The 59,753-nt window shown below is 36.1% G+C and overlaps 1 protein-coding gene across 1 annotated transcript; it reads right to left on the bottom strand.

The window, feature by feature from the left end:
• Positions 1–19,117: 19,117 nt before the first annotated feature.
• On the bottom strand, positions 19,118–48,906 carry LOC114358096 (potassium channel subfamily K member 18). The gene is made up of 3 exons (XM_028311972.1): positions 48,529–48,906; positions 21,963–22,644; positions 19,118–21,733 (listed from the first exon to the last, which is right to left on the bottom strand). The coding sequence occupies exons 2-3, from the start codon at positions 22,573–22,575 to the stop codon at positions 20,937–20,939; spliced, it is 1,410 nt and encodes a 469-aa protein (XP_028167773.1). The 5' UTR covers positions 22,576–22,644; positions 48,529–48,906; the 3' UTR covers positions 19,118–20,936.
• Positions 48,907–59,753: the final 10,847 nt, after the last annotated feature.

Here is a 59,753-nt window from a genome sequence, read left to right as displayed (position 1 = left end):
ACTAACATTTATTTCGAAATAATAGTGAGAACTGGTATGATAATGATCGATACACTCCTCTTTTCAAGTTCGGGAAAAAAACAAATGATACCGCGATCTAAATGCAGTCAGCGCCATCTATTGGTGAATGCACATTAGCTGCCGGTAGATGGCGTTCACAGTAGGTATGTTTTTCTATAATATGTATTATTTGTAATGCAATCCGCTCACTAAACTGTATTTTGTGGCGCTGTAGGCCATACTGTAGGCAGATATGATTGTCCATGGAACTAAAATTAGTGATGTCCGAAAATTAGTGAGACAGCCTATAAACTACTTATGCCTATATAGTTTAAACCAGTGTTTTTCAACCTGTGGGTCGCGACCCCCTGGGGTGTCGCGAAGCCTTTGTAGGGGGGTCGCGAGAGGTCGTAAAAACTACCTCATTAAAAAAAACAGTAAAGTTTTAAAGATATATTATTGTGTGTATTGTGTAAAGTTGTTAAAGTGTATTATCAGAAATATAATTATGAAAATGCGTAAATGTTGTATGGATTGAAGTATTCGGTCCCTACAACATCTTTGGAACATTATAAATGGATGAAAAAAAAGTGAGTGGTCGGGGGGTCGCGAAATATTTTTTCATGCTAGGGGGGTCGTGTCATGAAAAAGGTTGAAAACCACTGGTTTAAACCACTGTTTTTCAACCTGTGGGTCGCGAGAGGTCGTAAAAACTACCTCAGTAAAAAAAACATTAGTTATAAAGACAAAATCCGAAATCTAATTATGCAAATGCATTAAAATGTTGTATGGATTAAACTTTCACGGTCACTAACATAATTTTATTACTGACGGGATACCTACCTTAATTTTGAGTTGCGATATTTCGGCAATGTTGCATTGCTATTAAAATATAGGTAGGCTTGCTTTTTACAAGCTCTTCGAGTTACAAACAAATACCTTTCATATTACCTAAGCATTTATCTACATTTGAATGTAATAATAATGTAGGTACTATTTATAAATGAAATGTGTAATAAATTAATTTCTGTTTGACCACGGATGGATGATAAAGAGAGCTTTTCATACCTCCTATTAGATACACCATAAATCTTCAAATACAATCTTCAAGTTAAACACTGTAGTAACTTATGTAGTTGTAATACAAGTGTACCTATAGTCTGATATGCTATTGTCTGCACAAGAGGTAAAACCTTATTTATAATGTAGAAATATAAAATAATGTAGAAAATGGGGTATAATAAGTAAATAAATAATAAATAAACATATCGATGCTGATGCTAACTGAAGGTGGCTGAAGAAACTCAAACACCTATCATGTCCACCATGTCATGAAATCTTCATTTCATTCATTTTATCTCTTATGCTGATCCAGATCGTGTTAAAAAAGAACTGCTTTCTCAAACAATTCCTAAATTGATGATTTAGGATATCGAAACATTCAAAGAAAACTACATAATAATGGACTCGGCCACATCTTGAAATTTTGAAATACAGAGGATCAAAGAACATGGAAGAGATTTGATGACATTTGAAAAGTTTTATGACACTAAAATAAGTTCGGGAAAAAAACAAATGATACCGCGATCTAAAAGCAGTCGGCGTCATCTATTGGTGAATACACATTAGCTGCCGGTAGATGGCGTTCACAGTATACATATACTGTGAACGCCATCTATCGGTATGATTTGCTAATTTTGTTTTCATAGGTGTCACTTAAAATTAGGGATTGATAGTGAAAACGGGCATACCTACCTATAGTCTGATTTTTAATTACACGGAAGAATTTTGACATTTCAGAAGTGTTGCCAGCATTGAAGCATTCCCATTAAGAATAGAGAGCATTTTCACCAATGATATTGTTTTTATATAATATCATTGACTAGCTGACCCGGCGAACTTTGTTCCGCCTTAATGGCAATAAATAAGCAGACTTTTTTTTAATTTCGAAAGGGATAAAAAGTATCCTATGTCCTTCTCCTGGCTCTAAACTACCTCCCTGACAATTTTCAGCTAAATCGGTTCAGCCGTTCTTGAGTTATAAGCGAAGTAACTAACACGACTTTCTTTTATATATATAGATTTTCACAAATAAAAAATAAACCTTTCTTGAATTTGATTCAATTGAAAAACTAAGACTTAAAAATGTACTGATCAATTCTAAATGGCTATTAAATTTTTTATTATCATATTTTTAAAGTTACAAAAAAATTAGGGACATTATTTTTCTATTTTGCGAAAAACTACGAAAAATTTATTCTGTTGCATGCCGATAATATGTATGATGTAGCTGAACAATATTTTATTGAGTGACCTGTACCTATATTATGCAATAAAAATATTTGATTTGATTTGATTTATTACTGGACTCCTTGGCCAAAAATCCATAGGTTACAAACCTTTTTTTATGAAATCCTTTTGTTAGTAAAATCTTCGCTTCATAAAATAGCCAATTTAACAAGATGCCAATTTTATAATCCAAGTTGATTAAGATGACGCTAATGAAATGATGATTAATGATGAATACATAATTTTCGTTTATGATATTAATAATAATATTTTATGTTGTTTTACTGTGTATACATAATGTGAAAATTTGAGCAACAGGATGTAGATAAATATTGCAACGTACAAAAAGTAGGTACCTATAAATTGATAAGAAAGATGGAACAATACGTCATAAGTATTTTAAAATTTTAAATTTCCTTTTTGTAACTTAGTCATTCTTAGCATTCACTTGTAAGGAAGTGAATGCTTTCAAAAATTTTCTTATGTTCTATTGTCAAACATTAGTTTCTGAAAGTTCTCCTCTCCTTTTAAAGTTGGGAAAAAAAACAAATGATACCGCGATCTAAAAGCAGACAGCGCCATCTATTGGTAAGTGCACACACCACACCTATTTATAGCTTTACCTGCCATAAGACAAAAATGACTTTGCACTGATTTTAATAAGAAACCAAAAATTACAATATTTTCATCAATCAAAACTTTTCCAGCTTCACCGGGCAGAGTGGCGACACAGTGGCGAGTACCTACAGAAGGTAGTCTAGCCGTTTGGCGATCGTTGGCTTCAGCTTGACACTACTTTTTGGGACACCCTGTATAAAACAACACTGTTAATCTTTAGTTGCCTCATTAATCTGAAAAAAGGTTGGCATAAAAAGATGTCCTGTCTAATTGAATCCATAATGTCTGACGTAATAACAGCAGTACACCGTCCAATATAAAATCATAACTAGCTCTCACCTGGGCAGGGCATGGGCCCTCCAATTATATGGATTTACGAGCATGGCGAATAGAGATGGGTTTCCACCCGGGTAAAAACCCACATGAGGGTAAAAACCCAATAAAAACCCGTTTCATTCCACCTGTGGGTGTTTACACCGGGTGAAAACAAATAATTTTATAATTATTTCAATTGGTATCTTTTCTTTATTTTTATTGAATTTTTCTCATTTAAGTTTATTGATTAATAAGTAATAAATCAAATTTAACACTAATATGCATTTATATCGTGGCCAAATCGTAAAATTGATCACGTTATGATGATGTGACCAATTATTTTATAAAATGGTGTTATTTCAAGAATCGTTGAACCGATTTAGAAGAAATTTAGTAGGAACACAATAATTTGTGATCATGGTAAGGACATGGAGGGGGGGAGGGGGGGGGATGCCAAAGATGCCAAACTCTCTCTTTGATGACATTACGGTATAAAGTTACAAATAACAACACCAACTACAAAGTACTTATGCTTAAAAACTTGAAATCGAACCGCCCTTCCGCCACTGTAACGCATTGTAACGTTTTTCAAGACCTCCTCTCCCCCCAGATTGCATTACGTAACACTAGAACGCCCCCTTAGCAACAAATACCACTTCTCACTTTAAAAAAACGCTATTTTTGTTTTCACCCACCAGAATGGCTGATAATGGGTAAAAACCGGGTTTTTACCCAAATCACCCAGTTTAAACCCAATCGGGTGAAATGGGTTTTTACCCACTACCCATCTCTAATGGCGAAGCGTTCAGTGGTGGATGCCGTTGATCTATAGACTATGGAAGCGTTAGTGTCTTATTTGAAGTTATAATTATAATCTACTAGCGGCCACCCGCGACTTCGTACGCGTGGACCCCCGCATGAATATTTACAAACGTCAATTTTTTTTGTCCAGCGCTGTATATTTCAACCAAAGACGATAGATGGCGCTTTTTAGACACGTCTTATTTATTTATTGAAAATTTGTCACATATCGTCATAAATTATAGCCTACATGTTAATCTGGGTTAACAATAATACTGTAAAGTTTAAACAAAATCCGTTCAGTAGTTTTTGCGTGAAAGAGTAACAAACATCCAGACATCCAGACATCCAAACTTTCGCCTTTATAATATTAAGTAGGAAGTAGGATGGGATCATTTTTAAAACGGTGCACAAAACTTCGAATCAAATTTGTACACCATTAAATAGAGTCTTAAATTTAAATTGAGCCTCAATCTACTTTTATTACGGGTCCAAAATTTTACTTATTATACAACGTGTTCCATTTGTTTTCGGGAAATTTTAGGGGTATATTCTATAAATAAAAACTAGTTAAAGAGTCTTAGGAATATGTGTTTTTAAAAGCATATTTTTGAAGATATTGTGGATTCTAGATTTAGAAGATACCTAGTTTATTTAGATTATAGTATCATCAATCTAGTTTTTTTTTTCAAAATTGTCCCTAGTCTTTTTGTTCAGACTTTTTATTGCTAAGTGTATGTAAATTATGAATTATTTTAGTGAAAAATTAAGTTTTTAAATAATTTCGTATGAAAAAATAAGTCGAAAAAAATGGTTAAATTTAACAAAAAAATGTAATGCCATTCCATTCTTTGAAGTGGTCTTATTAATACCCTAGAGTTCCAGGAAATCAAAAAGAACATGTTGTATTAATAGACTTCAATCATCGAGAGATCTGTGATTTTGGATCTTAAGGCAGGCCTGGCTCACTCCGCCTGGTACATCCGATAATTACCTACAGCGAAGCGCCCCGCCGGCGGGTATTATATCAGTCGAGTGTCACGCGCTCGCCCGTCAGGACGCTGGCTTGCGTTTTAGTATGATTATAATTCTATGATCGAAGTATTATTTAAAAATGGACATAAAGAGAAAGAAATATTGTGCGGCGTTCGGGTGTTTAAATTCGAAAAGAAATTACCGGATTTATCTTTTTTTTTCGCTTCCCAAAGATGCTGAAAGGTATGTTGGCCATGTAGGTAATCAATAATAAAATTCTTAGGATAGTATAGGATTCTTTTTTTTCTGTAATAGTATGTTTAATTTATCTGTCTTATGTTAAAATAGGTGGGTATGAATGAAGACATTGTAATAGAACAAGTTTTTTTAATCCTAATTAGGTATATTTGAAATGTTATTTTTACTTACCTACATACGTACCTCATTACAAATAAGTAGATTAATTATTTTTTCACTAGACAGCAACCCTAACAGCGTAAGAAGAGTTCAGAGGCACGCGATAGAAAGAGACAAAACTTGTAGGTGAATAAAATTGTAGGTACGTAGTGCTGTGCGAGCTGAATTCCACTGTATCGCGTCGCAGCAAGACTCGCATTTATTTAAATCGTCGTGCGGAGTAATCCTTCTGTACCTGTACTATTACTTATTCTGTGCGGTACATCCGATAATTACCTACAGCGAAGCGCCCCGCCGGCGGGTATTATATCAGTCGAGTGTCACGCGCTCGCCCGTCAGGACGCTGGCTTGCGTTTTAGTATGATTATAATTCTATGATCGAAGTATTATTTAAAAATGGACATAAAGAGAAAGAAATATTGTGCGGCGTTCGGGTGTTTAAATTCGAAAAGAAATTACCGGATTTATCTTTTTTTTTCGCTTCCCAAAGATGCTGAAAGGTATGTTGGCCATGTAGGTAATCAATAATAAAATTCTTAGGATAGTATAGGATTCTTTTTTTTCTGTAATAGTATGTTTAATTTATCTGTCTTATGTTAAAATAGGTGGGTATGAATGAAGACATTGTAATAGAACAAGTTTTTTTAATCCTAATTAGGTATATTTGAAATGTTATTTTTACTTACCTACATACGTACCTCATTACAAATAAGTAGATTAATTATTTTTTCACTAGACAGCAACCCTAACAGCGTAAGAAGAGTTCAGAGGCACGCGATAGAAAGAGACAAAACTTGTAGGTGAATAAAATTGTAGGTACGTAGTGCTGTGCGAACTGAATTCCACTGTATCGCGTCGCAGCAAGACTCGCATTTATTTAAATCGTCGTGCGGAGTAATTCTTCTGTACCTGTACTATTACTTATTCTGTGCTTAAGGCCAGTTGAATGAAATTTGACTTAAAATGTTAAACATATTTATAGCCTCGGTCGTTGTCGAAATCCTTAGGGAAAACCTATGTCCAGTGTGCTTACCATGAGTTTACGTTAGGTGTGCTCGCTAGCGACTGCGTAAAAAAATGACATTCATTGTATGACATATTGTGCAGCGCCCCTAGCGGCTACTTTCAAGAAACAAAATCTTCATAGATATTTTTGACGTACTCGCTAGCGAGCACACCTAAAGTAAACTCATGGTAGGTACACAGCAGTGGACGTCATTCGGCTAAAACAAACGAACGATATTTACTAGGCCACTTCCAGTGCCCTAAGTTTCGTCAGCATATACCAACAGCAGGTACAAATTAGGGGAACGCAGTATACGGCTTTATTTATTTACCTTAATTTAGACCTTGAGGACACCATAACGACCGGACTTAAAAGACTTGCTCGAGTGGTTAATACGCTTTAACTTTATAGCTTGTTAAAACGATAGGTAAGTACATGGGATTATTGATGTTTTAATTGAGAAAAACATAACACTAAAGTGACTTTTTCCTGTGATTCAGATTTTGGCACGCGTGCGGATCTGGGCCCCGATTACGCTAATATGTAATGTCTCCAATCCATTAGCGTTACGTCTCCAGTCTACACTCCAGTTACGCTCCAATTTCATTCCAGCTGATATGCAATTCGGTATCGCGGTAAAGTTCACGCGCAAACAAAGACGAAACAACGGATCTAGGCACTTTTCATTAACAAGTCCGAACACCTTCGTTCGACACCTTATTTAAACTCAAATTACTAAAACACAGCAAAATGTTCGTGAAGCGTTTGACTTGCGTTTGAGATAAAGTAGCTTTCTGTCAGCTTTTACAAAAGGCGCAGTTGCGCTCCGTTTACGTTACAGCTTCGTTTGAACTAGCTGTCAAAACGACACCGCTATACGGATTTACCAAAACAGCTGAAGTTCATCGAGGCTCAGATCCGCACGCGTGCCGAAATTCGCATCACAGGTAAAAAAGGCACTAAAGACCAATTTGCAATACGAATGATCCCGCTGGGAAACGTACTTTAATATTTAACTTTTACCACAGAATAAGTAATAGTACCAAGGTACTTTTACCAATGATTGCTCTTGTTTTTCTTTTAGCAAAAAGCAGAGAAAATCAAGATATTCAATTCCGAGAATCTTGCATTTCATTTTGCAACTTTACGGAAAGAAACGCTGAGTTTTTAACATCTTGGCTTTTAAAATTACAGGTACATTTATTGTAGTTGCTCTGTTTCCTGGAAATTGTTTTATACAAAAAGTTTTATAGCAGTTTGTTCGTATTCGAGAGGATTCTTTGTTGAAGAAGATTTTTTTCTTTGTAACAAAATTATTAATACTTTGTATTTAAATATACTTAGTTTTTCTACTTCATGTGGGTCAAATGGACTTAATCGATTCATGACTATGAGTCGCCATAGATCTGATAAGGTTGAAACAGACCGAGAGCGTGCTGAAAAGGGCTTACAACCCGATCGAGTTAACTGCGTACTTCGCTGGAATGCGACTCTCCCTCGCACTTACCCGCGCACCTCACTTCGTTCGCTTCACCCGTAGCAGTGTCGATGTGACGTCAAGTCAGCCAGGTGCGCAACTCGATTCAAAGAATTTGAATTTGATCAAATCTCCTAAATACTCCTAAATACTCCAAAATAACATTTACAAACCAGCAATAACATAATAACTAATATGTTTGCTTTTTGCAAGCTGAAGTGGCAATGGGCAGGGCACATAGTAGGTACGCACAACTGACGGCCGATGGGGCAGCAAGGTTCTGGAGTGGTGGCCACGTACCGGACATCGCAGCGTGGGACGTCCACCCACAAGGTGCATAGATAGCATGTAGCATGTAGACTGGATGCAGGCCGCTACCAACCGTGCGATGTGGAAGTTATTGGGGGAGGCCTATGTTCAGCAGTGGACGTCCTGTGGCTGAAATGATGACGATGATTTGCTTTTTAATTAATTGTCTACTCAAAAAGCGACAGTGCTTGCATAAATATAATAAGTTACCCCAAATTCCCATTTTTTTTTTTGGGATAGACTGTCCCGCTGAACAAATTCCCATTAACTAAATTATTTATTAACACCAACACTAACTGCCAGTCAAAATGTACAAGTTGTCACGCCAATTGATTTGCGGGTAGGTATTAATAATAACACCTACGTGTCACGTTGAGAGATTACTGAATCTAACATTAATTAAATTGGTATCGATTTCCAAATAATCCCTGGTAAAGCGATGTTTGGTAAATTAAATTCCGAGTATGTGATGAAGAGTATGATTCCAAAATTGTTTGGGGAAACTGAGGTTGATTTTGGGAAATGACACTGACACTGAAATAAGCATCTACTACACTAGTCCAGTTAAAACCACTTTTGACTGCAAAAATCGGGAAATCGTATTATGATAGAGTCTTAGGCTGGGTTGCACCATCTTATTTTAACTTTGACAATCATCAAAAGTCTGTCAAACTCCATTCAAAAAACACTGGTTATCGTTATACATAGTTACTGTTTGACTTAGATGGTGCAACTCAGCCTTAGTGTGAGTTGCATCATCTTACTTTAACATAACTATTAAATGTCAAAAGTCTTTATTGTACACTATACAAAACTACCGTTTATAGTTGTAGTTACCGTTAAAGTTAAGGTGGTACAACTGGGGCTAAGATAGGGTAAGTATTAGAACAAACCCAAAGTGCACTCAGAAAGTGCACTCACTTCACATATTATTATTAGTGTACTATAGTAAGATAGGCACATAATATTAGTCTGCATAGTAGGTATGTAGTACTATCATTTAATTTGTCTTGCAATCCTTTAAAAGAACGCGCCTGTAAATGTATACCTATAATTTAATTAAACCTGGTATTGTACACTAGTTTATTGGACAACATAAACCCCGCAACAACGCTTGCAACTTGAACATTAAAACCCTAACAAAGCGCACGAATTCCAAAGAATTCTCAGTGTTGCTCTTGTAGACAATATTCCGACGATAAAAACCGGTTTAAAAGAAAAACTGTTAAAGGAATCAGCGAAATCCTAACAATAAACAGAAAGGAAACGTCTTAAGAGATATTTATCGGTAAAATATTCTCCCGCAAAGCAGTGCCAGGGTGGGAGCTCATAAAATGGGAAAGAAAGAACGGATTTACACGGGTACGATTTTAACAAGTACAAAGTTACAAGTAGGAAGATGGTAACAAGTAAGAATTTTGTAACAAGTAATATTGTAAAAATGGTAAGCTATAGTTACTAGTAGATTAGAAAAGGACTCAACACTCTTCCCGTAAGAAGCAAAGAGATTTTAAGGGACAAATACGAACATCATATTTATCTCTTAATCCCTTTACCTATTGACTTTGCCTGATGACGGCACTCTCGAATCTATTTTGTTGTTTGGACAACTATCGTCAATATTTCAGCAGCCACAGGACGCCCACTGCTGAAAATAAGCCTACCCCAATGATTTCCAGATTGGCAGCGATTGATAGCGGCCTGCATCCAGCGCCTTTAAGAGGTCATCTCTTCACCTTGTACATAATACATCTTGAGCTGCGCTTGCTGAACTTTACTGCCCCATACCGTCAGTTCATGTTCAGCGACCAGCCCATTACCACTTAAGTATCCCTAAGCCTACGTCAGTGTCAGTCAGGTCTCATGCCTAGAAACGCACTAAAGCTTCAACCACACCAACGCGTGCAGCTCGCCACGCCGGCGCGATCATAGGCCAATGACAGGTCGCGCGACCCATGACAGTCCTCGCGACCTGTCATTAGCCTACGATCGAATTTTAGCATCGCTGTCGTGTCGCACCATGTAAACCCCATAAAGATGCGCTTTTGTTTCGCCGACAAGCCAGCATGTACCGTGGGACTTTACATAATGAGATGGCTCCGCGAACAGTTACAAGCAAAGGGTTTATGGGTATTTGATAAGGGACCCCGTCACCAATAATGGCGGTTTGCATGCAAATTTTTGGAATGTGTGCCGATTTGGTACGTAATATGCTGAAGTTAAATTGATTATACAGGAAAGGGTAGATCATAAATGTTTATTTCATGAAAGACTCAGTTGCGATCGGGAGTTTCTGGTTTTGAATGGGTATTTTATATACATTTGTACATCGTAGGAACACAGTGCTAAAACCATTAAGTAGGTATTAGATAGGAAGTTTTGTCACAAAGGTTTATTTTACAATGAAATCATCTAATAATAAATAGAATAGAAATAAAACAACTTTACTACTACTAATGTTAATGATGTATCAAGGGAAAAGATCAAGCTTATACTTGATTTTGGCATTTCGTTTGAATATCATTTTATATTAGCAAAGATTAAAGCTCATAAGCGCACTGATGAATGTTAGAAACGGGACTATTCTTACCTCTCGTTCCCACCACTGCAACTCCTGTGTAGCCAGAATCTGCAGCTTGACCGCCATAAAAACCCAACCAATGAAGGTCAAGTTTGTCCCGGGGGAAAGTTAAACTNGTTAAACTGTCATTGGACCCGCAACGAAATTAATCAGAAGTACATAGGAGGAGTTCGAAATTAAGGTTCTACTTTTCAGAAAATACTCAATACTCAATACTCAAATCTTTATTGCATTTCACATAAATATAAGCAAATAAAAGTGACTTCATTTCAACTGTGAAACATACCGTCGAGTATTTCATACCAATAATAATTTAAAGTGAGCAATATTTTCGTGAGCCTTTGAAGAGCCAAATGAAATTGTATAAATTACTAAAAATAGCAAACATAAAGGCTTGCAGTACAACTTTTGCTACTTAGTATTTACCTTTAGTTAAACTTAGTTAAAGTAACTTTATATGAATGAGAATAGTAAGACTTAACTCATTTCAAATTAGATTTTAAGCCGAATTACTGTTCAGAATTGACGGGGGAGTTGATATTTGTAATTAATTTGTATAAAATTACCAAGTTTTGTATTAGATTCGCTTGTGTTTCGTCTTGGCAAGTTTCTAGACTGATCTGATGGAAGATCTAAAGTGTCATTGCTTCGAAGCTGATTGAATTCTATTCGTTTATTACTTAATGCTGAAGAAAATACCTACAAGCAAAATATGTTACTTAATGATTAGTGGATCAGAAGACGTAGCGTGGGCAAGCCTCCAACTAGGTGGACTGACGATCTGGTGAAGGTCGCGGGAAAAACCTGGATCCAAACAGCACAGGACTGGTTATGGAAATCCTTGGGGGAGGCCTTTGTCCAGCAGTGGACGTCATTTGCCTGAAACGAAAGATCGATGTAGGCAAGTCTCACGGAAATCCTTTATTCAGCAACGAACGTCAATTGGCTAAAATTAACGAATGAAAGAACGATCAAATGCATGGTCGAAAAAAGAATCATGTATCAAAAGAAAGTACCAAAAATGTTCCACCACTGCTTGTTCATTATTTTCTAATGTGAACTTCATTCACAAAACTCCACAGAATGCCAGTCCGAATTGCTACACGAGCTCCCTCTATCCGAAACAATGCTGAACAAGTCCAGTTACTGCATCCGCATTCCGTATTGTTTGCAGTTACGGCATTTTTAAAATGGGTGTGCTCTTTTACTTGTTTAGGGTTCTGTACAGGTATCTTAGGTACCTTATTTGTCTTGTTCTTTTTTAAAAAAAATAGGAGGCTCTTAATTAATTCAGTTGTATGTTCTTATTGTTTGTTAAATTACTTCATGAAAAATAATATAATTGTATTTTTTTAGTTGAAAAGATATGGCCTGAAACTGGCCCCGATTAAATTTTATCAAAACCGGTTTATCAGTTCAGCTTATGAACCAAAATAAGTACTTTAAAAATATTCATCCAAGTAAACTGAGGTGTGGATTTTGCTTTCTAGGACTTTTCACTAACGTTTATGTTCACTAGAATGGTTCCATAAGTGTGGTATTTATATTATGACAACCATGATAGATATTCTGGAGTAGTTGCCTGCCTGTCAAATAACTAATTCATAAGTTATATTGCTGTATTTTTTCTGTAATGCAAACTAACACTAATAAATTATTGTCCCATTTTACTACGGTCCCATAAAAGAAGATGCGCATAGAAACGTCTTTTAACTCTTAGCATTATGAAAGTACGTTTATAACTCTAGTAATTTAAATTCTTTCCAGTTTTAATTAAAGGATGTTGTTCCATGAAAAATGACTTCTGGTATTTATAAGGTTGGTATAACAAACGAAAAAATTTAGCTGTTTATAATTTTATAGCTGTATGTGAGCAAAAAATTATGCACAGAAAATAATATTCAGTTTCATTAAAAACGCTACCTTTCATTGCTTCTAGCTTGAAAATGTTTTACTTTAGCAGGAAGGTGATAATGAATTCACGTATTTTTCTTTTATTTTTCTACTAGCTTTCCGCCCGCGGCTTCGCCCGCGTGGAATTTTGTCTGTCACAGAAAAACTTTATCGCGCGCGTCCCTGTTACAAAAACCGGAATAAAAACTATCCTATGTCCTTTTCCGGGACTCAAACTATCTCTATGTCAAATTTCATCAAAATCGGTTCAGTGGTTTAGGCGTGAAAGAGAGACAGAGTTACTTTCGCATTTATAATATTAGTATAGATTTTGTGCTATTCAAAACACGTATAAAGCGCTACTACAACAGTCTTCACTTTTATTCTTAGTAGAAGATTATTATAACATTCTTCACTGTTGAGGATGTGTGTGTACAGTTACAACTTTTAACTAAGTAAGTATTAACAACACTTTTACCCTCACTTACACGTATCATTATTTAGCAAAACAAACTGTCTTATTTACAGACGGCACTAAATTAACAATTTGAAACAAACTCAATGTTGATAAGCCGCCATGTTATGAAAGTACGAATCCGCATTCATGAAATGGATCTCTAATTGTTTCTTTTTATTCGCGGGTTACGACAAAATGAAATCAATTTCAGCATTCGACATTGAAACGTTCAACTAAAATTGGGCTTTCTCCTCAAAAAATTAAGATCCCTTTTGCATTTTCACCGAAACCAACTTGAAAATGCGTTTCGTTTGAAATGATTTAAACCCTGATTTTTCAAGTGTAAAGTTTAATAATGTTCTGCCGTAAGTACATCGGTGGGCTAAATGGAATTTTAAATAGAAATCGTTTTGCTCTTCGGATTATTTTCACTGACTTTCTTTATTTCCTGAGTGCCTTAAAGGATTGTGGAGCTGAATTTCTTTTAAAGACACAGCTGGCTGCAAAAACACAATTGGGGGAGTAAAAAGTTAAAATAGAAGCCATTGTTTTAGCTTACTAAAGGGAAAAAAACAGTTATGGACAATATAAGATGTAGTTGCTGAGCAAAAGCGAACATAAAAGTTTTATCGTAAAAGGTCAGGCAATCAAAATGCATTTTTTTTAAGATTTTACGGAAACACTAGCCTTGAACTAAGCAAAGCTTACGCGCTTAATTACCTAAGATAATAAAAAAAACATTAAACTCTTGTCATTGTCCCCAGTGGTGTTCGAACCCGTAACCGCATTTGGCGTTGAGTCCGGTTGGCAAACCTTTATCCCTTAAAACCCAGGTGTCCATTAAAATCATTCAATTATAAATTCCTTGAGGTTATTTCATTATTAATACCATCATTTTTTGTTATTATTGGTCCATCATCAAAATTCTACTGTATTCATACCAGTAAATTAACGTTTTAAAACATATCTCAAGTCAAAATAACGTGATATTCAGTAATAAGCAAATGATAGCTTTAGGCTCACACAAGTTTTGCATAACAATTAATATGAGCCAAAAGTTAATATTCAGACCGCGTTCTAACCTAAAATCTTTTAGGAGGACCTTCAGCCGAGTTTTTACATAAAAATGTACCTACGTAAAATTTAGGTACACCAGAGTTCGAAAGAAAGTTTAAATGGTGTTGCGGAACACCCAATTGGTCTGCTATAATAGCAACAACTTTAATAGCGCAGACTACAAAAGTTACATAAAAATATAGGTAACTATACAGATATTTTTATGCAGAACAAGGCAGGCATTTGACCGCAATCGCAAGATGCAGTTTAGGATCTGCCCTATTCACTCTCGCCTTGAAAAGGTCCGGATTATAGTGTTCTGGAAAGACAGCTACAGGCAGCGAATTCCAGTCCTTAGTTGTTCGCATTATAAAAGTTCAAAAGAAAGTTTAAAAGGTGTTGCGGAACACCCAATTGGTCCGCTATAATAGCGACAACTATAATAGCGAAGGCTATAATAGCGAAAGCGATAACCAAAAATAGCAATAGCACCTCTCAAAAAGCTATTACTTGGACGTCGGCGCTGCAATTCGCGGCCATTCTGCTGTGAAAATCGCCAGCCAGTTTACAATAAATCCACAGAACAGTACTACTGTAACTCGAAGATGGATCCAAGTGACTTTTTTTTAAATAGATTTAAGTCCGCCTGCCAATCTTCCACTACTAAAGCCCGGCCTTATATAATTACGCGCGAGCGATAAGGATGGGTAGCTTGGGGTCATTGGACAAAATTCTAACGTGCTATTAGACTAAAGCATCTTACCTTAGTCTGTCGCCATAACAACAAGGTTAACAGCATCTCACTTCTACTTATTGGGCCTGATCATTACTTCCCATCAGGTTAGATGCAGGCCTAGATCTTCCTCGTTTTGGTTAAAAAATGTCCAAGACCTGGAACTTTAACTTTCTGTGGCACACCAGGATCTACAATTACAGCTTGACCGACAATAAAAGTCAAGGTCAAGTTTATTCCTTCATATTACTAGTATATTGATATTTATAAAAGCAAAAGCTCTCCTCCCCTTGCCTCTGAAAAATTTGAGAAGGTCGTGTTCCTCCAATAAAGAAAAAATACCTGGTGATGATGATGATTTTGTAATTGCAATAAAGTAGACCGACGCTTTGACTTAATGTTGACTTCTTGCGAGTAAAGTTAAGATCTTTTGTTTCATTATCCAGAAACCTTAGTAGTATCTAGTGACTGTTAGCATCTACAGCACCTAGTTCCGGCGATTGCTGATTTTCGAAATTGCACCGTGACGCCGACAATAACTGACATTGTGTTTTCAATTTGTAAAGCAATGTTTTCGCTTGATATTTTGGCGAGTATTGTAGCAATAGTAATGGGGAGATATTGGGCAGCCATTTTTGCTTTAATTTTACAGCCTCTGTGGTCTAGTGGTGAGACAAACTTTTCAAAGGTCTTTTCCCAGTTTGATATCCAGTGGTAAAACTAAGAAATCTGTTTGTGGTCACAAAATTGCAGAACCTGACATATCAAATCTAATTAGATCATTTATTTATGCAAGAAGGATCCCAAAGAGCACTCTTAATATGAGCCAGTGTTATAACTATTGTTTTACGTGAATTATCATCAGTGTGCCTACCATGAGTTTACGTTAGGTGAGCTCGCTAGCGAATACGTCAAAAAATTCTATGAAGATTTTATTTCTTGAAAGTAGCCGCTAGGGGCGCTGTACAATATGTCATACATATAAATGTCATTTTTTTACGCAGTCGCTAGCGAGCACACCTAACGTAAACTCATGGTAGGCACACAGGTCATTTAGTCTCGACGACACGAAAGCGACTCTCTCTAATTTACCAAAGCTTGGTCCCCATGTTGACCAGATTTAGTAGCAAGTAGGTACCTTTTACCTGGATTGTTTCGGCAAATTCCTCTGATGCTCAACTATCCTGTGACGTAATCCCGTCTGTCCAGTGTCCTGTCCCCAACTTCACACGCCATCTGCTTTAGCTTTGTTTACCGAGCAATTTCGCTGGAACTGCAATTAAACACGCTGCACGTTGTCTGTTTCGACGTTTGCTAGAATTGCAGCGAAATCAAATCATTCATTGTCACAAAACACTGGCAGGTTAAGTGGAAGAGAACATATTCGTAGCTCTCTCGTACGCAATAGATAGGTCCCTTTGTTCACTGACATTAAGGCTGAGTTGCGCCGTCCTATATAACCGTAACAATGATAACTGGTACTTTTTGCATGCAGTTTGACCAATTTTAGACGTTCGTAAAGTAAGATGGTGCATCTCAGGCCAACTTAGTTCTATACTATGTATAGTACCAGAGAAAATGGGAAAAAAGAATACCTACCTACCTACATAATATTATACCTACCTACTATTATAGTAGCGGCCATAACAATAGTTCAAATTACAGAATGGAACAGTCACTTACGATCAATATAAAAAACCTTAAGTACACAATGTCATAAGGCAATTTGTTGTCTGGCCAGTGTCGTGTGACCAAACTTCGCACGCCATCTGGTTTCGGTCAGCGTTGTTTTGCGATTTCGCGGGAAATGTAATTAAGGGCGCCTGTTGTCTGGAGCTCTGTTGCGTTTGGACTTGGAATTGCAGTGAAATTATGCTATCATTGTCATGGGAATATCGCTTTATTAGGCTCCTATTGTTTAGCGTGTTTGCTGTAAAAGCTGTCGGTTATGAACGCCATTCGTATTTAAAATAGCTTATTCATAAAATAACAATATGAATTTGCTATTTTTTTTTAATAATGATGTCTTCGTACTACTTTTAAAACCTATATTTGGAAGAAACTGAAATCGAGTGTCTTATAGAAATAACAAAAGTTGTACTATTCCCATGGCATATCGTAGTTTTATTGATTTTACCGAGAAACTGGCTGTCCACCAAACTTTCCAAGGAATGTGAGTGTTTTGTTACATATTTAAAATTAAAGTTAGTGACATTAGTTAAATGTTAGGATAGCAAAGCTGTGGATTCAATTCCCGTCTGAATCAGTCGATTTTTGGCCTTATTACAAAAATTTAACCGCGCGCTGAACACTTTTTTAAATTGAAGATTTATGGAAATCTTTTTAAACCAGTGTCTAACACGCGTTTAACTATTTGTAATAAGGTTAAATATTTGTTATGTTTAATAAATAAGACCACATAGAGCCGATTTTGTGTGTGTTTTATTTGTGTGACATGAAAAGTCACCATCGAATACAGACAATACCTAAACTCAATTGATTCATTACAATTCACCACACTAACTCCGTGCTCAACAATAAATCAAAACAGAGCAAAGGTCCCGGACTACGGGAAAAGTTTGCGGAGCGCCACTATCCCGGGAATCCGGTCTTCCGGAATGTATGTAATTCCGCACCATCCTAATTTCGGTGGCGAACTCTGATTGTACCGGATTATCCAACGTTGGAATGAACCGGATCCAATTGCTTGGTAAAAAACCCGGTAAATTTTAGCCGATTTTAAATGTAGAGTTCCGTAGAATTTTTGTGGTTTGTTGAAATTGTTGAAATATAAAATTCAAAATGATTGCAAGATTTTTTTATGTATACCTAATTAATATTGACTGTGGACATTAGTTGTCGAATTTATGTAATACAACAACTAGTTTTACTAAATCATGACCTCCATCAAACATTTACTTTTAATTACTTACCAACTTTTTAGGTACCCGTTGTTCACTACCGGTCGTGATTTTAGTATCTTGACCCAACTGCAAAAAATTGTATGAAACATCACACAAGTAAACGATATTATTATTTCATTAAAAAAATTATGTTTAAGTTCTATTGTCACAATAGTTTTTGTGGCAAATTGCAGTTTAATTGATAAGTTCAAATCTTAACCCAATTTCAAACTGTTCAAATCCTATTCCAATTCTTAATAATAATTTACGCGGTAAATGCAATAAACAGGCAACTCCAAAGTGTTCTACTCGTAATATCGGAAGTTTTTTAATTCCCCCAAAGGATCTCCAAAACCAGCCACACCAGAACGGATTACCAGCGGATTCACATCACGTGTTGTGTTTGATTCTGGAGCTGCACGGCGTTGGGAGTTATTGAATCCTCTGCCCGGTTTAAAGTCGCTTTGTTCGAGGATATACAGTCATAGACTTTACATTTCGTTGCAAAATTGTGTCTATTACAACTCTATAAGATACCACAGTGTTATTGTAACTTATTTGTAACAGTGTATTGTAGCTACGATAGCTTCACCGTTCGTGAAGGGGTCGGACTGGCCAACTCGTCATGCGAGGAACGCGGGTTCGAACCCCGCTGACGCTTGACTATTGTGGTGAGCTCACTCGTGACACAAGCATTTTAGCTGAGTACGAGAGGCTAATAATTTGCGCAAAAAAGAACAAATTAACTACTATAAATAATCTTTTTTCTATGGTTTGGGCAATAAAATATCCTTTGAATTAAAAATACTTCAGGTGATCTATCATCATCATCAACATCTCAGCCATAGGACGTCCACTGCTGAACATAGGCCTCCCCAATGCTTTCCATGTTGCCCCGTTGGTAGCGGCCTGCGTCCAGCGCCTTCCTTTATGATGTCGTCGGTCCACCTTGTGGGTGGACGTCCCACGCTGCGTTTTTCGGTACGCGGCCTTGCTGCCCTTTGCTTGCTTGTATAGATCACTTTAATAAAGTGTTAAATTTTTTTAAAAACATCATAAGGGATGAGTTTGCCAGACTTTTTTATACCTCGTAACGCAGTGTCACTATCTAAATCTGCTTTGTAAAAAAAGTAAAAAAAATGTACTGAAAATGAAAAATTTCATTCATATTTAACTGAAATTTCATTGAAAATTATTTACTTTATTATGAGACTAACATAGATACTTGTAGAATAATTTTGAGAACGAATTTAAAGGGGTAAATTAAAGTGATCACATTATTTCCTTAAAATCCTTTATTCATCTATCATTATAATTAGTTTTTACATTCCATACAATTTTACAAAAAAAATGGTGTTCACACATACCTATAATAAATGTAAAAACAAAGAACTACGCGGTTGTTGAACAACCTTCCAACTTGATATACATATACGTACATAGGTCATACAATTTTGTATATAATTTAAATTTGGCTTGCCGAACGTCCTAATCTCATTACTTATACAAAAAGGTTAGTTATAATTAATTACTTATCGGTAATTAAATTGCAGTTGGCCACTTTTCGAAAGAAAGTAGACTCGTTTTATTTGGTCAACCAAAAGACTCGTTAATGATATTTTAATTTCAAGAGAAGGTAAGTAATAAAATCAGTGAAATATCCTCCATATGTATATGTAATTTCTTTTTTCTACACTTTTGAAGATAACTTGAAACCATTGAAATACACATTAATATAAGATCATAAACTAAAGAAAAACGAGTGACCATTCTGCCATATGTTTTCATCTAAATTTCATTTCACGTCTTTGTTTTCAGCTTGTTTTACATAACTTTCAAAATGCATTAGTTAAACTTTGGCACTTAACACGAAATCATAAAAAAAATACTTATAGTATTCATATCTATGGCTGAATTTACTATGTTTCAAACACAGCATAATCAGTACCTAAAAAATCATCATCATCATCATTTCAGTCACAGGACGTCCACTGCTGAACATTGGTCTCCCCCAACGATTACCATATCGCCCGGTTGGTAGCGGCCTGCATCCAGCGCCTTCCTGCTACCTTTATGCCTTTTTTATTCCAATCTCAATCCGACAAAAAATCATTAATTTGAAAAAAAAATAGTACAAAATGTATTCAAATTAATAATTACATTTACAATAATTACATTATTCTACATTAATGTCGTTAATCTAAGGTTCAAAAACCGATTAAGTATATCTTCCTAAGGGTTCCTTACGTTAATTACCTAATTAAAATAATTAACAAATATGGTCAGTCATTTCATTACTTATTAGTTCATTTTGTTTCATATGTGATGTTATGTAACACTCTGTCTATCCTATTTTCTACAAACTTCATCAAATGCATACATAATAATATAGTAAATAAATATCGTAAAAGTTACCAAAATCATATTGTCTACTAACCAAATAATTTTTAAGTACATTATTAACAATTAATTAAGAATACCAACTTCATTTTAACACTGGAAACCCAATTAATTTTTAATTAGCAATAGTATTTGATTTCTCTTTCTTGAAATGAACAAAATTAGTCAATTAAGTTGGCGAATAAGTAATGTCGCACTGTATTTCCTTTGCTATTTGATAACTCTGAAAAATAATTCGTCTAAGTACTGATTGTTTAAATTAATTAACTTTGAGCATTTTACTTATCGTTACTAAAATATATGAATTACCAAAATATATAAAAGATAATAACAAATATAATTATCCGATTATACTCGTACTGAACAATAAACACTCAAACCAACTTGTACTTATCTTGACCCTACCCTGAAAATGATTTTTCAGCGCCAAATAAACTATGAACGAAGTCTTTTTCTACAGATAATAGTGTGAGACTTATGGAATGTATAGGTAAAGTTAGGAAACGTGTGGAGTCTTTGGCTAGTCCTATTTTAATTACATCGGAGTCAATCGCTCTGGTTCCTTTTCTTCTCTGAGTGTGTAAACTGACCGCCTGATTGCACCTCCATCACACCTGGTTACAGATACATGATGGAGTACTTCCGGCAATGACTCTCCTTCAGAATTCATCATGGTATCGTCAGTCAAGTTCCCACTATCGTCCCGTCAAGACCGATGCAGGAATTCCGACGTCAACACCTTCTGAGTATTCGACTTCAACACCTTCTCATGATGCCTCAAGCGGTGGACTATCTCATCGTGCAGCACGTTGAAGCACATGGCAGTCAAAGCCAGACCGGTCATGATGTAAATTGAGCAAAACCAAACCGTGCCAGTCGACGCGCCGTTCTTCTGGGTAGCTCCTGGCGCCAGATGCCCAAAGCCAATGGTACTCAGGCTCATGAAGCAGAAGTACACCCCATCAATAGGACTCCACCCTTCCAACTGGTACAGAACCAGAGCACCAAAGAAAATGTACGTGAATATTGCTGCAAGGCAAAGGGATACAGGTGCTAGGATCGAGAACCCACGAAGAGACACCTTTGAATCCGTGTCGGTGCAGCTCAAAGAGTCACAGTCTCGTAGAAAACTTAGACCTTGAGTTTTGTCTTTTATTGAATTTGTGCTGACGCTGTGCGCTTGTGATGCGGATATAATTGTCCCTGATGGGGACCGAACGTAGTAAGGTTCTTGAAGTTGCAATGTCTGAGTTCTGTAGTCGTCTTGTCTTCTTACTTTCTCTTTTCTTTCTTTGCTCGCCATAGTTCGCTCATCGAGACAGCAGTACCCGCACTTGGTGCAGAGACAGCAGCATAATGCTCTGCTGAACACGCTTCTTGCTAGACGTGATAGTAATGCTCCGACGACAGATAGATATAGAAGAGTGAGAGGTATACCTATGACTGCGTAGCCGATTGTGACTGCTTTCCCCAAAGCGGTTTTCGGAGCTACGCTCCCGTAACCTGTGAAAAAAATTTGTTAAAATATTGTGATATCAAATTATCATACAGCATTGAATAAAAACTAAGTAGACCGACGATCTGGTGAAGGTTCTGTGAAGTATTTGAATGCGGGTAGAGCAGGACCGGTGTTGTGGAAATTCTTGTGGTAGACCATTGACATCAGACCAGCAGTGGACATCATTTAGCTGAAGGAACGAATAAACTATTGTTTATCTAGATTGATAGTTACCTATTGTAGTTAACACAGTAAGTGAGTAGAGGAATGCTTTAGCAAAGTTCCATTCGTAGTCGTCTACCACCAGAGCCGGAGCTACCTCCAAAGCTCTGGCGCCTCCGTACTGCGCCGACACATCAGCAGCGACCCTGGCCACCAGCTTTTCTTGAAACCTCGCTATTTCTTGAGCAGCGAGTCTCGTCCAATTCTCCTTATACAAAATATTCAATGACACAGTTATTTCCCAAATGCTTTCCACAGTTTGCGACCTCAGTTCAGCGCTGGCTTGAGTCAAACTGCCATTGAGTTTTGAGATCGGAATCTTCGGATTGTCATTGGCTTGGTATGACGTCGTCGCCAGTGTCTTCTGATGCATTTTAGCTGCGCTACCTTCGATAGCGAGAAATACGAAAGCACCCAGTAAAGTATACGCAAGGAGAAGAACGAATATGCCCAGATTGGTGACACATCCCGCTATGATAGTTTTCTTTTTGCTCTTTTTAGTTTTGACGCACAAGCAGCAAGTGGTTATGACTTCGTCATCCAATTTGTAGTCGCTCTTCCCATTTTTCTTGTACTTGCCGTTGACATGGATTTTTTTCTTGTTTTTGTCCATGTTAGCTTTCATAAATTCAATTGGTGATACATGTTCTTGGTATTACTTTTCGTTCGGGAGCATTTGGTTGAAGAGCGTCATCTGCAAAAGAAAAAGAAGATTAGTGGATCCGATGCTCGGAGGATAAATACGGCGCCATGTTTGTTTTCTGCGTATTTTCCCAAATTCAGCAGACTAAAATAAAATGGCTTTACTAGTAAAAGGCGGGCCGATGAAGGGATAAGGGCCAAATAGAGAACGTATTGTATTAGCATACGATAATATACTTTGAGAATCTCAAGTTCTTTCTAATATTTGTTAGGTAAAGAAAGTCGTCTTGTGAGTTTTCGTCACTAAGTAATTTATAATAATAGGTTCAGTCAATATTGTGTGGCCATAATAGCTTTTATTTATTACTTCGTGACATAAAAGACTTCGATAATAAGTCAAAGCTAATGTTGTTGATTTTATTGTATTGTATTTTGAAACTGTAATGGATTGAAAAATGATTAGAAAAATGCGATGTTTTATGGTGAATCAATATAATTCTGAAGCAAGTACATTTTAGGAATCAAATATATTTAGCTAAGTAAATAAATATTGCTTTATTACTAGATAGTTAATTTTAAAGACAGACACAACTTGATGTTTTAATTGTTTAACTAGGCGTGTAAACAAGCTCTCACAATTCGTATACAAATAATGTAAAAAAAAAAGTTTATTTTTGGTGACTCTCCTCAGAATTGAACTCGAGTCTACATCAAAATAACTATTAAACCGCACTGAGGCAAAGTTCCTTTAACATTAAACAACAAAGTTGCTCCGTTGAATCTATCGAGCCAGAATTTATTCCACGTTATCACAGTCCTTCCAGTACATTTAGTAGAGCACTAAACAATTACTAAGTACCTATTGTAAACGAAACGTGATAATAAATAAGCTTAATGAGGTTTTACTGGACGTAAAACCTGTAAGTACCTATACAATTTTCTTCTTGTATTAGGGTAGCTCGTAGATGCTGATTTACTCTTTTGAAATTAATAAACGAGGTCGAAATAAGTCAATATTTAGGCTGGCTTGCACCACCTAAGTTTGATCGTAACTATAACGATAACCGGTGTTTTTTTATGGAGTTTGATAGATTTTTTACGTTTGTCAAAGTTAAAGTAAGGTGGTGCAACCCAGCCTTAGTTGCAAAAAAGAAACAAAAGAATTTAATAAATGAGCTTTTTAAAGCCAAATTAACTTCAAACTAAAATGTGCAACTTACTCATTGACTAAAACTATTATTAAAGAAGCTAAAGTTTATTTATTTTTATAAAGAAAGTTTTGTACGAAGAACAGCAAGTAAATGACAAGAGCGGCACTCTAAAGTGCCTTCCATTTGAATCCGACTGTACCAGACCGAAACATATCCGAACAGATGAAGAGCTCTTAGCATTTCTGCCAACGTTGCGGTGTCCTCAGTCCAATTCTATCGTTAAACCCATCAGAATATGTATCCGATCCGTTTGAGATATCCCACAAATACCACACTATGCTATTGCACCCATTCAAACCGTCCCATCTGAATTTCAACCCTAATCCAAAGACGTGGCAGTTGAAATTGAAATGTGCTGACATAATCACATTCAGTGGTCAGATGTCAAGCGGTTGGACTTGAGACCTTGTTTCTATGACTATAAAGTGCGGATTTGCATGTAGTCAGGAAGTGCATCTATTGGTGATACCGCAAAAGAGATAATTGTGGTTGCCTCTATTAATTTAGGTTTCAATGGATTTCGCTGGTGATTGGACTAAGCGGTAAGAACGAATTCAGGGGTGTGGTCAATTGCAATTCTACTTTAATAGCTTTGTGGTTAGAATGGGAATGATTTAACAAAGGTAGACTGGTTAAAGATATATTCATAGTATGTGACATGCCTAAAATGTGCGACATTTGTTTAGTACACACTACACGTCCGAGACTTTTCGCAGTTTCTTTTTTATTTTAACTTTAGGGCGGAGCAGCGAAATAATGTCTAGGGCAGCGGTTCCCGAAAGGTGGTCCGCGGAACCCTGGGGTTCCGTGGAAAGGCCGCAAGGGTTCCGTAAAAAATAAATTATCCCACGTTTCGTGACCGACGTTGTTCGCTCGCACCGACTTGTTTATGCACAAAGGAGGGACAGGGCGTGCGGGCGGAGTAGTAGGGGAGTTCCGCTAGGAAAAGTACAATCAATAAGGGTTCCTTGCCAAAAAAAATTGAGAAACATCTAGCTCTATGATACAACGGGACTATTCCCACCTCTCGTTCCCACCGCTGCAACTCCTATATAGCCAGGATTTACAGCTTGACTGCCAATAAAAATCCAACCAGTGAAGGTCAAGTTTGTCCTCAGGGAAAGTTAAACTGTCATTGGACCCACAACGAAATTAATCAGAATCAGATACAGAGAAGCGAAAGGTCGTGGGTTCGATGTACTTCGATTTTTTAAATTATTTAAACACTTGCATTCCGCCCGCGGCTTCGCCCGCCTGGAATTTTGTCTGTCACAGAAAAACTTTATAGCGCGCGTCCCACACAAACAAATAGGGATGTTTCAAATACCGGGATAAAAACTATCCTATGTCCTTTCCCGAGACGCAAACTATCTCTATGCCAAATTTCATCAAAATCGGTTCAGTGGTTTAGGCGTGAAAGCAAGACAGACAGACAGAGTTACTTTCGTATTTATAATTGTATAGATTTAGATACAGAAAGCCCTAGATTAAAGTGTCCCCCCGAGTCATATTTAATAAAGACAAACAGCTAGGGCTGTCTAAAGATAAAAGTTTTAGGTACTTTTCTCAATACGCTATACGTCTACAACATTTTAAAATATTGTCATCCTAACTGAATTTTCAATAAATCGAATCTTTTTTCAACGATATCTCCGACTCTACAGATTAAAATCTAAATCCACAAACTGGAAAATCCCAAATACTTTCTGCTTCGGAAATCTAAAACATTATCCGTCTAAAGTGAACCCATTCTTAAATCTCCAATGAATAAAAGATACTTTAGCCACTCCCATAACTTTTGCTTGGTTGAAACAATTTAGGGTTCCTTAGGCTGATATTCCACCTGGAAAACTTAAGAGGTGTCCACTAATAGAAATGTATGTCAAGTGGCAATATTGTATACAAATAAGGCTGAATAAGGCTAGGTTGCACCATCTTACTTTAAATTTTGACAAACGTCAAAAATCTGTCAAACTCGATATACATATAAAACGCCGCGCCGGTTATCATTAATTATAGTTACGGTCAAAGTTAGGTGGTGCAATGAGTTGCCTTACATTAATGTCGTTATATTTTACCTAAGTTAAATCAATATAAACGTAGTAGTAGGTAAATTGATATCAACAAAACAACATACATCACTGGGTAAAATCGTGATATAATGCTGATAGGACACGTGAAGCTAGCCTGTACCCCGTACACGAATAACTCTTAATCAAAATTGCTTTGGCAAATGAACACGAAATGAATTTTGGTACACAAACCGTGCCTCAATGAGAACAATATTTATTCGTGCTCAGGGTAGAGATAGAGCCATTTTAGACTTTTAGACGCCTATAGTTGACCAAAAAGTTTGCAACCTGGTTTGTGAACTAGGTTGTTATAGGTACTCGTAATATTCATGCATGACAGAACATAAAAAATAGGCTTCAAAATATATTAGTCATTAGTAAGTTACCTACATAGTAAAATTAGTTCCACAGGGACAGCACTTAGCGCTACAAAAGTTTAAATTATGTTGATCATAATTCCAGACTCTATTAAAGTTATTTTATATGTCTATTTGAGACGTAATTAAGTCACGAGCTCATCAACATCTACAAAATAAACTTTAAAAATCCAGTTAGTCACTTGCTAAGTTAGTTCAATGATTAATAGATGTAATAGCATTATTTATATGCCGATGGACAGACGATCTTAAAAAGATAGCCGGTAATGACTATTTATTATTAACTTGTCAAATATTTTTTAAGTATTGTTGTAGGTTAACGCCCGTATTTAAAAACGATGCTTGCTTAAGTGAAGCAGCAAATCGAACGCACAGCGTCGAATAGAGCTCTGTGATTGGTTCGTGTGTCACCCTGTGCGTCCACGCGCGCTGTGAGATCTCATAGTAATGTTTGTGAATACGGGGGAAGTGTATTGTCGATGATACTGAATAAACATTAATTTCTTCTTTCTTAACAATAGAAAATGAAAAAAAAAATGTATTATTTGCTTTTGCAAGACTTACATCATGCAGTAGACTGCATTAAGTACGAGTATAAATGAAATTAATGTTATTCTTTAATAAAAAACCATTACTTAATTAATATACCCAACACCCACTTTGGCAAATTGAAGCTTTAAAGAATTAATCCTAACGGTTAAACACAGTACAAAATGTAAGCCCTTAAAACTTAAATGTTTATTGTTAACGAAAAGTTTTTAATGCGTAAGTCGAGTTTTTAATATTCTCTCAAGTCAAATTGCAAAACTTGTTGGTAATAAAGGTTGATGGTACAACAGACTTCATCTTAATGGTTTTAACCAACATGACAACACAATGGATCTTACTGCGAATGGTGTAAAAGGTTTATACATACGAATACACCCTGTATAAGCGTGGGTAGAACAATTGGGGCGTCATATCTCGCTCACACTATGCTTTGTCGCGCTGTATACAGTTCTGTAGACAGAACTAAAAACAGTTACTAGTATCTGTATACTACACAGTACTAAATAGGGCAGAACAAAGCGTAGCTTCTGAAACTACGAGATATAATGAAAATCGACATAAATAGCATCGCATAAAGGTCATATTAAGTAGCAGACTTGTCGCTTTTCGAGCGCCAACCGCTAGGCGAGGCGTTTACGTTACGGTGCGGACAAAATTAAATGTGCTTTGCAGGAGAATTAATTCTCATACGAATCGAAGTTATAAAAGTATCTAAGAAGATCAAAAATATAAATTCCCAGATCAGTTATTTTTATATTCAACAATAAAATTTCCATGTAAAGTTACATGACATCAACGCACAAACAAAAGCAATAAAAGTTTCACGTCTGGGTTCCTTACAAATACATTTCAATATTATTGTAACTTTAAAACAAAACCGCATAAAATGCCAGTAAAACCGGTTGTGCGTTACGAAAAACGGTAAATCTAAGACCTATCGCATATCCGTATATCCGTATATCTAAAGTTTACCGCAAGTTCGTGTGTCTGTTTTTAGTCGGAACTTTACGAAACTAATCGCCAAGTTTCGGATACATTCGCTGAAGTTGTGATATTAGAGCGTGTTATGGGACATGGGATGTTACACTTGATTTTTTAGGTGTTAACATTAAATAAGCATGAAACAAACGTGTTCAACAAATCTTCTGTTTGCATGTTAAGAGATTTTCATTCATTTAAAATGGTTAAAACTTTGCACAAGGAATTATTTGGGTATAGAGCTACATTAGGTCCACAGATCGGAATACTTGGATGCTCGAAACATTGAATTTTTGGATAGAATCAGTTTATTCTGTAACCTATTATTGATACCGTTTGATAGAGCTTGTGAAGCATTTTCAGGATCAGTAACCATTTTTTGATATCTCTTCGTTTCCACCCTGTATAGCCAGACCTCCTATCCTAATCGGTGGACTGATCATCTAGTTAGTCTTAGACTAAGTTGCACCATCTTAATTAAACTTTGACAAACGTCAAAAATCTGTCAATCTCCATACAAATACCACCAGTTATAGTTATAGTTACGGTCAAAGTTAGGTGGTGCAACTCAGCCTTGGTGTCAGTCTCAGAAAGACCAGCAATGAACGCCCTTTAATTATTAAGAACGAGTGTTAATAATTGAACTTTAAAATTATTTTTTGAAAAATTACTTCACTTTACCCATATCTTATTGATCAGATTATATCAATTTATTCTATTCTTAGCATTATTTACAGAGAAAACAATAACAAACCACCAGGTAATGTTAGCCACAAAGGGCTCTGGATTTTTTCGCCTCAGGGTTATTTGAACTTCTCTAGGGTCTTGGTTCCGCGTAAATATGTACGAGTACTTTAGTGTTTTTATATTGATGCCATTGCGAGAGGCTTTTGTTACGGTTTCAAGAAATAAAACGTATTTTTATACGAGGAGGTGCTAAAGATGTAGTTGTTTTCTTAATCATAACAAAACTTGTTGAGGTAATTTCAACACTTTTTATTATTATTTTGATTTATGGATTTTTAATAATGAAAATAAAAACAACTTTTAACAACTTTCATTTATCAAAATAAGGCAATAAGTTGGGACATTAATAAGCAGCATTGTTGGTACATTTTCTACCTTATCCTTCACTTTATTGTAATATATTAACCAATCACTTGACCTGTGGTTGGCTGATAGAAAATGCCACCCGGCATTAAGTCCCCCAATGTAGTGTAAAAAAAAAATCACACCGTTATTTCTCAGAGGACTAGTATTATAGTATTTGTAATTAAGAGCAAAATGACGATTTGTAAGAACTATTTATTAGTCTAAACAAATAAAGAAATTTTGACTTTGACTTTGACTGTGTCAGAGGTAAAACGTCACAAAACATTCCGAATAAACTCATATTCCGTTTTCCGGATATAACTCCTATATTCTTTACGGACCTACGGGCTCCACAAATTCCGTTCGATAGAAAATAACAATTCTCCTAATACCCACCTACTAAAATTTTATTATCAATTCTGAATTTATGCGCACGGATCTCAATCGGGTTCTGTAACACCACAGACAAAATGAATGCAGTAAGACAAGTTTAATTCAGTATTTCTTCGTAACCCTTCTGAAGGTGTTGAAGAAAACTAGGAGATTTTTACCCAATATACATAGTAGATGTTTAAAAAGACGGTTATAACCTTGGCACTTGTCCCTTTAGTTTCCCATGCTAAATTATCTTAATAATTATCTTTTTTTTAAAGTAAACTACGCATAGTTATGAACTCCTACTCCACTTCCTTTTTAGTCAAACTATTTACATACCACCATAGATTGCACCTACACATAACATCAGTGTGATTGCAGTAAAATACTTATCTTTTCAGTTTACAAAATATTAAAGAAAAATAACCTACTGCATCCAAAACTCAGCTGTGGCATCACGCAGGGTAATGAAATAACTCATTTAAATTGGAATAGAGATTTCAATGGTGGAACATTAGGAGAGGGAGGGGGGTTAAAACGCGGTAATATTGGATTATATCACTGATTTATGCAAAATCTTTATCGGATTCGGCACCTGAAATTGAATTTTCGTATCGTCACATTACCTACATTAGTTCAAACCGGTGGCGGGTTGATTTTTTGGGATCGGTTTTTATCGAAGATGTTACGGTGTTTGATTTATGAAGCCATTAAACTTGTGTCTAAGACATTAACGTGGTAAGTATTCAATTTATTCGATATGATCTAAGTTCCTTTATTTTTTCAGGCTAATTTGTTTCCATAATGCTTTCATACGACCAATTTCTTGACTAAATAGGTACTTTAAAGTACAACGTAAATAGATAGAAAACAAGTGAACATCGGTAATCACTTTGATGAGCGAAACATTAAACACGAAAAACAAATGAAATAATTGGGAAAATAAATGAAAATCGCTAAAAACAATTGAACATGGTATACGTACGTGAAACCGTGGTGAAACATACCGTATCTCTTTCTTATATTAGCCTACATTTGTGCCTGCAATACGATAATACGATACACATACAATGGCAGTCTCGTGCATGGCGATATAATTGTTGCATATTGCTTTTACTGTGAGATGCAGTACAGTCAGTCACGAGTTTATAAATTAAGGATATAATGTAGTAGGATTGTAGCACATTTGAGAATGTAGCACATTTGAGAATGTAGCACATTTATAATATTAGTAGAAGTAGTACTTCTACTAATATTATAAATGTGCAATTTTGTAAGGATGAATGCAGTCGTCTATAACTGTCATGGATGTATAGATGATTGTTACTTGTTGACACAAGCTCTACTGAACGGATTTTAATGAAACTTGACATTAGTCAGAAAACTACTCACATTTACAAATATTAACATACTTTGAAAATTATAAATAACTTGAAAAAATGCGACTCTTAACGCTAAAAATTAAATAACTAATTAACATACTTCTTGCTGTAATTTTTTCATGAGTAAAAAAACAATATTAACTTAATAAAAACACAATCAATTCAAAATAATTTAAATTCCTTTTTGTATCTTTAGTGAAGGTATTTTTAATACCTTCACTACCTATCAAACCTATCCGTCACTAAAAAAGTAACATTACAAAAATACCTACAGGTAAATTCACCCGACTGTACCTACTTAGGTACTTTGATAATACAATACGCTCGCGACGGGCGACACGGATATGTATCTCTAGGTAGCGAATAGCGATCTTACATAATATCCAGAGATAGATAATTATCTCTGGTAGAGAGACTCCATTGATCTGCCAAGGGATAGCAATTATGCTTTAATTATAATTATGATACAGCGAACCGTGTCGTGTTTAAGTAAATGTTATAAGTACAAAGGACAACACATAGATAACTGTTTTGTTGGAAAATTGCCTATAATACAACTGCTTATTTATCCCAAAGTTTAAATAAATAATTAAATAAATAAAAAAGTGTGTAACTTGATGTATGGTCTCTCTGCATATCAAAGGAGAGTGTGATAATTTATTAAAAAGGATAATGTCAGTACGTCTATTATTTTGCACTCAACTTATGACGTAGAGAACATGCGATATTGATCTCACATTGTCATAAAAGCACAGATTTCATTTTATTTAGATAATTAAATTTTAAAATACCTAGCATTCTCAATATTTATTGATAATAAATAGAAAATGGTATTACAAAACCTTCGTATAAAGAGACTCAAAGAACAACTACCTCAAGTAATCAAAGTTTGTTGCCCCAAAACATTATAAAATCTTTACGGTATTTTCTCATTCTACTTCACACCTTGTCTTTACTACTGAAAAATCTTCGATCTTTTTCACAAAAAATCCCGTAAAAATCCGTTCTCCTTTTATCAAGTCCGTTCAGAACATCTCTACGTTCTCGTAGCAACGCCTTACTACGAACCCCCGTAGCTACAAAACCACATGGCTACGCGTTACGAGGTGTTTGCATTCGTAGCACACGCCTACGGTTTACTGTTCCCTTGGGATACCCCGGATAGTACGAATTCATTAGTCAGGTAAATTGGTGAAAGGCTAGCTTCTGGAAGATCAATCAGGAAATAAACTTCTTATCTGTACTAATATTATAAAGTTGAAGAGTTTGTTCGTTGTTTGCTGGAACGCGATAATCTCAGGAACTACTGGTCCGATTTGAAAAATTAATTTATTTATAGCATTTATTGAGGAAGGCTTTAGGCTATAATAACATCATCCTATAGCCAATAGGGCGGAGTAGTAAAGAAAAATGTTGAGAAACGGGGAATATTATTCAAACTATTTTCACGCGTACGAAGTATAAACTATTCGAATTTCATACATCCCAAGGTGCTATTGGAATGTACCAATCAAATCAAACCAAGCGATCAATCAATCAAACGAAGCACAAAAACAAATGTCATATCAGAAAATTAGTTGGAGTTAACCAAAATACTCGTAAACGATGTTTTCCCCTTTTAATAAATATTTCAGAACATCGATTTGTATTGCATTTTCTTCAAGATATTTTCATGTCTGGCTTTCAATCTGATTTCTAGCTATTTGGAACCGAATAAAGTCCCTTGAAACTCCGTGAAATTTTCTCAAATTGCATCCCAGTTTGCGTACTGTTACAGGCTGCTTTAAGCTAGTAGCATAATAGCAGAATGCCTCTCGAGGTGGCACGTCTAACACAATGGCTTTGTAAGTCAAATGCAAGCAGCACGTACCTGCTTATGAGCGAGCGTTATCGTGAGCACCTACCTTTATGTCATGAGCAGTTACCAGTGCCGTATTATCCATAAGGCACTTTAGGCCAGTGCCTAGGGGCCCACAATAACCAGGGGCCCAGCACCCCCGATTAAAAAATTAAAAAAAAAACATATGTTAAAGATGATGTATCAGAAAAGGTCAGGAAGTTTTAAACGATTATTATAAAAAAAAATAGAAGGGTTAATATTTAAACATGCTTCTTAATCAGTACATTTTTATTTTTTAATGTTTACTTATGTTAGTTTTTTAAAAATATGCAAGATTTTCCTATTCTTTGTTTCATTTTTAAATGACTCCGATACTTTGTCCTGTAAATTGTGGCGAAAGTCTTTTCACTTGAAGGAAGACTTATACCTTTGCGATAATGATGGTACCTACCCACATTCAATTTCGTAATGTAAACAGTAATCTTTTTACCACCATTACGAGCGTCCATGTAAACCAACCGTAACACCTCATCACACACACTATGACACTTTACCATACACTACACACTTTCAATACACTGACCATGCGATAATGCTTGTTTATTTTACTTTAATCTAATTTAGTCTAATTTAATTTATAATATTTATTTTCACATTTATAAAGTTTATGTAAATACATAAGTAATTATTATTTGATTAGTGACTCGGAATTTCACACCCAGTTCACATGTAATTTGCTTACTTAGTTTTGAATTGTTTTAGTGTTCACCTACCTACCCACGTTAACTTATTTAAAAATGTTTTAGTAATAGAATGTGTTTCTTTAATTGGCTTATGTTCAAGTTGTATCTTCCTGCACATTTATGTACAATTTAATGCTGTTGAAACATTGTTAAACAAATAAAATAAAATAAAATAAATAAAGTAAAAATTTCCAAATTGCGTTGTTGTGGTATGAAAAAGGGGGGGCCCGACACGAGCTGTGCCTAGGGGCCCCGAGATGTTTAATCCGGCCCTGGCAGTTACTAAGTGTACTGGCAACTCTATAAATGTATCAATTATAATGATGAACTCCCTATTAAGTAGGTACATAATTATTCTCGTAGAAGTGAACATAATTTGTTTGGAACCCATAATTATTATTGAGAAGTCAATCTTTAAAACACCAAAATAATTATATGCATGCATTATGCCTACATCCTAAAAGATACCATAATCCATTCGACCTAACTGTGTACCTGGCGCTGTGCGAAAGAATAAGTAAACCACGGCCAAAACTCCTTTAAAACAAATAACTCATCTTGTACTTATTACTGAGTAAACAGAAATACTATTACTTGATAATGGTCAAGTAATTTACTTGAATTAAATGTCGTGATATAATCAAATTTCGCACTGCGCCAGGTACACAACCGGGTTATACTCGTACATGTGGGAAGTGGGAGTTCTTGGTTTTAATGAAACTCAGATGAACTGAGGAACTTGATGTATTTCGCGTTATACATCTTACAGCTTACACGTCTTTTAGAGCTTTTACTACAATCTTATAACAACTCGATCGTCTTCCATAACTCACAACACACTTATCTAGTCTTTTAAAATGCTATTCTCACTCTCAATCCTCATTCCCCATTTATAGGTACCTTCAGTTCCATAGACCAGTCATTTCTCATCATTCCGCCGTTCAAATCATAAACAATCTTTTATAATCTGTCCTCCTACTATTCCGTTAGACACAAAACTCATTAATCTTATTAATAAAAAGTTACACCTATGATGAACTCTGGATTAAAATGACATTTCCACACTAAATGACAACTTAAGCCAGTGTTCAACTACTAGGGTGTGACTTTTATTAATAAGGCCGTAGCTGTATTATTTGTACCTACTTATGAACAAATGCAAGTGAAGTACAAAGTGTAACTAAAAGGAAGCTTGCGCTAGAAGTGGCGCGCGCCGGACAATAGCTTGCGAGTCAAATGCATAACGCTGCGCCCTGGTTTCTTCGCAACTCATGTGTGATGCTGCGTTTTGAAATGGTAATGAAGTTATATTATAGCTGGATATATAACATGGGATGTAAGAGTAGGTAAATAGCTGTTTCCGGGACTATTTATAAGTTTCTAAGAACACTTACCAAGGAAAACTAAACAAATTTTGAGGTACCTAGGTATTGGCACACCTATAGAGAAAGTAACTTCAGTGGAACCCTAAGGCTGAGTTGCACCACCTAACTTTGACCGTAACTATAACGATAACCGGTGTTTTTGTATGGAGTTTGACAGATTTTTGACGTTTGTTAAAGTCAAAGCAAGATGGTGCAACCCACCCTAAGTATTAAAAGGTACCTAGGGATGTTTCCTGGGTCAAAAAGCAAGAGTTTTAATTAGTCCGTCAGTTAACTTATCAAAAAATACTCTACACGTATTTTTCACTTTTTCAAACTAATGAAAATTTCTATATTAATAATTTCGTCAAGGGGTACGGTAGACTGGATCGAAACCTTATATGAATAACAAAGCATAAAAAAATAACGATTTTGAGTCGACAACATATATCCGCAAAATTCGTATAATGGAGAATTTCGTTAAATTCCGATGGCATTGACAAACAAACCGCTGTCGCCATCTTTAGTAGTTCACCATCCACTCACTATGCGATCAACGCCAAAAGCTGGGTTGTCATCGATCCATAAATAAATGGAAATCAGTGCGTTTCGCGATTTTTATGATAATATACTCTTTGTTATGTGTTTTTTCTTTAAACCTGGTATTGGCCGATTCAACCACAAAAAAAGAATATTAGCCATAACCAAAGTTGAAGTTCAAATGTCAATGTCATTTAGTTTCGCACAGTGATAAATTCCAGTGACATGCAATTTTTGTAATGGTAAAATATTTGTAAGAAACTGCAAACAAATGCAAATGTGCAGTTAATGTGTGGAATGCGACAACATTATACTCGGTAAGCGGCTTAATATTTTTTTTTTATTTAACCCGAAAAATAATAATAAATGACCACATGCCTCAGAATACGGAACAAACCAGAAACCGTCAACGGGCGTAAATGTGTATTCATATAAAGTACTCCAAATCGCACTACTTTGACTTTAGAGCAATCAGTCAATGGCCGGCGCGCGCATTGTTTACATATCCGTCAGATTGACACTTTATAATTAAATTATGCCGTCTTGTGCCGTTCCAACATGTAAGAATGCTACTGGAATTACGAAGAAAGTGCATGGGATCATGTTTTATCCGTAAGTAGCACATTTCCAATTCATTTTAATTAAATAATAATTTTCAAAAAAAATCACGGTTGTATTTTGTAAGTGTTGCCACAGGTCAACGGAATATTTTACCCTACTTTTTTATATTGAATTACATTTGTCTACTTATAAAAAATTCACGCGTTAATTTTGTTAGCGTTACCACAGAATAATGGAATATTTTCCCCATCCTTTTTGTTTTAATTAGTTTTTAGTGTAATTTCATCCATGACATGACAACCTGATTAATTAAATTATAAGTGCCACTTGTGGTCTAAACTGAATAAATATTTTTGATTTTGATTTGATTTCAATATATTGAATTAATTTATAATATTACTCCCTAATAATGAGGAGATAATAAATTACTATCGTGAATTTCATACTTTCCCATTTATTCAAAAGTAAGGCATTGGTATCAACAGATCAGCAGCAGCAATATTTGTATATTTAATAATAATTTTAAGTAATTAATTATTGCTTACATACTTACTCTGATTTTTTTTCAGGATACACAGCCAGAGTTGCCTCGCAATCAAATTTAAGTATTGGTGATGTTTTTGATTTGGATTCTGTTTTTGACTCCAAGAAAAGTTAAACTAAAAGCACTAGCAAATTTTCATTTGGCAAAACAACTTATTGCAAATTTTTAATTCGCAAATGTCGTGTTTGGCATATTATTGTTTACCAAATTATTGTTTGGCAAAGTATGTTTTGCCAAATGTTTCATTTGGCAAAAATATTTCACGATAAACAATTTACAAAATAATTTGATTGGTGCATAGAATGGAATACAAATAAGCCTGTGGTTATTATTTTGTTTCGTGAGTAGTAAATATAAAAACAATCTATATTAATTTTCATATTTCATTCTTTTTTTTCGAAATTTCCAAATGATTCATTAACAATAAAGGTGATTCTAGCGCTCGGCGGCCGCTGCCGCGGCACGCTTCGCTCGCCTTCGCGCGTTAATGGTCACTGTTCTAACCTAACCTAACCTACTATTTTCTGCAATACCTACTTTCTGCAACCATACTGTTTTCTGCAATCTCTTTGCTTTACATAAAATTCTTGTGAAAACCATGATCATGTGCCTATGCTTTGATTTGTGGGTAACGGTGGGTAAGTATGTGAAGTGTCAATTTGACCAAACAAATTATTTGGGATATAATATTTGGCAAAATAAAACATTTGCTATATAAACATTTGCCAAGTAAAATTTGGCCAAATGATAATTTGACCAAATGAATTAGTTGCGAAAAGTACAGTTGCTAAAAGTTCATTTGGGAAATGAAACTTTGGCGATAAGTTGTTTGCGAAGTGAAATTTGGCGAAAAGTAATTTGGCCAAACGGAAGGATACCGGCCCGTGACGTCAATGAGTGCATAAAAGTGCCGCACTTTGTGACGTCTCGCGGAACTTCAACGCACCATCTATGTAATTATTTGTTAGATTGACAAATAAAAATATAGATGTCCAATATTTTTTGATATTAAACATGACGGACTAAAAAATTTTTTTTAGGAAACTAGCCTATTGTTTGTATTGTGCAAGATTTCTCCTTCCTCATTAATTGTAGTAAGAGCTCGCAACCACAATTTATCTATTTCGCTTTTCATAATTATAATACTTATGTAAGTTACAAATAAAATCTATACAACGTTGAGTCGAAAAACTCAACTTTGTAAAGATTTTCTTCAACATAAATCGTACGAAATATTTTAAAATATCCATCTAAAGATTCATCTCTCTAATCCCCAACAATTTTCCCGCAAAAATATTATCACAAAATGTGTTCGTAAGCTCTCCAGCATGAGCGCTAAGCCCGCTACAAAATTACTTAGAGCACCCTGCACGACACCTCGTATACCGGACATTAGTAGAATCCTGAGTAGGGTGACCATGTATTTGGACTTTTCATCGTTAATCCGAAATTCTGGGAAAAAGATTTTGTAGATTTTTTTGAGAGAAAACTGCTCTACTACTCGGTAGGTACGTTGCAAAAATTCTACGTAATGTACTTCACTATACGAGTAGCTTTAAATAATGGAAAAGTGAATATCAAGTGACTTGCGTTGGGAAACGCCAATGTCTACACCACAGAACCCCGATCTATGTTCTGTGGTCTACACTATAGAAGTAGGGTGATTTTTATGACTTACTCGTATTATGTCAATTATCGTTATTTTTATAACAATACGAGTTTGTCTGTAGTTAGATAAAATCGTACATCATACACTAATCTTGATAAAATCATTTTAGCTTATAAAAAAGTAGCCGTCCACTGTTGGACGTAATGCCTCCCCAAGCAACGCGGCAACGTTACAAAGGTCACAGAGTTTGTATTTGATATGTCCGGCTTTTGTAAACACTTTTCAAAGTAGATGGTGACCCTAGCCTTGAAATAATGTTGGAATGTGGACCTGAAATATTCTAGTGCGCGCCATAGAGTCCTATTTCTGGAATATTTTGGCCATTATTCCAACACAAGCTTTACATAGGCCATTGTGTGTATAAAATTATGTCATTTAGCTTACGAGAAGAAACTAAGACGGCTTGAAATTGAATTCTATAGTTCATCATCTTTTTCTTTAGATTATTTTAGCCTCCATTGTAGGAGAATGATCCTTTTAAATTCAGAAGATATAAATTGAACATTTGACCTACACTCCCCACGCTACACTACGAATGATTGAAATTGAGAACGATTTTTTGGCTGACGGTTAATGGAAAAATTGGTCTTCACTCCCAATGATGTCCAGACGGGTTGGGAAGGCTTGAACTGTAGACAAAACAGGTGTAACATGATATCTAATTAGCTAAATATGGTGATTGGTGGTGGTGTCACATGCGTGCGTATTGTTATAAAGTGGCGTGTGACGTCACGATATTTTAAATATTTGTAATTACTTGACTTACTTAAAATGAAAAGCACTGCATTATTCTTATGAATTACTAGCCGCCGCCCGCGACTTCGTACGCGTGGATCCCGTTTTACCCCCTTAGGGGTGGAGTTTCGTAAAAACCCGTCTTAGTGAGCACCTAGGTTCTAAATAAAGGATGAGTGAGTCAGTCAATCAGTGACCTTTCGCTTTTATAGATATAGATTCAACAATGACAAAGAAATTTAACTACAAAATAATAGAAGAAATAAATAGTTCTGCGTGCGCGCTAGATTGAACCACGCAGTCGCCAATTTGGTTGAACAGTGCCCACTCGTGGTCGCGCTATGTGAAATTGGACAGAACGCCAAGATTAAAAACTATTGATTGCCCGGTTTTTGGAGGCAAAAGTATATTGATAAATCCTAACGGGAAAATGTATCGGCTTAGGATTTAGTGAAAATTGGAAACTAAATTGGAAGCAGAGTTTATAATGATTCAACGAAATGTTGTTTCATATTTTAATCTTGCCACGGAAAATCTAAACGAAATTCAACCACTGCACCGGAGAGAAAATTGTGTGAAATTGTTCAGCAAAACTCGTATAATGTATAAGTTGACTGCCAAGATACAATGTTAGAATGAAACTCTAGAAAGATTCTAATTTAAGTCCATATGTATAAATTTTTCGATGTTTTAACTACCTTTTTCCTGCTTGTTTTTCTGTAGATTACGATAAAAAATAACTTAATATTGTAAAGTTTTTTTCTAAATCCTTGCAGCTTTATTTGCGTGAAGGAATATCAATCGAAATCCATCCACACTAACTAATATTGGGACAAATAATAAATTCACATCAATGGTATTCATATAAATATCTCTACAGAAGTTCGAACTTCTGTTCCTGGTATAGTAGGTACACAGATGTGGGTAAACTAAAATCCACAGTCTACATCCATTCGAGGATCGTTAAACTAGTTAATATCACACATATCGAGTTTACAGCCGATTCGGTCACCGAAATTAACCAATAAGCCTTCATTTGGGCCATAAACGGGTTGGCGGTATTTATACTATAGCAGGGTTTCTCAAAGTGGGGTATGCGAACCCCTAAGCGCTCCTGCACACGACGCCGCCGCGCCGTCGCCGCGCCCCTACAGTGTTTATACACGCCGAGTAAAACCGCCGCCGCGCCGCCGAAGCATAATGAGGATCAGTACTGTTGTAGAAAATTCAATAAAACTAGTATCTACGTTAATCTTTAAGACATAAGAAAGATAACTATATCTTTTTGAATTATCCAAATCGGACCATTACTTACGAAGATATTAAGTAATAAACATAGGCCGTTTTTGCCGCTAAAAGACAACGTACGCTGGGCCGCGTGACGTCACTATATCCGAATCGAGCGCAGCCGGCGTACTATTGGGATGGAAAATATTTTTTTCCAGCTAAACTATCANCTCAGAAAAACTAAATAACAGGTAGGTATTGCGTGTACATCGAAATGATCTTCATAGCAATGTCTTGTAGCCTAGGCAGAGTGTATCTGCCTCAGCTATACTTATTGTTAGAAGTAAATAAAATAATATTTATACATTTTTATATTTTACTTGGACGAAGATATGACTCTAACAACACTTATGAACACTTTATTTGAATAAATCGCCAAATATACCACCGCGGAGACCCTAATCGCGTCTCCGCGTTCCATTGAATCGTATGAGCGTATGGATTTTTTGCGATATTTTTCACAATTTCTATTTAAAAAAAATACCTATCGATAGCTTACTTTAATCTGATGAATAAATGTCATAACAAGTTTTTCTCTAAAACTGATAGTTTGGCTAGAAAAAAATATTTTCTATCCACGCAGTACGCCGGCAGCGTACGGATCGGATATAGTGACGTCATCGGTCCCGCGCCGGGCGGTAAGTGAACTTTTTTAGTAATTTGGCCATAACTTCGTCAATTTTTGTCGTAGAACAAAAATTTTTGGACTGTATATTAAGGATTTCTTAGACCTATAAATCTGCATTCACAGCTAAAAATCGAAATGATCCTCATTGCGCCAGCGGCGCGGCGGCGGCGCGGCAGCGGTGTTCACGCGGCGCGTATAAACAGTGCAAAGGCGCGGCGGCGACGTTGCGACGGCGTCGTGTGCAGGAGCGCTAAGGGTTCGCTATTCAAGGGCAGAGGGTTTGCGATAAGATTTACGTAATGGTGGCAGAATTAAAATTGTCCAAAATTACTCCTAAAATTGACTCCCATTTGCGACAAGAAACAAACATCATCATATTAATATTTTGAAATTTATTGAAATTAAAAGTTTATTTTCTGCAGTAGTCAATTTTATTATTTTCTTTAGGGGGAGGAGCTAATTAGCTAGTTATGGGGTTCGCTGTCACCTGGAAACTTTAACAGGGGTTCGTGGAGCCGAAAGTTTGAGAAACCCTATTATAGTATAGATTATGCGGAATAGGGTTACAGGATTATCGGGTGATATACCTCCATTTGGAGCATTGAACTCGATATTAAATTATTATTTAGTTTACTTTCTGCTTTCCGTAACTTCTACGATATCTTGTTTCTTACACTAACTTTGGCCCCGTTTCATTCCCATAGGGGGTGAATTTCGCAAAAATCTGTTTTAGCGGATGTCTATGTTATATTAACATGAATGTCAAATCCAATTTGCTTTGAGCTGTGTGTGTTGATAGATCAGTCAGTAATGGTTTCTTTTTATAATACATACCTATACTTGAAGAAGAATAGGTATGACTAAGTTGGTACGATTAAAATCAAAAATTTAACTGTGTTTTCCATTGAGTGAGGTTTTCCCTCACTGGTTGTGAGTCATAGGCTTCTGAAATGGCAATTAAAAGAGATGAGAATCGTTGTATTTTAATTAGAATTCGTGTGTACATTTAAGAATATTGTATTGCAATCTAAAGAGACTTAAGATAATAACTTGCTCTGTACCTTCTTAACTATTTTTGTGTCCATTAAAACAAACATTACCTTTGTTATATATCGTCAATTCTTATGTATTCTAGCATTCCATTAACTACTTACATTAATCCCTGATCCACGTCCATTAAATAATTAAATAACTATTTAGTTACAGTGCAAAGTTGCAGCCATGGTTCCAGCTAATTTAATTTCAAACTGCGCTAAAAACTTTATTATCCCCCAGTTAATGTGACTGGGGACTGACAAACTTGTAATGCTCTTTGAGGAGCGGATTTTTGTTCATAGTTTTGTATTTTAATGCCACTTTTTATATTTAATTTCTTTATCTTTCAGATTATTTGGTAAATACTCATAATTTTCATCTTTTATCATCTTCATCATCGTCTGGTTATTCAGTCTCTACTAAAAGAGTATTTACCAGAGGCAAATTGAGTTAGTATTTGGCACTCCCATTGAGTTACAATGTACCTACTACGCTAGTAGGTAATATTACTTCAACGTATATTCCCGACGATCTGATAGCATAGGGTTGGAGAAACCTTATGTCCTTTAACCGTGGATGTCGTACGTACATCCATAGACATAGAAATACTAATTCCAAAATTATCGATTTTTCAGTGACTCAACTAGGAATCCAATCTAGAACACAAGTTTAAAACCGATTCACGACATCACTAAACCGTCGGGCCGTCATAAAAGAATATTTCGTTGCGAAATAGGTACGCACTATCTTGTCTGTATTGCGGATATAAAATACTTATCCCATCCTTTAGTGACGTACCACTAAAGAAACATTTACGAAACGTATCCGTATAAAATAGAATACCGCATTTAACAGCGACTATAAAAACGGACATTCAAATTTGTGAAGCGGTCGGTTCGATGCTCGTAAATATATCGTAAAATCCATTCATAGCTTATTTGGGGGTTATTGTTCAATCGATACATCGAAAGGGTGACGATAAATCGGTCGAGGGTTACAAATTTAGGTTGTAAATTACGGTCGTCAAACCTATATTTACTGTTCCAGTCGAAAAGGAACGGGAATGGAGGTATGATAGCCAAGGTCATAAAATAAGTAAAGGTCAGTGGCTCTACATATAGTTGAAAGAAGCCAAGTTATTGATATTTGATGGTATGATAGTAAAAGCTTAAAGTTTCTAGGTTCTAGTCTAGGTTTTTAGGTGTTGGCTTCGTTCAAATTAAACTAAAGCCCAACACTGATCGCCTATCAATACGTAGTTTAACTACTACAAACATCCCTGAGAAGGTTATTATTATAACAAGGCATATCTTTAGAACAGAGTATGGATCTTCGTCTTTAATATACGTTGCCTGACCAGAGGGTTTAGTGTGAGTTTACATCAAACGCATTCGACAACGAAAAAAAAAATTGAACTAATAAACTCTACTGTCTTTCTAGGTATTACCACAGAATAATTAGTACTACGTACAGAAGTTTTACTTCGCGAAGGTATTTAAAAAAATGTATGCTCAATGTCATTAACAATATGGTGTAATTTAGCCTGTCTCAAGAGTCAAGCACCATTTTGTTGACAAACGTCAGTGATCGGCACTGCGCCGAAGCTATAGGGCTGACTTCGGTAAAATGATGTGACGTGAGGTGCCAAACTGCGGAAAATGGCGGAGGAAATACATGATTTAGCATGAATAATATTAACTACTTATTTACCTCTCAGTGTCTTGAGCAACTTAAAAAAGTACATTCTGTCTTTTTATTATTATTTAGGCAGTTAAATACTGCACAGTAACAGTATTTAGTACACCATTTTCTTTATTTTCTTCCATCATACACAAGAATACGCGTGTGTGAGTCAATGTTCGCTCATATGTGAGGCCTTGTCAAATAGTATCCTGTAGGTGGGCCATCGTGCGTGTTTTGTTTTCGATGTAAACTCGCGGAGATGAACAGGCCTGGTATTACCCTAGACTGTAAATTACAATGGGGCCCCCATATTGCTGTTTTGGCGAGAAGACTTAGTTATGCTGCCTTTGCGGTGAGAAAGATCAGAAACTTGACTGATGTTGAAACAGCAATTTTCATAGTATTATGTCTTATGGTCTTTTACTGTGGGGCTCAGCAGTAGACATAGAATCAATTTTCATTTTACAGAAAAGAGCTGTTCGGGCAATATACGGTCTTAAACTACGTGACTCGCTTAGAGAAGTTTTAAAGAAATCAACATGACTAATTCTTCCACAATCCAAAAATGGGCGACATTCATTTGTTTTCTATTTATAATTAATGTTTGCCCTTGATATTACTCGTACAACCTTTTCCTACCATATTCGAATGTATATTATCATGTTTCCCATACGTTTTAGTGCTCGGATGTCCGTAAATTATTCCCAAGAGGGGTGATTTTCGCAAAACAATTCCAGCTTATCACATCTGGTCTGCGTCATGTCACTCTGACGTGGCAGTTCCCTGTTGGGGTATGGTAAAATGAACCCAATTACGGAGGATTAATGCTTCATTTTCCATCTTTTGTTGGATGTTGCATTATTGTGACCATTCGTATTAAACTACAATCTGTGCCCGTGACTTCGTACGCGAAAAAATAATTTGTCCCGTTTTTGCAACCTTATTCATGCATTAGTTGTTGGGTGATGGTATAATAATATATCTTATAGCCTTCCTCGAGAAATGGGCTACTTATCTAACACAAAAAGTTTTTTTCAAATTGAACCAGCAGTTTCTGAGATTAACGCGTTCAACCAAACAAAGAAACTTTTCAGCTTTATAATATTAGTAAAGACACGTAACTTTACATAATTTATATTTTTAACAAGACCTTGGTTTAGTATCAAACACGGTAATTTTGCTTGTACTTACGTTTATTCCTATTAAGTATTTATAGTAGAATTTCCTCTTCGCGCCTATTTTTCGCATATTTTACGTAGGTACTTAATACATCAAAGCATGAATCCTTATTCTCAAGTTGTGAAACTTAAAAGACACGTAGGCGGTACGGAATTGGTACCCAGAATAAGCCCTTGAGGGTTCGTTAAATACCCCTTAATCCACACAAAGGATACTGATAATGGCTTCTATTTTCGTATGATATTATGATTTTTGATGGGAGAATAATTTTAAGAAGCTTTCAGGTGCTGGAGACTTTTTGTGAAAGTTTTGATAGAAGGAACTTTATGATAGTCGATAGGTTAAAGTTCAAATATCTTGAACTCTCTTTCTCACTCAAATGACTCGGTGTTTTGGGGTTCCAGGGTTGTGCAAAATGTCTGTATTTTATTTACAGTTTTCCTAAGAAATTACCCTTATAATACTTTTCTAATTTTTTTTTTCAAAATCAAAACCTTTGAAGTCCAAATTAAATTATAAAATAAATAATAAATAACTTTATTGTGTCTTTAACAATGCTCATGGTGTCTTAACGAAAAAATTACATTTAACAATAGGAGCTGTATTAAGGTAGGGATCATTAACGTCTATGCTAGTTACATTTAAACTGTAAATTTTTTTTTCATATTCGTTTCAGCCAAATGACGTCTACTGCTGGACAAAAACGTTCCCCCATTCATAATGTTTGTAGGTACCTACTTACTACAACAAAGTTTTAAGGCAATATAAAATGCGATATTAACAATCAAAGAAAGTGTCATTTAACATTTTATATTACGTTTTATCATGTTACAAATCTGAACCCACCTTAACATTCAGTGTATTAGGGCAACCTCTTTATACAGGGTTTAATCTTAATATTTTTTTACACATGAATGAACATCTTTCGCACAGTAAAGCTATAAAAGGAACCGATATAATTTTCTCCTTTTACCGATATATCACATGACCCTACCCGGATATCCGGATAACCGAATACCCGGATAACCGTAGATAAAATCGCACATCTTTCAGTTTAATAATCTCTCCTTTAATTAAATGAGATATATTTAGGGTTTCCGTAATTGAGTTCCACGGTATTGAATATGCGATCGAAGATTCAATATGTACAAGTACAATATACAGTCAACGTCAAACAGTTTGTGACACCCAAAGTAGCCAAAAAATTGACAACACTACCTTATTTCAATTCTAACAAAGACGTGTTGCAAATCTTTTGGCTACTTTGGGTGTCGCGAACTACATATTTGACGCTGACTGTACTCGAAAGTACATGCGTAGTCGCTCTACATCAATTCAGTTTCCAAGAAATCGAAGCCTATTTTATTTATTTCATTTACTGACATCGTATGTCGTAGAATATCGTAAACTTCATTACAATATTATGTATGTCATAACTTACCAAATTCTAATTTATCATACCAAATTAAAGCATTATCAAGCAATTTTCTTTTAAAATCAAAAAGTACAGTCGACGACACATCATACCTTGCATTTTGTCGCAAAATAACTCTGTAGTGTTTTCTTAAAAATAACTAGGATTAGTATTTAATTCGAGTCGCAACTCCTTCAATGGCATTTCCGACTTTGTAGAAAGTTTTTCTTTCTGGAGCTGCATCGAGCAAAATGAACGGATTGCAGTTCGAAGTTAGACTGATCTTTCGAGGATGTCTACTATGTCCAGTCTTAAATGGAGAGGATGTCTCGAAGTTTGTCTCGAACATTCGAACCAGGTGCGGTTTGAAATAGTGCAGCTGTTGTACAGTTACGTCACTTTTTTTAAAAGAACAGATTGAAAAATCTCTACAATTGTACAGTCACGGAATGAAAAGGTTCGTCAGTTTTCAAATTGATTCCTTCAACGAATCGCGAGCACATATTACCTTTTGAAACTATGTTACAGAATAATCTCGAAGTTAGAGAAAATAATCTTTAACTGTTCGTCAGTAAAGTTCAAAATTATTCAGATCAAAGTTGTTTGACGATTTATCTTGTCAAGAAGATTATTATGATTGATAAACTAAAACCTTCTTGTTGGTTCAAACTGCCATTATTATTTCTTTTAAATAAAAAAAACTATTGTCAATTGGTCAATGTCATCATTGCATTGCACTGATGGGATAGAAAAATAAACAAGCAAAACCTTATTCGTTAGCAAACGTCATATTTATTTAAATGTTAGCAGCACTGTTTCTTGCACTGTTATGTTGGCAGGTTTGACTCTCACAGTACCTATTAGTGCAAGCGAAAACCGACACTAAGGTGACGAACCTTTTCATTCCGCGACTGTACAAACTTTCATGGTCACTAACAGATTAATTGTATTATTGACAAGATTGCTATACCATGTTACCTTAATTTCGAGTTTCCGATATTTCGGCACTGTTGCAAGCGCCATGATCACGGAGTAACTGCAACAGTGCCGAAATACTTATCGGAAACTCGAAATTAAAGTACATGGTAGCAATCCCGTCAATAATAAAATTATTCTGAACAATCTCTGGTATGAAATCGAAGTCTATGTATATCCAGTGTTAAATGGAGGAAGATGTCGAGCAGTTTAATTGTCTCGAACATTCTAGCCAGGTGCGGTTTGAAACAATGCAGCTGTTGTACAGTTACGTCACAATTTATTATTTTGTTAAGACAATAATAAGATTGTTATTTTGGTTTCAAAGTTTATTCAGAAGGAACCCACCCTTAACACAAGCTTATAGGTATTTGGTGGCGCCCACCCTTAACTCCGATCGGTACATAATGCAAAACGTGTATAGCACCGGTGATACATCCATTAATGCACTTTGCTTACTTAATGGCCGCTAAAATGGAAATGTGGTAAATGGCGTTTTCAATTTGTGACTTTTATGCGTCAGTAAGTATACATTAAAGTTAAACTATAACATTAGTATAATAATAATCGTATAATCTTAACTAAGGGCTTGTCCCAGTGAAATCCAGTTTTGCGGTATCCAGTAATGCAGGACCCATGTCAAATGTCATTGGTTGTTTGAAATTCGAACTAATCAGTTTTTTTCGGGATACTGCAAACGGGATGTTCGTGTGAATGTTTATATTAGAACACGAATACTAATAAACGGGATCCTGCAAAAAACGGGATGTCTCCGTGAGAACAAGCCCTAAGACTTTTAATTGCTATGACCTTTGATAGGTTTTGATTTGATAGAATCTGTACTCCTTTAATGTGCATAATCCCAAATTTAATTTCTTTATTCATACGGCTCTTTTTAGGGGTTTTACCAGATAATTTACCTAAACACCAAAATTTAGTTAAAAAGTTGGCACGACTGAGAATCGAACCCGGCACTTTCTCCAATCTAGTCTGTCAGACTGTCAGCGAGCCCTGGATCAAAAAAATAGTCTTAGTGCTATTTTTAGGTTAAAATTTCCCTTATCTTCAAATTGAATTAAAATCCAGACCTAAATTCTACGAAATTATTCTCAGACCTTTATTTCAACTAAAGACTTTATCATAACGGTTCCCCGAATTTGGTTGAGTGAGTTAAATTAATTGAATTAATGAACAAAACAAGCCTTGCAAAGCTGTAAACCATTTCATCTTGATTTGGGACTAAATTAACAGCTTAAAGACTTTTGTTTTTGTGGTTATAATCAAAAACGTCTCTATTTTAAGATCATTTAGGCTTAGAATAACAATAGAGCGCAGGTTTGATATCGGTTTCAAATAGCATTCAAAAATAAAAGAAAATTAACGTATTACGAGTAATTTAAAACTTCGAGACAATAAGGTTAAAACCTTTTTGGTCTCAAAATAAAAAATAAGGCATCATCAACCGTCATCTATTTTTTTAAACGGACATTTAATTCTGGATTTATTTAATTGAATAATATTAATTACTTGATTATAAGGACGTGTCTAGGTTATTTCCAGTTTAAATAAGTACGTAATTCATTGATGCTACGTGTCATGGACTCGTGGTTTGGTTAGGATGCTCGTTAAAAAATTAATATTATCTGCCTACTACAACGATCTTAAATAAAGTTAATCTAATAAAAAAATATTAAATAACTAACCTTTTTGTTTGCCATGTCCTCGACCTCTGTGGTGATCAATGTATTTTTAAACACACTCCTGTCCTGTTGCCAAAACCAGCCAGTGTTTTCCTTGAATTGTGTCCACTTTCTTTACTTAGCTTATCAGCCTACACAGCATAGATAACGCACTCGATCAACGTCCAGGAGTTCCTAATAAAAAACTGCAATCGCTCATCTTAACTGATTGCCACCGATCTGTCAACACTGTCTCTATCTACAATGTAAAACCTCCATGTTGCGTCGCACAGAACGTTCGAAAAGCAAAACTGTTTTTGAATTTTCAAATTTCCGAAAGTGGAACGAGTTTGTTTGGTTTTGTCAAAACAGAGTTTATTTTTATTTGCGAAAAATCGAATGGTCTACAATGAGTACTGGCAGGCAGATTCCGCCATTTTTACTGGGTGGCCACGCATGCGCGCTGTCCCAAGATTCTCACACATGCGCTTTGTAAGTGCGGCATTAAAAATTAAAATTGGCATTGTTTTGGTTGGTCTTCTTATGAAAAATTAACGCTAAAACCGCTTCCATTCCAGGATGAGGGAAAAACAAAGGTCTTTTGTAGAAGCAACAGTTTATCTGACAAGAATAACATTAATTAATTTGGATAAAACCTTCTCTGTATTAGGTTTCTTGTTTCATTCCTGCATTTTCAGTCGCTAATTAACAACACCTTAGTTCGCGTTACACACGATTTCAATGATAAAATTAGTACATTAAATATCGTTTCTTCATATGATTTGACCTGGAAGTAGTCCGTGGCAAAAATAAACTAAGAATTGAATTCGGAAAACCGTGTTCTTGCGTTACATCAGACAACTCCGAGTCTCCGACTAACAAAATGATTTAATTTGGGTAAGATCAGTCGCCAGGCAAGCGAAAGGTCGTGGGTTCAATTCCCGCTTGAGGCAATATTTATTTTTTAGGTAAGAAAAAATACGTTTTTCTTTTGATAAATATTCTCAGGTATTACTTAGGTAGGTAACTTTATAATTCAGTAAGCCAACACACATTTAGCAGTTTTACAAGTATTTCAGGCACTTTCATGTTGTACAAAGAAATGATAATATCTTAAAAGTTATGACGGTTAGAAATTATTTATCTACCTACAAACATCCTGCCTGTTTCTATTTCAGACTATACTCGTAGGCTAAGGGTCTCATATCTTGGTACATTGACAGCATCAATCGGCGGAAGAGGTGCCACCAGGTGACGGCATCAGGAACCAGGACGATAACGTGTTTTATGTGCCGATGGTGTTATTGAAATAGGCATAAAAGTAGTTTTTTATGTTGGGAAATACCAGAGAGATGTATCGGAGACATGGCATATTTTTGTTATTGCTGAAGAAAGCTATGTATGTAATGTACGAAGTCGAAAGTCAAAAATGTCTTTATTTAATTCTAAACTGGACCGCAAAGAAAAAGAGTCGGTTAAAAAAATCTTCAATATCTTCATATCCAACGTAGCTTTGTTAATTAAGACAATTGATTCCAGCTTTTAATTTTTTGTAAAATAAATAAAAATGCGTATTAGTTTTTCCAGTATGTTTTGAAGATTTTCTAATCGACCCTTTTTCCTAGGGGCTCAGTTACTTATGTTAGACGTGATAAAAGTATTATAGCAAATCTTCAATTTTTTACAGTAATTTAGTTTACTCAATCTTTTACAAAATAGACAATTTATGATAATATCTTTACCAAGAACTGGAAGTCTTCAAAATTCTATTCAAAATCATGCACGACTAAGATCCGCTTTTGATTGGTTTCATTTTAGAAGTTAAATCTAATTTTACAATAAATATCCCTGAAAAGTGCTTAATTGTGCCTACCCTTTTCAAGGATAAAATTAGGAGTTCTTGAGAGCTTTAGTTACGTGTTAGACAACTACCTACTCAATTTAGAAGATCACTCAAATGATTTATTTAAACTAACAAATAATAGTTGTTGCAATTCACGAAGGCGAGTGAGCTTTGTACCACATAAAGTGTGGGTGGCTCCCTACTGTTCATTTTTCAAAACAGACATTACACTATCGTTATATGCATGTACACGTACACATACAAGTAAAGCTCACTCGCCTTCGTGAGTTGCAAGAACTATACCTAAATTCGTATTTCGAATTCCAATTCGAAAGCATTAAGAATACACTTCCAGATCCGCTTTTGTTATTCCAACCGACGGAGTTACGTCAAAATTCTTTCATCTCCACTTTGGGGCGCTTTTTAAAGGACACCGCAAAGATTCCCGGCTAGTCCTGTAATTCCAGACGTCAGACGTACTTGTTGTGGGAAAGTGGGAACAAAAACGCAGACACAAAGGTGGGAAGCCGCAGCTGTCCCTTTGAGACAAGGGTCTAGCTGAACACGGATTAAAACGCTTTAATTATTGCGAAACTATTTTTGAACGCCCCAAATAACTTGGTGGGAATTTTAAACGAGCGAATTTAGTAATGGAAGGATGGTTTTATATAAATTAAACCATTTTTTCCAGTTAAATTCGACAGCCACTTTTGTAGTTTTAAAATCGCCTTCTTTATCTAAACTACCCACTAAGTATGTACCTACCTTCTAACAATAAAATTGTAGAGTAGAGCATCAACACAGCCAAAATGCTTTTAAATAGGTTAAAATGTTGTAGCTGATACGACCCTCATCGTACAACAACTTAACCATTTAACACAACCCATCGTGCTTAAATCGCACCAAAAACTTTAATTACACTTATTTACTCTTGTTACATCGGTACCAATTAGTACCAAATTAGTACTAACCCTTGACGGTTGAACTGCGTCAAAAACCCTTAACCCTCCGTGGTCCCGCATGTTTGAACTAGTTCGCGCGTATAGTTCCGATGTAATTTGTCGCGAAAGCTGTGTCAGTCTCCCGAGGACGGAGTTGTTGTGTCCGTTTAATTCCTTTTTCATTTTAATGAGTATGAAAGCCGCTTTGACTTTGAAGGTTAAATGGCACTTTTGATGTACAGTCACCGTTTAAATGTGAAATCGTAACAAAGTTAATACATTTATTTTGTTTGACTAAAGACATATTCGACATATCTCACGTTGTATTTTAAACCGAGCTCACAATAATTAATGGAGACATTATTATCAGAACAATACTTATTAGAAAGACCGTCAGAAAGTCTAGATATTTAGATTTTACCAAAAATACCATTAACTTTAAATAAAGTCAGCTGGCTCACAATATACCTACCTAATCAGAGATGCAACATTTAATTGCCTACTTACTGAATCTAATCTAATAAACTCAAAGGTGACTGACTGACTGACTAACATAGTGATCTATCAACGCACAGTCCAAACTACTGGACGGATCGGGCTGCTGGGCGAAATTTGGCATGCAGGTAGATGTTATGACGTAGGCATCCTCTTAGAAAGAATTTTACGAAATTCTACCCTTATGGGAGTAAAACGGGTTCCACGTGTACGAAGTCGCGGGCGGCCGCTAGTTAAAAATAAAATAAAAGCCGTGTATCAGTGCAAAGTAGTAAATATTTGCTTAGCAGTCGGTAGGCGGCAACCGCCCGCCGTATATCAGCCGGCGGAAACGGGCGTCGTAGGGCGGAAGCTAGATACCCATACACGGATACATGAGAATTTTTACTATCTTATAATACTCATACGGTACCGAGTGGATGAAAAATCGATGTGGTAAATAAGTACCTACCTGCAAATTCGGCCGTTTGGTGTAGTGGTTCGAATCGGACTACTATTCCGGAGGTTGCGGGTTCGATTCCCGCACAGTACAAACATTTGTGTGCATGAACATATTTGTTTGTATTGGACTGGGTGTTTTCTATGTATAATATGTATGTATTTACAAAAAAAAAAGTATTTAAGTATGTTTATATCCGTTGTCTAGTACCCATAGTACAAGCTTTGCTTAGTTTGGGGCTAGCGGCGCAGTGTAAAATGTCCAAGCATATTTATTTATTTATATTTAAATAAATGAACACTTGGCACTTACAGGTAAATGAATGTCGATAACACCTCGAAGTAGCAAAATAACATTAATTACAATTTCCGTAAAATGTTACAGTTTTTGTACTTAGTTGTTGTGCTGACACGTCGTTTGGAAGCACCAAATAGAGCTGACTCTATGATTTACTACTATGATACTGATTGTTACTAACGCTTCCATTGACAATGTGACTCTTTCAACTCGGAGAATCAGTGTTCGATGCCCATGAAGGTAAAATGAGTTTACCTTCCCAATTTGTAAAATTAAATCAACCTGATTTTCCGATAATGAAATTTAATAAGATTCTGTGCCTCGTAAGCGCGACTTGATTGACTTTGGGAGCTAATAAAAACGGATTTTATTGTTGATATTAGTTAATTAGTCACATGCAAATACAGATAAATAAACGTCTTTGTCGATCTGTAAATTAAAACGAAAACTACAGAAATAACTGATTTCACTCGCAAAGTATTTTCAGAAGTAATATAGTTACTCGTTTTTACGTGTGTTGGAACTGAAACGGTATTATTTTAAAGAACTTACTTTAATTAAGCAATGGCCAGACTGACGTTATTCCGAATTGAGCGCCATTTCATGGAAAGTTTCGTGATAAAACCTTCAAATCATTAAACTTCTACAGTAATTATCTAGAAGTGATTCATTTTCATAATTATAACACTGTAAAGTTAATTTTATATTTTGCTGCGATTAAGTCTGATGGTTACAGCGTCCCTCTATTAAAAACTTAATATAAGTATAAAATTTAGGTAGGAAAAAGTACCTTGACATTTTAAAAGTACGATCCCATAGTGATATACCTATTTTTTTTTATTCATAACGAGGAAGCTCTGCTATGCTCTATGAGGCTTGTATCTCACCTGATGCTAAGTGACGATAAGGCCGAAGGTGGAAGCGAGCTTCACCCGCATCCTCAACCACAGAGGAACTGGCTATCTTACCTCTAACTGCCGGAACACAACAATGCTGTTAACATTGTTGTTATGGCGACAGACTTAGGTAAAAATTATAGTCATAATCAAAATTACTGAGCACTAATATACTTTTTGAAGTTTATTTTTCTTTTTATACTGGTGTGTACTAGCCAGCGCGGGGAGTGTAGGCCAACTCCTCCATTTGAAAATGAAAATGAAAATATTTATATTGCCAGATCAAGTAATACAAAAACAAAAGGATTAGAGAGGGTCCTGCTTGCTCCTGTAGATACACTATAATAACATCGTAATTATACTCTTTTAGATCTTTATTTACGCTGTGTAAAAGTTAATTGCTAGAGCCAAATCACACGATGTATTGCGGCGCTGTACCGCAATGATTTCGCCGTGACCACACCACACCACAGATAATTTTATACGTTGCTTTGGCTCTGCGGTGCGACGCCGCAACGCATCGTGTGCTTTGGCTCTTATATGTACTGACACTCTTATCACCAAAACATAAACAAACAACCGACGTTTTTCATCAACTATTGCCATATCCAGATAACTTATTTCCTCAACCCCAAGGAGCGGTAGACCGCCACCTCCAAAATGGAAGCCAGCTGCAGCCGGACGACAGACGGCTCTTTAATTATCCCAGAAATAACCAGATCTCATTACCATACATTTAAATTAATTATTTGCCTCAAAGGTAATTCAAATAGATAGACCAGTTAGTTCACAGACGCCAGCCGGCCTAGAATTCGCGCCGTGATAAAAATAAATGTTATCGATGATTTTAGTTAGTCAACGTATGGGTCGCGTAATATCGATGAAATGGCGAGATAAAAGTTTATCAAGGTGCGCCTTCTAGGCCTACTGGCCCTAACGGACTAATATCCCTGTTAACCCCTGACAGAATAGTTCTTGAGTGGCAACCACGGATTGGAAAACGTAGTGCAAGCGAGCTTCCCACAGCTAGACCGACGATCTGATGAGAATCGCGATCGTTTATTGTGGAAATCTTGCGAGAGACCTTTACCAGTGGTCGGCATTTGGTTGAGACCAGAAACCCTTCAAGGATTTATTAAGCTAAACATCAGTTTGTGATAGGATAGGAGGTCACCACAACAGTCGACGGGAATCGAACAAGTCCCTCGAATATGCACGCGTACGAAGTACAAGGTGGTCACAAGTATTAGCAGTACATAGTTAAAAGTACATGCCACATAATAGCCACATAATTACCACATAACAGCGGTCCCAATTCGTTCATTTGTCTGTACCCGACGAAAGGGAAAGGTTTAATAGGCGAAATTTTAATTTACAGCCAGGATTGTTATTACAAATTTTTAACAGCCGTTTGTTTTTATGTGTTTTAGGTAACTTCTGTAATTCGTGAACTAAACAAATAAAAGGTTCTGCAGCTTAATTGGAATGGAATAGTCCTTGGGGAGTTACATGACGCTTGTTTTTGTAGTAACGCGATACTGAGTGGCATTTTGAGACCGGTTTTAAATAGGTATTATGAATAGATAGAGTTTGGGGATAAGTTCTAGGTAGATACTATGTATTTTTCGGCATCGATCGTTCGGTCGCTTAAGTGACAAGGTTTTTTCACGTTTACTTATCAGACAAGAAAAAAGTTTATGATACTGTAAGGTAGGGGAGACCGAGGAAAGTTGTAACAGAGCCGATTTCTCTCCACCTATGACAGCGAGATGACAATTTCACGCAAACTGTGGAGTGTCGAAAGCACAACAGATCCGCCAAGGTTAGCTCAATAAACAGCCTTAGGATCAGAGAAATTGACTTTGTTACAACCCACCTCTGTTACAGCTCTCCTCAGTATCCTCTACCTACTGTCTGGCTACCTATACAACTATACAATGAAGGCCGTTAAAACTATTGCAAAAGTTTAAAAAAATACGCTCTGATTTTCTTAAATTGTTCCTCAACTACTTATAACGCTAATCTTTTCCAACACCCTGTATCCTATTAAAGTCCGGCCTTAAAAGCATTGCCAATATTCTCCAAGTCCAACACCCAAACAGCACGAGCAACAAAAGGCGCCAAATCACGGCTAATACGGCCATGGCGGCCGCGCAGAATCGCCGCCATTTTTTATTGTCGCCAGATATTTATTTACGTCGGAGTCGCTCTCCATCAGCTGTGGACTGTTTACTCGGCTCCTGTCACAGATTATTCTGTTCAGGATTTATATTTAATATTGCGATGATTTTGAAAACTCTGATAAAAAGTTAGCACACTTATCAATCTGGAAACGGATCGTAACCGTATCAACTCGAAACGGTCTTTTTTGTATGAAACTCCGTACTGCAACGAAGACGTCTTATCCGAACCGTAACATAAACGCCTCGCCTCGTGGTTGACAGCGCGGCGAAAGGCGATACGGTGTTAACAAAGAATGTTCACTTAATTTGAATTAATATAAGGAATCTCCATAACGCTAGCAATCTTCACGATCAGTGTAAAAAACCAAGGGTGAACTCCTTTAAAAAAAAGCGATGAAACGATAGATAATCAAAAAAATTTTTTGATTGACGTCATCATCACACGCGCTTATTAACCATCATTAAAACTGGTGTATTACTGGTGAGTACATTAAAACTCATAATTCCACAGAATTCATTCTCCACCTTATCCATGTCTCATTCTACACAATTAATAGTTTTATCCTGATTTCTGAGACAGAGACCGAGGAAAGTCTAAACACCGAACCGCACCGTAGATCGGCGCAAACGGACGTTTGAAAACGGGTTCATTTTAATGTGTCACTAAAAGAATTCGTACCTGCGAATCATTCTCGATCCTGTTCCCTTGTTATAAGAGGCAAATTCCCTAGCTACATTTCGGGAATTCCAGTAAAATAATTCCAATCTGTTCCAACAAACAGCATCTAACTTGATTCCAGGGTGTTTTGTTGTGAGAATAGGAACTTGTTTTTCCGTCAGTTCTCGCTGAACCGACAAATATTCGGTGTAATTCTATTTTAAGTGATATATTTTTGGGAATACTTAATGTTACTGGCTTCGGCACATGACTTTGATTTCGTAGGTTTCATTTGGTCACTGACGTATTCAAAAACAATGCTTGCCACAAATCGAACGCAGAGCGTTGAATAGAGCTCTGTGTTGGTTCGTGTGTCACTCTGTGCGTCCACGCGCACTGTGAGACCTCATAGTAATGTTTGTGAAAACGGGCGTGAATCTCTTTCATCATTTCTTCTATGTATAATATGTATGTATTTAAAAAATATATATATGTATAAGTAGTATATCCGTTAAGCTAGCACCCATAACACAAGCATATTAATTGCTTACTTTGGGGCTAGATGGCGCTGTGTGAGATTGTCCAAAGATATTTAGTTATGCCACAAACGGACACGGCTGAAGGGAAAACTAATAAATCTCCGAGATAGCAACTTAATATCAAATTAAAAAAAAAATTTCAGCCATAGGACGTCCACTGCTGAACATTGGCCTTGGAGCGGCCTGCATCCAGCGCCTTCCTGCTACCTTTATCAGGTCGTTGGTCCACCTTGTGGGTGGGCGTCCCACGCTGCGTTTTCCGGTACGTGGCCTCCACTCTAAAACCTTGCTGCCCCATCGGCCGTCAGTTCTGCGTACTAGTGTGAATCTCTTTAACATTGTTTAAAAATTAAACTACTTACCCTTCTAGTAATAATGACTCTATCTTACGTAAGTACTATTAAACGATCCTAAAAACTAAGCTATAGCTATACTGAACTACTATGTCTATTACTAAAAACATTACGTTGTCGTGCAGACCCCTGAGACTTGAAAAAAATAATCGATCCCCATAGAAAAAAATAATTTTTCACACTCTATGATCAATTTTAAAAAAATAAGTTTTGTTACAAACTTTTAGCTTCATGTCTTACATTATTGTCTTAGGCCGAGTTGCACCACCTAACTTTGACGGTAACTATGACGATAACCGATGCTTTTTGTGTGGTTTGTCAAATTTTTTAAGTTTGTTAAAGTTAATGTAAGATGGTGCAACCCAGCCTTATGTTAAGTCAGCACTCAATTCCACTTTACCAAGAAGTTTGTTTTCAATCAACTGATAGATTGGTCCACTCGATTTTAATAACATTTGCATGCTGGTCAGGCAATTTCGTAAGTCCATTAGCATGGTCCAATTACTCAAGTAATGGATGAATTTAATCCCAAAAGACGAAGTAATGCATTATGGATGGAAGATTAACGGCCGTACAAACATTACTATGAGGTCTCATAGTGCGCGTAGACGCACAGGGTGACACATGATCCAATCACAGAGCTCTATTCAAAGCTATGCGTTCGATTTGCTCCTTCACATAAGCAAGCATCGTTTGTGAATACATACGTTAGTATAGCAACTTATTTTGACACCTACTACTCTTAGGCTGAGTTGCACCACCTAACTTTGACCGTAACTTTAACGATAACCGGTGCTTTTTGTATGGAGTTTGACAGATTTTTGACGTTTGTCAAAGTTAAAGAAAGATGGTGCAACCCAGCCTTAGAAAGAACGTTTTTTTCTTAATAACATACACCTTTTGACAACATTTGAGTCATGATTTCATACAACATTGTAGGTAACGTTACCCGGTATAAAATGCCGAATACATAATTACATAATTTCTAGGTTCAATCTCTCCTGAGACAGCCAACTTTTTCAAGTGAAAAATAATTACAGAAATATAATCTATTCCATAGAAATAAAAATATCAATAATAAGAATTTTTTCCAAGAATCTTTTCCAATTTTTCTTAAATAACACCTTCAAACGCCAAGATCAAATACTGAGTTTATTGAATTTATTCTATTCTCGTGCGATTAGCAATTTAGTGATTATTGTTTTTTTAGGGATTTTATTCATAATACAGAACAATTTTATGGAAATGTAACGCCGCGATGACTTTGTACCACACTGAGGCTGGGTCGCACCATCTTACTTTAAATTTTACAAACGTCAAATATCTGTCAAAATCTATACAAAAAACGCCGGTATCGTTACAGTTACGGTCAAAGTTAGATGGTGCAACCACAAAATATAACAGAAGACAAACTCCATACTAAACGCGCTCGAGCCACGCACGCACACATAGACAGACACCGCTCGAGCAAGACTGTCTTAGACGAATGCGAGCGCGACGTGGCGCGACAGACAGACGTTCGCCACACGTTCCCTGTGGTTCGCTTGAGTCACGCGCCGGTCAACCGCCTGTGATATTATTTTGATTTGCGCAATTGACGAAAATGAGTGAACAGAAAAAGTCGTATTTTAATTGTTCGGTATTTGGTTGCTTAAACTCATCATTAAATGCCGAATTTTCATTTTTTAAATTACCAGTTGATTCGGGGAGGTAAGTAAGTTATTTATTTGAATTTCAATTGAAATTGAAAGCCAACTCAATTATTAGGAATATCGAATTGTTTAGAGAGGTTTTAGGAATTATTAGATAACTAGCTTTTGCCCGCGGCTTCACCCGCGTGAAATTTAGTTTGTCACAGATCGTCATAAATTATAGCCTATATATTATTCAGGGTTATAAACAATAATACTGTAAAGTTACATCAAAATCCGTTCAGTAGTGTTCGCGTGAAAGAGCAACAAACATCCAGACATCCAAACTTTCGCATTTATAATATTAGTTGGATAATAGTGTCAACCACTCAACTAAATACTACTTCCTTCTCGTGTATTTGTTTGCAAACTATTACTATAATAACGTACTAAATATAAATAAGTTTACGTGGATATCTGTTATTGTCTTTCTTGCATAGTATTAAGAGTTACATTTTTCTATCATAACGAAATAAACGCAACACATGACAAGACAACCCTAGCGCGACGGCCGAGCGTGCGAGCGAGAGAGGTATGCAAAGCGAGGTACATACATGAGTTTACCTTCTGTTATATTTTGTGGTGCAACTCCTATGAAGCCGAAGAGCCAAAGCACACGATGCTATGCGGCGACGGTGTGACGACGGATTCGCTAAGTTGTACTTGTACTTATCTATTTTTTTATTGTAAGCTGATAATGTATTACACATTAAAGTAACATAATAATTTAAAAAAATATTCGTTTACTAGCGGCCGCCCGCGACTTCGTACGCGTGGATCCCGTTTTACCCCCTTAGGGGTGTAGTTTCGTGAAATCCTTTCTTAGCGGATGCCTACTTCATAACATCTACCTGCATGCCAAATTTTAGCCCGATCCGTCCAGTGGTAGATCACTATGTCAGTCAGTCAGTCAC

The sequence above is a fragment of the Ostrinia furnacalis genome, unplaced genomic scaffold, assembly GCF_004193835.3.
Source record: "Ostrinia furnacalis isolate ACB-3 unplaced genomic scaffold, ASM419383v2 OfSCF3663, whole genome shotgun sequence".
NCBI lineage: Eukaryota > Metazoa > Arthropoda > Insecta > Lepidoptera > Crambidae > Ostrinia > Ostrinia furnacalis.
The sequence above is the reverse complement of the archived record's forward strand: the minus strand, read 5'-3'. Positions and strand labels throughout refer to the sequence as shown.

Excerpts from the sequence above, each read along its gene's own strand:
- LOC114358096 (XM_028311972.1), bottom strand. The coding sequence starts at position 22,575 with ATGAAAGCTAACATGGACAAAAACAAGAAAAAAATCCATGTCAACGGC. Across the intron at positions 21,734-21,962 it reads TACTGTGTTAACTACAATAG|GTTACGGGAGCGTAGCTCCG; the intron begins GTAACTATCAAT and ends TTTTTTTCACAG.